Source organism: Arachis hypogaea, chromosome 19 (genome assembly GCF_003086295.3).
Source record: "Arachis hypogaea cultivar Tifrunner chromosome 19, arahy.Tifrunner.gnm2.J5K5, whole genome shotgun sequence".
Taxonomy (NCBI): Eukaryota; Viridiplantae; Streptophyta; class Magnoliopsida; order Fabales; family Fabaceae; genus Arachis; species Arachis hypogaea.
This window is the reverse complement of record NC_092054.1, coordinates 81940216-82012304: the sequence shown is the minus strand read 5'-3', so window position 1 is coordinate 82012304 and position 72089 is coordinate 81940216. Positions and strand designations below refer to the sequence as shown.

The 72089-nt window shown below is 39.6% G+C and overlaps 1 protein-coding gene and 1 non-coding gene across 2 annotated transcripts; one reads left to right on the top strand and one right to left on the bottom strand.

Annotated features, from left to right (window-relative positions):
- The first annotated feature begins 36150 nt into the window (after positions 1-36150).
- Positions 36151-36254, top strand: LOC112781953 (small nucleolar RNA R71). The gene has a single exon (XR_003192698.1). It is a non-coding gene; the product is annotated as a small nucleolar RNA R71 (small nucleolar RNA).
- An 8222-nt stretch (positions 36255-44476) lies between these two features.
- On the bottom strand, positions 44477-49940 carry LOC112776372 (E3 ubiquitin protein ligase DRIP2). Its single transcript, XM_025820517.3, has 7 exons — positions 49378-49940; positions 48543-48642; positions 47597-47876; positions 46990-47492; positions 46772-46822; positions 46020-46092; positions 44477-44910 (listed from the first exon to the last, which is right to left on the bottom strand). Exons 1-7 carry the CDS (start codon positions 49499-49501, stop codon positions 44737-44739), a joined length of 1305 nt encoding a protein of 434 aa, XP_025676302.1. The 5' UTR covers positions 49502-49940; the 3' UTR covers positions 44477-44736.
- Between the last annotated feature and the right edge of the window lie 22149 nt (positions 49941-72089).

Sequence of the window (72089 nt, the reverse complement as noted above, 5' to 3'; positions counted from 1 at the left end):
GACTTCTTGGGCACCACTTGTACTGGGCTTACCCATTCACTGTCTGAAATGGGATAGATAATATCTGCCTCCAGTAGTCTGGTCACTTCCTTCTTGACAACCTCTAAGATAGTGGAGTTTAGTCTTCTCTGGGGTTGACGGACAGGTCTTGCTCCCTCTTCTAAAAATATCCGATGCTCACAGACTTGAGGGTTGATGCCTACTATGTCTGCCAAACTCCAACCAATTGCCTTTTTGTGCCTCCTCAGCACACTAAGTAACTGCTCTTCCTGTTGAGAAGTGAGTTCCCTTGCAATGATAATTGGAAACTTCTGCCCGTCCTCAAGGTAAGCATATTTGAGGTGTGGAGGAAGGGGTTTTAATTCTAACTTCTGATCATGGTTAGGCTCTGGGTTGTCTGGAGCTGGTGACAATGGTAAATCACTGTCATTGTCCTCTGAGAATGTCCCCACACTTGGACCTTGTCCTATGTACTTCTCTTCAAATTCCTCCTGGTGAACTTCAGCCACGGTTTCATCTATGATGTCACACTGGAGGATAGAATGATCCTCCAGAGGATGCTTCATAACTCCATTCAGATTGAAGATTACTACTCGGCCATCTATTTCAAAAGAGTATGTTCCTGAAAAAGCATCTAATTTGAACTTCGAGGTCTTCAGGAATGGTCTTCCGAGTAAGATTGATGATGGCTTCTCTGAGTCATTTTGGGGCATCTCCAGGATATAAAAATCAATGGGAAATGTGAGCCCCTTAATGCCCACTAATACATCTTCAGCAACTCCAGCCACTGTAATAATGCTTTTATCTGCTAACACAAAACGAGCTGCCGACCTTTTTAAGGGAGAGAGCCTCAAAATATCATATATAGACAAAGGCATTATACTCACACATGCTCCTAAATTACACATGCAGTCAAAAAATACTACACCACCAATAGTACAATTAACCATACATGGACCTGGGTCACTACACTTTTCAGGTAAACCTCCCATTAAAGAAGATATGGAACTACCTAAAGGAATAGTTTCTAATTCATTAATTTTTTCTTTATGTATACATAAATACTTTAGAAACTTTGCATATTTAGGCACATGTTGAATAACATCAAAAAGAGGAACAGTTACCTCAACCTTTTTGAATATTTCTACCATTTTGGGGTCAGGTTCCAGCTGCTTCCTGGGCTTCCTTGCAAGTTGTGGAAATGGAATGGGAGTGGTGTCTTCTGCAGTGTCTGCGCCCAGTGGTGCTTCCTCCTGTGGTTGAACTTCTTCTTTTTCATCTATGTACTGTATGTCCTCTTCCTCTTCAACATCTTCTATTTCCACTACCTCTTCAGCTGAGGCGTGTTCTGGTGGGCTTGGCTCCTCCTGATTCCTCTCCTGCAGTGTGGTTCCGGACCTTAGGGTGATGGCATTAATGCCACCCTTTGGATTGGGTAATGGTTGAGAGGGAATTCCACTGGAGCTCAAAGGCTGGTTATTGGAGTTATTCATTGATCCAATCTGTGAGACAAGAGCTTGCAAAGTAGAGTTCAGACCATTTAGCGTAGCATAAAGGTTATTTTCCATGGTCTGTTGTCTCCGATCAATAGATTGTAGTAAGTCGTCATTAGAAGATGAAGAAGGATAAGTAATTTGATAGGTCTGCTGTTGGGTATTCTGTGGTCCTTGGGATTGCCTCAGGTGAGGTACTCTGTAAGGCTGGTTCTGGTTCTGCTGCCTGTTGTTGTTGTTATTCCACCTCTGATTTCCCTGATTGTCTCTGCCTCCTCTGTTGTTGTTGTCCCTCCAATTCTGGTTAGAATTGTCCTACCATCCATGGCTGTAATTGCCACCTTGATTGTACCCTTGGTTGGGGCAGTCATAGAAGTTATGAGTGGCTGCCATGGTGTTGTCTTCCTGCTGGAGCTGCGGACATTCGTCAGTATAATGGCTATAATCAGCACAGATTCCGCAAACTCTCTGTGGGACTAACTGTTGGCTTTGTTGTGGTGGAGAAAGTTGAGCTTGCTGAACTTGTTGTTGATTCAATTGCATCTGCTTCAGCAAGTTGGTCATTTCACAGATACTCTGAGTTAGAGTAGCAGTCTCTCTGCTAGAGGATATTTCTGCAATGGCTTTTGAACGGCCTTGTTTCTGCCTGTGATTCCGAGTGGATTCAGCTAAGTCGCTGATCAATTGCCATGCCTCATCAGTGGTCTTGTACTTTTTCATAGACCCATTGCTAGCACTTTCCAATATGGTCTTATCTTGGGGCCTCATGCCCTATGTGACGTAACCGAGTAACACTATCTTGTCAATCATATGGTGGGGGAAAACTTCTAGAAGATTACTGAAGCTCTCCCAGTATTCATAGAGAGTCTCAGATTCATCCTGAACAATCATGGAAATGTCTTTCCTCAGTTTATCAGTAACTTCAGCTGGAAAGAATTTTTCCAAGAATTCTCTTCTAAGTGTATCCCAGTTGGATACAGTTGCTGTGGGTTGAATGTAGTACCACTCTCTTGCCTTTCCCTCAAGAGAAAACGGGAAAGCTTTCAACAAAATTGAAGTTTCATCTGCACCATCACGCCTGACAGTAGAACAGGCTGCTTGAAAATCTCTCAGGTGCTTGAAATGGCTCTTGAGTAGGTAAGCCATGAAACTTGGGCATCAAATTGAGCAGTGCAGTCTTTATTTCAAAGTCTGTAGCCACCGTTGGGTGATGCGCTTAAAATGGTTGCATTGTAAAATCAGGGGCTCCAGCCTCCTGGATAGTAACTCTCCTAGGTGCTGCCATGTCACCTACACGTAAATCAACCGAATCAGTAGAACGGGGGCTGGTTTCTTCCTCAAGTGACGTTTCAGATCCGCCCTCAGAGAGGACTAACCGACGCCGAGCTTACCTTATTCGTGAAATAGTTCTTTCAATCTTAGGATCGAATACTGGCAAGCTTGGATCAGGAAGTGAATGCGTCATCTAGCGAAAGAAACAAGCAGTTCATAGTAGCAAGATAAAATAAAATGCAAATAAATAAATTCCAATTAATAAATTTAGCACTCTATTGCAACTCCCCGGCAACGGCGCCAAAAATTGACGTGGCAGAAATTGTTGAGTCAAGAATTGTTATAAGATATGCGTTGCAAGTATAGTTCTTAACCAACCAGAATTCCGCTTATCAATTTAGAAGGTTGTCACAAAAATTAAAATTAAAATACTGGGAGTATGAATCCCAGGTCATCTCCCAACGAGTTGCAGAAAGGTGTGCTATTTTATTAATCAGATGTTTTCAAAATGGTTTGAGTTGAATAAACAGGAAATTAAATTAGAGAAATTAAATAATTTAAATAAAAGCCTTAACTGGGAGTAGATTAGTTGGAAGCCCTATTCTTGTTGAAGTACTCTCAAGATTAATTGATAATTGAAGGTTGTTCTGTTTAGTTATCCCTTACTATGTAAGGGAAAGTCAAACAAGTTGGAATCCTATTTCTATTCACAAGTTCCAATCCGCTCAATTGAAAAGGTGATGCCAGGGCATTTTGGCCAGTTTCACTGACCTTTTCTTTACTGTTTTAGGGTAGTTTCATGCATTTTCTTAGGAAATAAGCAAATTTTGGGTAGAATTTCACTTACAACTTGATTTAAGCAAACATTGTGAATTTTATATGATTTCATGAGAATTATGCATGAATTTAATGACAAATTGGATGATGTATGACTCATAACTTGGATTAGAGCTTTGATACACTTTATTTGCTTGATTTCAGGACAAAGGAAGCAAGGAAAAGTCACGTTAGTAGCCACGTTAGTCTAACTAACGTGACCACTAACGTGGAATGGGAGCTAGCTTGCAACGTTAATGAGAAAAGTGATTGCCAATAACGTCTTCGAAGCCATCATAGCCCACGTTAATTACCACGTTAACTACATTAACGTGGTAGTTAACGTGGAGGAAAAGGAAGCTCCAAGTGTTAGTGGTAAAAGTGAGTACCACTAATGCTCCAAAAGGGCAATTGGCCACGTTAAGAGTCACGTTAACTCAGTTAACGTGAACTCTAACGTGGAAGAGGAAGATAATGCCAACATTAGTGACACTCACCTTTGTCACTAAAGTTGGACTAAGCCCATATTGGCTACGTTAAGAGCCGCGTTAACTTAGTTAACGTGAACTCTAACGTGGAAGGAGCATGGAATCGCCAACGTTAGTGACACTCACCTTTCTCACTAACGTTGGACCAAGCCACTATGAGCCACGTTAGTTACCACGTTAATTACATTAACGTGGAAGCTAACGTGGAGGAAAGGGATGATGACCAACGTTAGTGACACTCACCTTTGTCACTAACGTTGGAGATGGCAATCAACACCACGTTAGTGGTCACGTTAATGTAATTAACGTGAGGCACTAACGTGGAAACGGGGCATTTTGGAGCGTTAGTGAAAAAGGTAGGTGTCACTAACGCTCTTGAAGATTTGGCAAGCCTACGTTAAAGGTCACGTTAACTATACTAACGTGAACTCTAACGTAGGGAGAAAGGGGTACTCTCAACGTTATTGGGAAAGGTAAACCCCAATAACGTTTGCGAAGGGCCAAGAGGCAACGTTAGTGGTCACGTTAGTGCCACTAACGTTGAAGTTAACGTGGACCATTTTGGGTTAGAAACGTTAGTGAAAAAGGTGATTGTCACTAACGTTCTCGACCCCATACTTTCACTTAACGTTAACACCACTAACGCCCTAAGCTAAAGTCCATGCCTACTGCACACTTTCTCTGCAAGTGAAGCTGAGCCCACTAAAGATGATAACTGCTTCAACTCAAGATCCAAAGGCCCCATATCCAAGACTTGAAAAGCCAACTAGAAGATCAGAAGAGTAGTATAAATAGGAGTAGTTTTGAACTAGAGAGAAGCTTTTGGATTGAGAGAACTACTCTCTGTATAATTTTACTTTCTCTGCAACTTTTAGTTTTACTTTCAGAATGCATTCTCCATCTTTGTTTTCCATTCCCAGAGCCATGAACAACTAAACCCCTTTCATTGTGTTAGGGAGCTCTGTTGTAATTTGATGGATCAACAATAGTTTTCATTATTCTTCTTCTTTCTTTTCTCTTGATTTTACTAGAAAGCTTTCAATCTTCATCCAATTGGGTAGTTGTCTTGGAAAAGAAGCTATTCATACTTGGATCTCTTCAGAACCTTGGAAGAGGAATGAAGAGATCATGCTAGAAATGCTTTCTCATGTTGGACCAAATTGGGGTTTGGATGGATATAGTGAAATATAATCCTACCAACACTTTGATTTGGAAATACATGTGGTATAATCAGTGACCATACTTCATCTCTTCTCATGAGCAATTGGACCAAGGAATTGGCTATTGATCAAGACTTGAGAGTTTGAATTACCAAGGAATTGGAGTTCAATCACTTAAGATTGCCAAGGAGATCAATGAATGCATTGATTGAGGAAGAGATGAAAATGAACTTGATCCGGAGAATGCAACATCTCCTAAGCCCAATGAATCCCCCATTTCTGATCTTACCCATTCTCTTTAATTTCTGCAATTTACTTTCATGCTAAATTCCCCATTCCCCATTTAAGATTCTGCAATTTACTTTTCGTCATTTATATTCAGCTCTTTATTCCTAGCATTTACATTTTCTGCTATTTACTTTTTGCCATTTAACTTCCTGCAACTCTCACATCAAATTCTACTTAGCTCAATTAGAACATTCCTCTAATTAAAGTTGATTGACCAATCAATCCCTGTGGGATTCGACCTCACTCTACTGTGAGTTTTTACTTGACGACAATTCGGTATACTTGCCGAGGGAAATTGTTGAGAGACAAGTTTCCGTGCATCAAAAGGATTAGTGTCAGTGACTAGAGAGCATCCCAACAATAAACCTAATTATAATTTTTCTTTTAAGCATCCCAACTCAAGGGTTCCTTTCAATCAACTCCCCATCAAGTTAGAGAACTACTCGCTCATTGTGAATGTAGAACTCATAACATAGGAAAGGGAATTAAAGAAAGACATGATAAATAAAACTCAAAGGAATCAATTAAAAATAAAATTAATTCTTGTATTAATAAGTTCTAAAATAATCCAATAGTAAAATTGAGTAAATTAAAGGACATGGAAGAGTAAAGCCAAGTAAAGAAAATGAACTAGAATGACGAAGTCTTGATGAGGTAATAACTCTTCTCAATATCCCAATGCAAAAAGCAATAGAAATAAAATCCTAAGAACTATGAATGTGTAGGGTGAAAACCTAGAAAAGGAGTAAAACTAGATTTAAAAACTAAAATTGTGTAGAATGAATGTTGTTTTTTGGTTTCTGCATGTTCTCTGGCTCTAGTCTGCTTTTCCGGGCTGAGAACTGGGTCAAAGCAGGGCCCAAAATCGCCCCCAGCGAATTCTTAAGATTATACAGATCGCGCACGTCACGCAATCGCGTCATTCATGTGGCCGCGTCATTCGGCGTTTTGTCCTGCTACGCAAGCGCGTCGTCCATGCCTCCGCGTCACTTGTGCTATTCCAATCCGCACGGTCGTGTGAGCCATGCGGCCGCGTCACTGCGATTTCCTCTCTTTCGCGTGGTCGCGTGAGCCATGCGACCGCGTCACTTCTCGCTGGTCATCTCCTCAATTTCTTGTGTTCCTTCCAATTTTGCAAGCTTCCTTTCCAATCTCCAACTTATTCATGCCCTATAAATCCTGAAACACTTAACACACAGATCACGGCATCGAATGGAATAAAGGAGAATTAAAATACGTAATTAAAAGTGTCTAAAAAGCAAGTTTTCAATCATGTAATAATTTTAGGAAGGAAATATAAATGCATGCTAATCATATGAATAAGTGGGTAAAGATCATGATAAAACCACACAATTAAACACATTATAAACTATAAAATAGTGGTTTATCATGCGCCATCCGAACACTACTACTGGTGATAAAATCCAGGTGGTGCAGGATGGACACGTCGTCCATAGAAAGTTGGCCATAAGGGGCAATCTGGTTGTCAACAAACCCCACAGCATTGATAAACCCCATTTTTAGGGTTTATCTTGTGCTTGATTTAGGGAATTTTATGACCTATTACCTACATTTATTGAATGAAATAGCATGGTTTCATGATTGTCTCCTAATTTGTGCTTAAATGTGAAGACGTGCTTTTTAGGCCCTTAATTGTTTAATCTTGATTCACCTTTGATTCCACTAGATGCCTTGATGTGTTTGTTAAGTGATTTTAGGTCGAAAAGGCTAGGAATGGATCAAAGGTATGGAGAGAAAAGCATGCAAAATGGAGAAATCATGGAAAATCAAGGATTCGGAGAAATTCACTCCACGCACGCGCGGAGCAGACGCGCACGCGTGAAATGGTGATGTCGCAAGGTGACACGTACGTGTACATGATGTGTACGCGTGGATAGAAAATTTTCAAGCGACGCGCACGCGCACTGTACGCGTATGCGTCGATGTCCGCACGTGACCCACTTAAAGTGAATCCGCTGGGGCGATTTCTGGGCTTCCCAGGCCCAATTCCAACTCACTTCTGATGCTATTTAACCTAAGGAATGAAGAGGAATCAAGATACACCTAGTCATCATTAGTTTAGTTTAGATTAGTTTTGGAGAGAAAGTTAGTTTCTAGAGAGAGAAGCTCTCTCTTCTCTCTAAAATTAGGAGTAGGCTAGATCTAGATTAGGAATTCTTATATCTAGGTTAATTTCATGCTTAGATTTACTTTTCCTTTGCAATTTCTTCTTCTTCTACCTCTTCTCTTTCTAGTTTAGTATTTAGTTCTTGTAATTCTCTACTTTTATGTTGATACACTTTTGTTTCTTCTATTTCTCTTTAATGCAATTTACGATTCATGTTTCTTTATTGTTCATTTGATTTGTTGTTGTTTAATTCCTTGCAATTGAGTAGTGTACATTTACATTCCTTGCAATTTTACTATGCTTTCCTTTTGTGCCTTCTAAGTGTTTGATAAAATGCTTGGTTGGATTTTAGAGTAGAATTTTATGCTCTTGGCTTGGGAAGGTAACTTAGGAACTCTTAAGTTACTAATGTCCAAGTGATTGATGATTGGGAGCCATTAACTCTAGGTCTCACTAATTGATTTGGTGGAGAGCTAGGACATATGGACTTGGATTGATATAGCTCACTTGACTTTCTTTTACTACTAGTTTGAGGATGACTTAGTGGGATTGATCCTTGCCAATTCTCATGTTGTGGTTAGTGATAGGGATAGAGATCCTTGACCACCAACCCTTGCCAAGACCATTTTAGCCATTAGTTTATTTTCATTGACATTTACATTTCATGTCTCTTATCTCAAAAACCCCAAAACATACCTCATAACCAATAACAAGACACTTTATTGCAATTCTTAGGGAGAACGACCCAAGGTTCCAATACTTCGATTTATAAATTTAGGGGTTTGTTACTTGTGACAAACAATCTTTTGTATGAAAGGATTATTTGTTGGTTTAGAAACTATACTTGCAACGGGAATTCATTTGTGAATTCTAAACCGTCAAAAATCCAATCATCAAAATGGCGCCGTTGCCGGGGAATTGCAATGGTGTTATGTTATTGGTTATTGTATATATGTGAATAGTGTGAATACCTTGCTTTTGCTTTATTTGCTAGTCATAGAATTTTGTTTCTCTTGTTTTCCATTAGATTTTGTTTCTTATTTTCTCTTTTCATCATGAATTCTCACTTTGGCTATGAGTTTGGTTCTAATTGTGTTGTAGGAAATGTGAACTTCAATGACAACATGCATCAAGGATGGAATCATCAAAGATGGGAGGAGCCTCAAGGAATTGATCACTCCTATTGGCAACAACCTCTGTATACTCATAGGTATAATCACCATCCTAATGCATGTCAATTCAATGGCTATGGTGAAACTTTTTATGACAATCAATTACCACCATCATATGCCTATGACTCTTATCCTCAATATGAACCTCAACCATACTCACAAGCCTTTCCATACCAAGCATCTTCCTATGACCCATATCCATCATATGACCAAGCACCCATACCATACTCTTATGACCATTATGAGCAAGAACCTTTAGAACCACTACAACCTTATCAAGAAGAACCACCTTCCTACTATGAACCCTTTCTCCAAAATGATGAACCCTCTTACCCATCCCAAGCCCCAATAGATTATTCTCTCACCTTGCTACTTCGAGGACAAGTGGATATGCAAAGGAACACCCTAGAGTTTGTGACTAACATGACCAAGGTAGTGCATACCTTAGCCTACCAATGCTTGAATACTCAAGGTGCTTCTATAGCCACATGTGGAGAATCAATTGAAGAGCATAGCATAAATGAGAGATTGAAAACTCCGGTGGGAAATAAGGGATATTATTTTGTATTAGAGCAATTGGAGGAGCCCATGATTGTTGAAGAAAAGGAAGAGGTGGTTGAAGATTTAGGAGATGTTAAAAGTCCATGGGAATGTAGCATCATGGAGCACTCTTCCAAGAAGCTTGATATTGATGTTGAGGAGGGTGCGCAACCTCCAAGGCATATCATCGTTGGAGACTTGGAAGAGGTTTATCAAGAGATGGATTCAATCATGGAGGAATTTCTATCTACAATTGAATCTTCTCCAATTGGACATGAAGTTGAAATTTTTGAAGAATGTGCACAACCTCCCATACCCTTGGTGAGTAATGAAGATGCAAGGGAATCGGAAGAGAGCTACCAAGAGAAAAAAGTTGGCATGGTGTATATCAAAATTGAAGAATATGAAGAGGTTAATCAAGAGACAGATTCATTCATCAATGAATTCCTATCCAAAATTGAATCATCTCCCATTGGGCAAGAAATTGAAGTTCTTAAAGACTCCAAGCAAAGTAATAAAGAGGAAAAGGTTAAAATTGAAGAAGCTTGCGAAGAGGTGGAGATAGTCAAGGAAGAGCACAAAGGAGTGGAGCTTTCAAGATCGTTGGGACCACCCCTTTCTAAGTCACCATCCTACACAACATTCAAGTGAGTAAAATTCTTATCCCTAAGCTTTACTTTCTCACCTGAATATGGTTTGATTGAAAATGATTGTCAACTTAGAGCTCTTTGTGGAATTAAAAGTAGAATAAAGTTGTGTAGTGGTTGGAAACATCACTCTAAGTTCATGATGGTTGCATGCTCAAAGTTGTATAGTAGTGATTGGTGGAGAACCAAATTGCATGGGTCTAGGGAGTTGTTTGGAAGCTTCTTTGATAATTCTAAGGTTATGCCACCCGGATGGAATAATGATGACCAATTTAAGGACGGGTGTCAAAACAAAGTGTGGGATCCCGGATCGCACAAAGGAAATCAAATTTGGGAGCTCATGGTTTGTGAAGAACTCCATCAAAGCTTGAAGATACTAAAACTGAAGAATGGAGCTTATTGGAGATTCAAGCATTGGTGGATGTTCAAGGATAGCCTTAAGCACAAGCCACCTTGAGAGGAGCTCCCCATAAGTCCAACTTAAGGACAATAAACAAAAGTGCTAGGTGGAAGACACCGCACCATGGTAAATTCTTTTTATTTTTCCCTTTTGTACATATGCCGTTTTGGTAGCTGATTGGAGGTTTGGAATGCTTGGATTGGTGCAAAAACATAGAAAATTTTGAAAAACAGAGCACCCTCCACGCGTACGCGCAGTGCACGCGTACGCGTGCATCAAGCATTTTCGCCTACCCACGCGCACGCGCCATGCACGCGTACGCGTGGATTGAGAAATTCCACCCCCAAGCCAAAAACCCGAGAGTTTTGTGAACGCTATTCGCACATTGTGCCTGAGGCACAAATCAATTCACGCGTACGTGTACATGACGCGTATGCGTCACTCTCGAAACAAGCCATCGACATGCATGTGCCATGTACGCGTCCGCGTCGCGTCCATTACACCATCATCCGCGCGCGCGCGCCATGCACGCGACGCATGGACGCCTTTATTCTTTTCTTCTCCACTTTCCATTTCTTTCCTTTCCCTTTCTTTTTCCCTTCTCCTACCCCTCATCCAACACTTCCAAACACCATTGATAACCATTTATTTTAGTTTGTTAATTACTTAGTTAGTTAGTTGCTTAGTTGGTTTTAGTTTAGTGTTTTCATTTTATTTTCTCTTTTTTTTCATTAAAAATGTTGGATTGTTAATCTTGTTTACCATTAATTGTTGCTGTGTACTAAACGGGATGTTATCTCAACATCATTATGTTTATAATCATTGTTGGATTCTATTGTTGAGGTTATATTTTGCTACTTGGTTTTAAGATCTTCATGCTTACCTTTTGAGAATACCAAGTGATGAGAATCGCCTTCGAGCTTGTAACTCTTCTTGAATTGCATGATTCGGCCACCATGTAATTTGAATCCCTTTCCTAGATGTGGCAATTTCTTGATGGATGTTGTGCATTTATCTTAATACATTGTGCTTCTTGAATATATGCATCCACATGTTTTTGGCTTGAATGCTTTCATGTTTCTTTAATGCTTGTTTTACCTTACAAGTTTACTTAAAGCATCTCAAGCACCCTAGAATGTGTAAAGTGACATCGCTTTTTATGCTAGTGTGTTCTAAACCACACACAATTTAGAATTCACATCCCTATTTTCATAAATGTCACACTACTTCACTCACTCAATTCTAGTGATTACCACCTCACTCCAACAATGTATGCTTCCTTGCTTTTGTATTTTCCCATCTTACGGTGTTATTTTTTGTTTTTCATGAACAACCCACCACAAGCAAACATGGAAGCGGAAGAAAGAACACACAGCAACCGGTTGATCTACCAGCTGAAGGTAGCAATCCAGAGAGTCGCCGTACCCCCTTGCTCATCTTTGAGTGCACCGAGGACGGTGCAAACTTTTAAGTGTGGGGAGGTCGTCCGATCGAATCGGCGATTTTGGGTGACAAATTTCTAACCCTAACACTTTTGCATTTCATTTTAGGTCTTTTAGGAATTTTTAGTTTTATTTTCTTAATTTTTGCATATATATACATAATAAGCTTAGTCAAAATAGTGAAATTTTTCTAGATTTCTATCCATAGGCACCAATTGATTTGAGTGAAAACTTTTCATTGAACTTGCTTGAATCATATATATATTGTGGAACATGTTTTGAGCTAAGAACACACAACCTAGTGAAGTTTGAGCCTAATTGCGTGGTTACATCTTATAACCACTTATTTTCCCTTCTTGTGTGCATCGTTCTCTTTCTATGATTGTGGTCTTTGATTTGTTTGATTCTTTATGTCCATTATTTTGTGTATTCATGCATTTATATGATTGAGGACATTATTTCATTAGCTCACTTACCCAAATAGCCTTACCTTTTATCTTCCATTGTTAGCCAATTTGAGCCTACGATTAACCCACTTTGTTCTTAATTTAGCACATTACAAGCCTCAAAGCGGAAAACAATAAAAGTCCTTATTTGGATCTTTGATTAGCTTAGGGTTTATCTTGTGCTTGATTTAGGAGATTTTATGACCTTTTACCCACATTTATTCAATGAAATAGCATGGTTTCATGATTGTCTCCTTATTTCTGCTTAAATGTGAAGACGTGCATTTTAGGCTCTTAATTGTTTAATCTTGATTCACCTTTTGATTCCACTAGATGCCTTGATGTGTTTGTTAAGTGATTTCAGGTTGAAAAGGCTAGGAATGGATCAAAGGAATGGAGAGAAAAGCATGCAAAATGGAGAAATCATGGAAAATCAAGGATTGGGAGAAATTCACTCCACGCGCGCACGCAGCAGACGCGCACGCGTGAAATGGTGATGTCGCAAGGTGACGCGTACGCGTGGATGGAAAATTGTCAAGCGACGCGCACGCGCACTGTACGCGTACGCGTCGATGTCCGCACGTGACCCACTTAAAGTGAATCCGCTGGGGCGATTTCTGGGCTTCCCAGGCCCAATTCCAACTCACTTCTGATGCTATTTAACCCAAGGAATGAAGAGGAATCAAGATACACCTAGTCATTATTAGTTTAGTTTAGATTAGTTTTGGAGGGAAAGTTAGTTTCTAGAGAGAGAATCTCTCTCTTCTCTCTAGAATTAGGAGTAGGTTAGATCTAGATTAGGAATTCTTAGACCTAGGTTAATTTCATGCTTAGATTTACTTTTCCTTTGCAATTTCTTCTTCTTCCACCTCTTCTCTTTCTAGTTTCGCATTTAGTTCTTATAATTTTCTACTTTTATGTTGATGCACTTTTGTTTCTTCTATTTCTCTTTAATGCAATTTATGATTCATGTTCCTTTATTGTTCATTTGATTTGTTGTTGTTTAATTCCTTGCAATTGAGTAGTGTACATTTACATTCTTTGCAATTTTACTATGCTTTCCTTTTGTGCCTTCCAAGTGTTTGATAAAATACTTGGTTGGATTTTAGAGTAGAATTTTATGCTCTTGGCTTGGGAAGGTAACTTAGGAACTCTTGAGTTACTAATGTCCAAGTGATTGATGATTGGGAGCCATTAACTCTAGGTCTCACTAATTGATTTGGTGGAGAGCTAGGACGTATGGACTTGGATTGATATAGCTCACTTGACTTTCCTTTACTACTAGTTAGAGGATGACTTAGTGGGATTGATCCTTGCCAATTCTCATGTTGTGGTTAGTGATAGGGATAGAGATCCTTGACCACCAACCCTTGCCAAGACCTTTTTAGCCATTAGTTTATTTTCATTGCCATTTACGTTTCATGTCTCTTATCTCACAAACCCCAAAACATACCTCATAACCAATAACAAGACACTTTATTGCAATTCCTAGGGAGAACGACCCGAGGTTCCAATACTTTAGTTTATAAATTTAGGGGTTTGTAACTTGTGACAAATAATCTTTTGTATGAAATGGTTATTTGTTAGTTTAGAAACTATACTTACAATGAGATTTCATTTGTGAATTCTAAACCTTCAAAAATCCAATCATCAAGCATCAAAGCCAGGGGCATCCAGATTATAAGGTTCAACAGTCTTCTGCTTCTTGGGGGGAGGACCAGTAGCAGAAGGAGAGGCTGCACCAAAGGTCGGTTGGGAAGGATCAGAAAAGGCCAGGCGAACTTGGGGAGTAAGGATAATCTTCCTTGGTCCAGAAGTATCCGAGGTCGACCTCCCTTTGGCACCCTTTGAAGATTCCTCCCCAGAACCTTTGGCCGAAATGTTCTGAGCCACGGTAGCCTTCCTTGGCCTCTTAAAAGCCTTCATACCATCAGTAGTCTTCACCGTCTCTTAAAAAAGAAAACAAAGCGAAGGCCAGAGTTACAAATGAGGAAGGGATGTATTGACAAAACAAACAAAATGAAGACAAGGCTAAGAAGAAATCGGCAGCTACCCAATTCAGCTCGAAGGAGGGAGGGATTCCCCAAGAACCTCTTCGTATCAAGATGGGGAGGCTCCCCCCAATTTTCCTCCAACACATGTACAAAGGCCTGCTCGACCTCATCTAACATCTCCCAAGAATACCTAGACACTACCACATTCTTTTGCCAGCATAAGGGGAAGGCAAGTTCATTATTCTATTCCAAGAAAAAAGGCCGAGCTCCTTCAACAGCTCAGACCTTGAAGTAATAATTCTTGAAATTCCTAAAAGACTCATCATACATGGAAAAAACTTTCTTCCCCTGGGCAGCTCGGAAAGAAACCCAGGAAGCCTTCTTCTTAGCCATCCCAGGTTTTGTCAACAAAAAAAGATAAAGAAAGAGAGTTTGAGAAGGTCGGACATCTAGTTCCTGGCATAACAATTGAAAGATCTTTATGAAACCCCACGAGTTCGAATGGAGTTGGGACGGGGCTACATTACAGGACCACAACAAGTCGGTCTCAAAGGAAGTAAAAGGGATGGTGATGTTCATTTGGCTAAAAAAGTAATCATAAGCATAAAAAAATGGGCGTTCCCCCTGAGTCAGAGAAGGAAAACAAACTCTCTCATCCGGATCAGGCGCTACCACCTCATAATTCTTCTCCTGATCTCTATTACTACAAAGTCGGTAATGCCTCCTAAGTTGCACGCAATATTCAGAATTCACCACAGAAACACACATCAAAACAAGGGAGTCCAGCCAGTCAGACATGCCCTCAAGGACTTTGGAAGACATATCGACAATGTTTTTGCAGAGACATAGGCCAACTAGTCCTACAGTGAGAAAAAAGGAAAAATGGGTTACTGATCAAACATCTCGGACAAATACGGAGATAATTCAGACTAAAGCATACAAATGTTAGAAGTCAGATACAGCAACGAAAGGAAACCCCAGGACTCACACCAAGGTCCAGGGGCATCCTTTGGAGGCAGTAATAGAGTAAGGACTCAGAAAAAATCTACAAGTCTACGACCCGACATCTCTCGAACCAAAAAAAATCATCTTTTGACAGCAAAGAGAGTCGCATTCCAGAAACAAGACATCAAAAAGTCACGACCTTTTCACAGTTTATCAGCAAAGGGATTTCATCACATCTAAAGGAAATCATCCATGTCATACACAACAGCAAACCATCGACATCAAGTATACTATGCAAAAATCATCAAAAGATGCAACCTTTTTTACAGTCCATTACTCCAAACCTCAAACAGAAAAGATCTACACATTCAAAGTAAAAGGGGGCAGAAAGAAGGTAAACCGAAGTAACCTTAACACAGCACAGCAAATGATCAGACATAGCAAATGCAGAAAGATTCAAACTTTTTACAAGCAAGATCAAAACTTTCTCAAAATCGAACATGAAAAGAACGATGTGGAAAGTAAAAAAGAAAAGAGAGAGGAATAAGACCAACCTGCAGTAGGAAGGAGATGATAAACGCTTAGAGACTGAAGCAACAACGAAGCCACACCAAGCAATCACCTTTCGAACAAAAGAACGAAGTGCAAGCAGTCAAAGAAAGAGAAGTGAAAAGAGAAAACTGAAGAAAAGCTTTGAAATTCAAATGAAGATACGAAGAGGGAAGTAAAAGGAAACGACAAAGAGTTAATGAGTACTTAAACCTTCGTACGTTCCCAAGGAAAACACAAAAACGTGCGTTCCAATTAAAAAGGAGTAAGAAAAAATGCTCCGCATTCAAGATACTAAATGGAAGTTCTACGATGAGATCGACAAATGCTCGAGCTCGACTTTTCCAAAAGGGGTCAAAGTCTAGCAAAAACACGACCTCAAAAAGAAAGATCGAGCTCAAGCAGGGGCACTGTTCATGCCCTGGGTCGAGCTATAGGACTCGGGCTGATTGAAAACAAGTCGACCAATCTCTTTAGGTTAGGATTACCCGACCTCCTCTCAAGGAGCTCAGCCAGAACACTACAAGGAGCCCAAGCGGGCCTAAATAAAGGAACATAGCCCAATCTAAAGGCAGCCAAAGCCTAAAAAGATAAGGGCAGTTTTCCTTAAATATAAGATGACTTCACTCAAAGATAAGATAAGATAACTAGCCTATCTTATCTAGAAAAGTCAGCCTACACTACTATAAATATACTAGAGCACCCAGGTATAACTTATACTCTGATTCTACTAAAAACCTGCTTAAAGCCCATGCTAACTTAAGCATCGGAGTCTCTTGCAGGTACCACCACCCTCCGGTGATCAAGGATCAACAGCACCACCAAGTTCAACAAGTCGGACACGTCTGCTCTGGCCACCACCGCAAATCTCGCCCGAGATCGACCTACAGTTTCAGGTAGCCCTCGGAATAATAATGATTAAGAGATTGATATTAAATATAATACTGATTGTGATACACTTGCCTGGGTAGATGCAGTGGCTTTGATCCACTTGCTCTGGGATGTGGTGAGATATACCTGATAAACCACTATTTTACGGTTTATCTTGTGCTCAATTGAGTGGATTTTATCAATATTTCATACACTTATCCATATAAAATGCATGGTTTTACAATTTCCTTCTTGATTTTGTACTATGATTGAAAACATGTTACCTAGACCTTTAAATTACCAAATATTAATTCTCTCTTTATACCATTCGATACCTTGATATGTATGTTAAGTGATTTCAGGGTTTATAGGGTAGGAATGGTTTAGAGGATGGAAAGGAAGCAAGCAAAAGTGGAAGGAATACAAGAAACTGAAGGAACTGCTAAAGCTGTCCAGCCTGACCTCTTGATACTAAATCGATCATAACTTGAGCTACAAAGATCCAAATGATGCGGTTCTAGTTGCGTTGAAAAGCTAACATCCGGGGCTTCACAACGATATATAATTTTCCATAGCTGCTCTGAAGATAGGTGATGCGCACGCGTGGATCACGCGGACACGTGACCTGGAAAAAATGCAATCCGCGCGAACGCGTTGACGACGCTCCCGCGTGACTTTGCAGTGACCTATACGTACCAGAAATCACTGGGGGCGATTTCTGGGCTATTTTTGACCCAATTTTTGGCCCAGAAAACACATATTAGAGGCTATAAAGTGGCGGAATCAATAGACATAATTCATACAACAATCATTATTCATAATTTTAGGTTTTAGATGTAGTTTTTCTAGAGAGAGAGGTTCTCTCCTCTCTCTTAGGTTTAGTATTAGGATTTCTTTTACTTTATGGTTATTTCTTCAAATTCCAAGTTCAATGTTTACTTTAAATTTATATTTCTCTTCTACTTTTATTTACTCTAATGCTTTTACTTATTAATTACTTATGTTGCCAAATTGGCTTATGAACATTTTCATGTTAGATTTGAATTTATGTTTAAATGCAATTTGAGGTATTTCAAATTTAAGATTGCTTTCTTTTATTTATGTTATTGATGCTTCCAATTTAAGGCATTTTTATTCGAGTAGTTTTTTCCCTTTTGGCTTTGGTTAAGTAATTGGTGACACTTGAGTTGTCAAACTCAGCGGTTGATTGAAAATTGGAAATTGCTGATTGATTTGGATCCTTCTAAAGCTAGTCTTTCCATAGGATTTGACTAGGATTTGAGGAATCAAGTTGATTAGTCCACTTGACTTTCCTTTATTTAGTAAGGGTTAACTAAGTGGGAGCAATAACAATTCTCATCACACCTGATAAGGATAACTAGGATGGAATTTCAAGTTCTCATACCTTACCAAGAGTTTTTATAATTATTAATTTATTTTTCTCGCCATTTAAATTACTTGTTCCTTATTTCAAAAACCCAAAAATATACATTTTTCCATAATCAATAATAAATCATACTTCCCTGCAATTTCTTGAGAGACGACCCGAGGTTTAAATACTTCGGTTATAAATTTTATTGGGTTTTGTTACTTGTGACAACCAAACTTTTATACGTAAAGATTCTCTGTTGGTTTAGAAACTATACTTACAACGCGATTATTTTTATAAAATTCTAGACCATACAAAAGTCCAATCGTCAATACCTGCCTGGGTAGATGCAGTAGCATTGATTCCACTTGCTTCGGGTTTGGTTTGCAACTCTTGGGGTAGATGCAGTGGTTAGCCCCCACTTTCTCCCAGTCGAGGTTGATTTGAGATTTGTGAAATTATCTGACTTTCGGATTTTCTTGGGTAGATGCAGTGGGTCGGCTCTACTTGCTCCAGGTTGAGATCTGAGATTCTGTTGACCCTGCATCGTAAGGTGTGGCCAAACACTTATACCTTTCCAGATGAGCTCTCCCCCAATGATATTTTTTATTTTTGAGCTTGGGGATGCGCGCTCGCAGGGACTGTCTAATGGTTAGCTACCTGGACATGTCGGGTTGGCTTTGTAACCAACAGATGATATCATCAGTCATAGTGCAGGCATTCATCATTTGCATATGTTTGACTTGTTTGGGTTTGCCTATTTGTTTTGGATTGCTGAATTGTACGTATATACTATGCTACCTGATTAAATGCTTCTTGCTTTACTTGTACCATAATTGTGTATTACCTGTCTGTATTGCTTGTCGGTTGACGCTGAGGGCTGTTTTTAGTGAAATGGAATAATGATATGATTAATTTAAAATGATGATTATTGAATGAGGTAATTTGAGTTCCCTAGGTAGACGCAGTGAAGTGATTTCACTTGCTCCAGGTTGAAAATGAGACAACTTGAGCTCCCTGGGTAGACGCAGTGAAGTGATTTCACTTGCTCCAGGTGAGGATATGAGGTATTGATATAGGATTACTGAGACAGAATAGCTGGTGATGGTTTTGTTTATGATTCTGATTCTTATTCGTTGGAGAGTTAGAAAGTTAGGAAGCATGAGGAAGATGAATTAGATTTAGCATTCCCTTGTGACAGTTTCCTGTTTATGGATTAGCGAGAACATAGGATGAATATTTGGTGAAAGGAAGTTTAAGTTGCTTAGTGAATTTTTATTACAATGCATTGTATTTATTTGGCACTTTTACTGTACTGGGAACCCATGGGTCGGTGATGCACGGAAAACTTGTCTCATAACAAATTTCCTTTGGCAAGTGTACCGAATTTGTCTTCAAGTAAAAACTCACAATAGAGTGAGGTCGAATCCCACAGGGATTGATTGATCAAGCAACTTTAATTAGAGGAATGTTCTAGTTGAGCGAATCAGAATTTAGGTTGAGAATTGCAGAAAATTAAATGGCGGGAAAGTAAATAACAGAAAAGTAAATGCTAGAAATAAAGAGCTGAATGTAGATGACGGAAAGTAAATTGCAGAATCTTAAATGGGAATGGGGTAATTGCTCATAAAAGTAAATGACAGAAATTAAAGAGAATGGGTAAGATCAGAAATGGGGAGTTCATTGGGCTCAGGAGGTGTTGCATTCTCTGGATCAATTTCATTTTCATCTCTTCCTCAATCAATGCACTCATTGATCTCCTTGGCAATCTTAAGTGATCGAATTACAATTCCTTGTAATTCAATCTCTCAAATCTTGATCAATAGACAATTCCTTGGTCAATTGCTCATGAGAAGAGATGAAGTATGGTCACTGATTATACCACATGCATTTCCCAAATCAAGTGTTGAGAGGATTATAGTCACATATCCATCCAAACCCAATTTGGTCCAGCATGAGAAAGCATTTCTAGCATGATCTCTTCATTCCTCTTTCAAGGTTCAGAAGAGATCCAAGTTTGAATAGATTCTTTTCCAAGATAACTACCCAATTGGATGAAGATCGAAACCTTTCAAGTAAAATCAAGAGAAAAGATAGAAGAAGAATAATGAAAACTAGTATTGATCCATCAAATTACAACAGAGCTCCCTAACCCAATGAAAGGGGTTTAGTTGTTCATAGCTCTGGAAAATAAAAACAAAGATGGAGAATACATGATGAAACTAGAAGTGCAGAGAAAGTAAAATACCGAGAGTAGTTCTATGCCAAGAGGCTCCCTATATTTTCCAACTCCCTTTTTAATTCAAAGCTACTCCTATATATACTACTCTTCTGATCTTCTAGTTGGCTCTTCAAGTCTTGGGTATGGGCCTTTAGATCTTGAGTTTGAAGCAGTTATCTTCTTCATTGGGCTTGGCTTTACTTGCAGAGAGAAAGTGTGAAGTGGGCAGAGACTTTAGCTCAGGACGTTAGTGGTGTTAACGTTCAGTGAAAATATGGGTTCGAGAACGTTAGTGACAATCACCTTTTTCACTAACGTTCCTCACCCAAGTAAGAGCCACGTTAACCTCAACGTTAGTGGCACAAACGCTGCCACTAACGTTACCTCTTTGTCCTTCACACACGTTATTGGGACTTACCTTTCCCAATAACATTGAGAAGCTTCCTCCTTCCCTACGTTAGAGTCAACGTTAACTTAGTTAACGTGGCTCCTTAACGTAGGCTTGCCAACCTTCGAGAACGTTAGTGACACTTACCTTTGTCACTAACGTTCCAATGTGCCCCTAGCTCCCACGTTAGAGTCCACGTTAACTAGGTTAACGTGGCCTTTAACGTGGCTGTGCTAGCCATCTCTAACGTTAGTGACAAAGGTGAATGTCACTAACGTTGGCTCGTCATCTCTCCTCCTCACGTTAGCTTCCACGTTAACTAAGTTAACGTGGGAGTTAACGTGGCTCATTGTGGCTTGTGTGGGCTCCTTCCAATGTTAGTGACAATGTTAGGTGTCACTAACGTTGGCGATCACCTTCCTTCTTCACATTAGCTTCCACGTTAACTAGGTTAACGTGGGAGTTAACGTGGCTTATTGGGGCTTGTGTGGGTTAATCCCAACGTTAGTGACAATGTTTGGTATCACTAACGTTGTCGATCACCTACTTTCTTCACGTTAACTAGGTTAACGTGGAAGTTAACGTGGCTTATTGTGACTTGGCCAACGTTAGTGACAAAGTTGAATGTCACTAACATTGGCTTCCCCTTTACTTCTTAACGTTAAAGGCCACGTTAACTAAGTTAACGTGGCTCTTAACGTGGCCACTTATGAGCTTGGTCCAACGTTAGTGACAAAGGTAAGTATCACTAACGTTGGCTCCATTTCCTTTCCTCCACGTTAGAGTTCACGTTAACTTAGTTAACGTGACTCTTAACGTGGGCAATGATGGCTTCGAGAGCGTTATTGGCAATTACTTTTCTCATTAACTTTGCAAGTTACTCCCATTCCACGTTAGGGGTTACGTTAATTAGATTAACGTGGCTGCTAACGTGGTTCTTCCTTGCTTCCTTTGTCCTGAAATCAAGCACTAGAGTGCATCAAATTTGTCATTAAATTCATGCAAAATCCTCATGAAATCATGTAAAGTGCACAATGTATGCTTGAATCAAGATGTAAGTGAATATCTACCCAAAACTAGCTTATTTTCTAAGGAAATGAATGAAACTACCCTAAAAACAGTAAAAAAAAGGTCAGTGAAACTGGCCAAAATGCCCTAGCATCACAACACCAAACTTAAAGCTTGCTTGTCCCTAAGCAAGTACTGGAACAAGAGAATGATGAATGGAATGCCAAGAGAAATGAGTCATTCTTGTGGAGGTCATGTCTCTGGTTTTATGGTGGTTTCATGCATAGCAACTTAGATTCATTCCTTTACTAGCTTTCAGACCTTTATCATGTCCTAGAATACTCACTGTGATTGCATCCCATGAGACTTTTATTCATTGATCCTTTTATTGTTATTTCAGGGCTTATTTGTGTTCTTAGGCTAAGTGCTCTGTAAGGGGGCGACTCTTTACGATAAGCTTTCAGCCAACACTCCCGAACCAGTTGGTTCAAGGTGCTAGGTGTTAAGACACCCCTACGGACTTACTCCCTCAAGTCTCTTTCCCCCATACATATACACCACAGGCATATAGTTTATTTATTTTCTTTTCTTGAGACCTTGGTGTCCAGCACCTCTTTGGGTTACTAAATGCTCTGTAGTGAAGGTTACTCTTAATAGTGGACTTTCAGCTGATAATCCCGAGTTAGTTAACCCAAGTTACCAAGTGATAAGGCACCCCTAAGAGCTTATTCATCCAAGTAGATCCCTCACACAGGAGCACCACAGACACATGCCTCAAGATTAAAACCATTGGTGCCTAGCCTTATTGCTTACTCTTTTTTCTTTTATTTTTCAACCTTTATTTGTTCTTTCCCTTTTTCTTATTAGGATCTTCTTATTTATCTAGTCTCATGGGGTGTATTCAAAGCATAGTATTCATGACAGATAGTTGTCTTCCCACCTTGTGGTTGAACCAACTTAGCTAACTTATGATCACACCATAAACTCATGAACTTACTCCATAGTATGAATTCCACTCTGGTCTTTTGTAAACACTCATTCTCTTTTTATTTGATTTAAAGGAAGAAGCATACAAGTAAGCCTAGTGATGATGCAGTGACATAAACACTAGCAAGCCTGGACCTCTTCAACACAAAACTTAAAAGACAGAATTGAAAAAGGTTCCAATTAACGAGTCACTATTGATCAAAAGTGCATTCGGACTTCCAATTTTCAACATTCTAAGTACAATGGAATTAAGTAACAATACAACCTTCGGGTGATGATTTCTAGTTGCCCACTTTTTTTTGTCATCATCTTAGTCCTTGCTACCTCACTTCCTTAGGTGAAGGTGCACCATTTCCTCATAAGATTCCTGCAAAGTTATTGGAAGTTGCTTGTTCCCAAAGCACTTGAGAAATAGTTAGCTTGCATGTATGCTTGTGACTTCTGACTTTAATTTGGTGTGTGAACACCAAACTTAGTTCCTTGCCCAATGAAAAACATTGCATATATGCAGAGAACCTCATATCTTGTTATTAACAAAACAATGATTACCTAAAGTCTAACTACATCTAAGTGGTTTCCCTTGATTGGTTGGAGCTGGCAATGTTCTTTGGGAGTGGGGTGTGATTCTAACTAATATCCTTTGGTGGAACACCAAACTTAGAATTACACTTTCACTCTTGGATTGTGTTGGTGTGGAACACCAAACTTAGCTCCTCGCAATACAGGGGAAACAGCTTGTGACCTTTATTGAAATAAAGCTGAAAAGAAAACTACCTGAGGTTGGATTGCCTCCCAACAGAGCGCTCTTTTACCGTCGCTAGCTCGACGATTCCTCCTTTACCTGAGATGATACTGTACTCCGGGGTTTTCCCCCATGTTGCCCAGATAATGCTTGAGTCTTTGTCCGTTCACTATAAAAGTCCTCTCTGAACCTTCATCCGTGATTTCGATGTGTCCATATGGCGAAACTTTTGTGACAAGAAAAGGGCCGGACCACCTTGATTTGAGTTTTCCTGGGAACAGTCTCAATTTGGAATTGTAAAGAAGTACTCGCTGCCCCTTTTCGAAACTCCTGGGTGCAAGATGCAGGTCATGTCTTCTCTTTGCCTTCTCTTTATACATCTTGGTATTTTCATAGGCTTGTGACCTGAATTCCTCCATCTCTTGCAGCTGCAAGATCCTCTTTGCACCAGCAGCAATGCTGTCAAAATTTAGTATCTTGATAGCCCAGAGAGCTTTGTGTTCCAGCTCCAGTGGTAAATGACAAGCTTTCCCATACACTAGTTGATATGGGGACATTCCAAGTGATGTTTTGAATGCTGTTTTGTATGCCCAAAGAGCATCATCCAGCTTCTTCGACCAATCCTTTCTTGATGCACCCACAGTCTTTTCCAGAATCCTCTTTAGCTCTCTGTTGGATATCTCAGTTTGTCCACTTGTTTGGGGATGGTAAGGCATGGCTACCTTGTGTTTTACCCCCATATCGTAGGAGAAGAGCTTCTAGTGGTCTGTTACAAAAATGGCTCCCTCCATCACTGATGAGTGCTCATGGGACTCCAAACCGGCTAAAGATATTCTTCCTGAGGAAGTTCATGACCACCCTGTTATCATTCGTTGGGGTTGCAATAGCCTCTACCCACTTGGAAACGTAATCCACTGCTACCAAGATGTACTTGTTTGCATATGAGGTTGGGAATGGTCCCAAGAAATCGATTCCCCACACATCAAACAATTCCAGTTCCAAGATGAAATTTTGTGGCATCTCATTTCTTTTAGGCAAGTTTCCAGATCTTTGGCATTCATTGCATCTCTTTACTAGTTCTTTGGCATCCTTGAAAAGGGTGGGCCAAAAGAATCCGCTTTGTAACACCTTTGCTGCAGTTCTGTCCCCTCCAAAGTGGCCTCCATAGCATGAGCCGTGGCAATTCCATAGGACCTCTCGTCCTTCTTCTTCCGAAATACATCTCCTAAGGATTCCATCTGAACACTTCTTGAAGAGATATGGCTCATCCCAGACAAAGTATTTTGCATCATTCATGAGCTTCCTTTTTTGATGTTTATTGATCTCTGGAGGTAAGGCCCCAGTTGCCTTGAAGTTGGCAATGTCTGCGAACCATAGTGCTTTGTGAACTGTCATCAACTGCTCATCAGGGAAGAGCTCGTTCACACTTGTATCATGTGCTCCACCTTTATCATGAGGAATCCTGGATACGGTGATCTGCTACCTTGTTCTCCACTCCTTTCTTGTCTCTGATTTCAATATTGAATTCCTGCAGCAATAAGATCCATCTTATTAGTCTTGGTTTTGATTCTTCCTTGGCAAACAAATATTTAAGTGTTGTGTGATCTGTAAAAACAATCACTTTAGCACCAATGAGGTATGATCTAAACTTGTCAAATGCAAAAATTATTGCTAGTAACTCCTTTTCAGTAGTGGTATAATTTATTTGAGTATCATTAAGGACTTTGCTAGCATAGTATATCACATGGACTAAGTTGTCTTTCCTTTGTCCTAACACTGCCCCAACTGTAAAATCAGATGCATCACACATCAATTCAAATGGTAAATTCCAATCAGGTGGGGAAATGATAGGAGCAGAGGACAACCTCATTTTCAAATTTTCAAAGGCTAACATGTATGTTTCATCAAAGATAAATGGTGTATCAGATACAAGGAGATTGCTTAAGGGCTTGGCTATCTTTGAAAAATCTTTAATAAACCTTCTGTAAAAACCAGCATGCCCCCAAAAAGCTCCTAATTGCCCTTACATCACTGGGTGGAGGCAGTTTTTCAATAAGTTCTACTTTAGCTCTGTCAACCTCAATGCCTTGGTTAGAAACTTTGTGACCAAAGACTATTCCTCCTGTCACCATAAAGTGACATTTCTCCCAGTTCAAGACCAGATTGGTCTCTTGGCATCTTTTCAATACCAAGGCGAGGTGATGTAGGCAACTAGGGAAGGAATCTCCAAATACCGAGAAATCATCCATAAAAACTTCAATGAATTTTTCTATCATATCTGAAAAGATAGAAAGCATGCAGCGTTGGAAAGTCGCAGGTGCATTACATAGCCCAAATGGCATGCGCCTGTAGGCAAACACTCCATATGGGCAAGTGAATGAGGTTTTCTCTTGATCCCTGGGATCAACCACTATTTGGTTATATCCTGAATAACCGTCGAGAAAATAATAATATGCGTGCCCTGCAAGTTTTTCCAACATCTGATCCATGAATGGAAGGGGGAAATGATCTTTTCGTGTAGCCTCATTGAGCTTCCTGTAGTCTATGCACATCCGCCATCCTGTGACTGTCCTTGTAGGAATTAGTTCGTTCTTCTCATTGGGAACCACGGTAATTCCTCCCTTTTTTGGGACGACATGCACGGGGCTAACCCAGGGGCTGTCTGAGATTGGGTAGATTACCCTCCCCCCTTGCCATAACTTCATAACTTCCTTCTGTACCACTTCCTTCATGATTGGGTTCAACCTCCTTTGGGATTGAATAGATGGTTTGGCATCATCTTCCAGCAGTATCTTTTGCATGCATATGGCCGAACTTATCCCTTTCAGGTCAGCAAGTGTCCAACCAATGGCATCCTTGTGCTGTCGCAGTACTTTGATCAGTTCATCCTCTTGATCTTTGATGAGGCATGAGCTTATGATCACTGGGTAATTTTCATTTTCTCCTAAGTATGCATATTTGAGAGTGGGTGGCAGTGCTTTGAGTTCAAGTTTAGGTGCTTCTGACTTTTCGTTCTCTTCCTTTGGTGCACCTGGTATGCCAATTTCTGTTGTTGCAGCCTCTTCACTTGATGTACACTCTTCCTCTATTATTCTTTCGGGCTCTTCAGACTCTTCTTCTTCAAAACTCTCCTGCACTTCCTCTTCAAGTGAGTCCAACCTCATACATTCCCCCAGTTGTTCTTGTGGGTAACTCATAGCCTTGAACACATTGATTGTCATCTTTTCATTGTGTAATCTCAGGGTGAGATCACCTTTTTAGACATCAATGACAGCTCCAGCAGTGGCCAAGAACGGCCTTCCCAGGATAATGGAGGTCCTGGCTTCCTCCTGCATGTCCAGCACTACGAAGTCTGCCGGGAATATGAAGTCTCCCACTTTCACCAGCAAATCCTCTACTACGCCATGAGGGAACTTGAACGATCTGTCTGCCAACTGTAAGGCCATTTTTGTTGGTTTAGCCTCCTCTATCTTCATCTTCCTCATCATAGCTACTGACATCAAATTGATGCTGGCTCCTAAGTCACAAAGAGCTTTCTCCACTGCGATTTCCCCTATAATACAAGGGATCTGAAAACTCCCAGGATCCTTCAATTTCTGGGGCAGTTTGTGCTGAATGATAGCACTACAGTCTCGTTGTTCTTCCAGCTTCTCTTCTTAGTCATGAGCTCCTTCAAGAACTTGGCGTAGAGTGGCATTTGTTCTATTGCTTCAGCAAAGGGTATGTTGATTTGCAGTTTCTTGAAGATTTCCAAAAATCTCGAAAACTGATTGTCATCTCCCTTCTTCTTTAATTGCTGAGGGTATGGGACTCTTGGGACGTCTGACTTCAGCACTTCTTCCCCTTTTTGTGAACTCAAAGTGGGAACTCAAGCTTCGTCTTGCTCTTCTTCCTCTTTATTTGAGTCCTCTTCTTGTGGTTTTTGGGGGATTTCCTTCAGTTCCTTCCCACTCCGAAGGGTGATAGCCTGACACTTCTCCCTTTTGGTTGAGTTAGTATTACTGTGAAGGTTGTGGCTGGGGATTTGCTTAAATAAATAGCCAATTTGTGTCTTAAGTTTCTTGATGGCAGCATCCTGGTTCTGCATATTGGACATCACTTCTTCTCAGAATGCTTTACTGTCTTGAATCTCTTTGCCTATGCCTTCAAGTAGATTCTCAATCCTTGAGAGTTTGTCATCAAATGATGGTAAATTGGGATTATAGGTGGAAGGATGAGGTGGGTTATTTTGGCCTTGGTAAAGGTTTTGAGAGGGTTGGTTATGTGGGTGCTGATATGGTCTAGATGCGAAATGTTGGTGGGCTGCATTGTTGTTGGGATTTGAACGTCTTTGATCTAGGCCTTGGTCTTGTTGATTTCCCCACCCAAAGTTTGGGTGATTCCTCCATCCAGGGTTATAGGTCTTAGAGTATGGATCATGGTTTTGCCTAGGTGAATTCCCAATGTAGTTGGCTTGCTCCTGACTACCCTCTGCTTCTTCATTCACTCCTTCTTGGGTTGTTGATGAAGTAGTGATTGCTGCTACTTGGTTCTTCTCCATCTTCTTAGTGAGGTCAGCCAGCTGCTGGGTAATGAACTTGTTTTGGGCCAGCAGAGCATCTACATTGTTTAGCTCCATTACTCCCCTAGTGTTGCCTCTTTCAGAAGCATAGAAATAATCATTCTCTGCTACTGTTTCAATGACATCTATGGCTTCCTTAATGGTCTTCTTCTTGTTCAAAGATCCTCCGGATGAATGGTCTACTGCCTTCTTTGATTCATATGACAGGCCTTCATAGAAAATGTGCAGCTGCACCCATTCGTTGCACATATCTGGTGGGCACCTCCTTGTTAGGTCCTTAAACCTCTCCCATGCTTCATAAAGAGTCTGATGCACGGAAAACTTGTCTCTCAACAAATCTCCTTTCGGCAAGTGTTCCGAATTTGTCGTCAAGTAAAAACTCACAATAGAGTGAGGTCGAATCCCACAGGGATTGATTGATCAAGCAACTTTAATTAGAAGAATGTTCTAGTTGAGCGAATCCAGAATTTGGGTTGAGAGTTATAGAAAATAAAATGGCGGGAATGTAAATAACAGAAAAGTAAATGCTAGAATTAAAGGACTGAAAGTAAATGACTGAAAATAAATTGCAAAATTGTAAATGGGAATGGGGGATTTGCTCATAAAAGTAAATGGCAGAAATTAAAGAGAATGGGTAAGATCAGAGATGGGGAGTTCATTGGGCTTAGGAGATGTTGCAATTCTCCGGATCAAGTTCATTTTCATCTCTTCCTCAATCAATGCACTCATTGATCTACTTGGCAATCTTAAGTGATTGAATTACAATTTCTTGCAATTCAATCTCTCAAATCTTGATCAATAGCCAATTCCTTGGTCAATTGCTCATGAGAAGAGATGAAGTATGGTCACTTATTATACCACATGCATTTCCCAAATCAAGTATTGAGAGGGTTATAGTCACATACCCATCCAAACCCAATTTGGTCCAGCATGAGAAAGCATTTCTAGCTTGATCTCTTCATTCCTCTTTCAAGGTTCAAAAGAGATCCAAGTTTGAATAGCTTCTCTTCCAAGATAACTACTCAATGGGATGAAGATCGAAAGCTTTCAAGTAAAATCAAGAGAAAAGATAGAAGAAGAATAATGAAAATTAGTATTGATCCATTAAATTACAACAGAGCTCCCTAACCCAATGAAAGGGGTTTAGTTGTTCATAGCTCTTGAAAATGAAAATAAAGATGGAGAATACATCATAGAACTAGAAATTGAAGAGAAAGTAAAATACAGAGAGTAATTCTCTTTTTCCAACTTTCCGAACTCCCTTTTACAATTCAAAGCTACTCCTATATATACTACTCTTCTCAGCTTCTAGTTTGCTCTTCAAGTCTTGGGCCTTTGGATCTTGAGTTTGAAGCAGTTCTTTTCTTCATTTGGGCTTGGCTTTACTTGCAGAGAGAAAGTGCTAAGTGGGCAGAGACTTTAGCTCAGGGCGTTAGGGGTGTTAACATTTAGTGAAAGTATAAGTTCGAGAACGTTAGTGACACTTAACATTTTCACTAACGTTCCAATGTACCCCTTTGCCTCACGTTAGAGCCCACGTTAACTAGGTTAACGTGGCTTCTAACGTGGCCTTGCCAAACTTCGAGAACGTTAGTGACACTCAACATTGTCACTAACGTTCCAGTATGCCCCTATTTGTTTCACGTTAAAGCCCACGTTAACTAGGTTAACGTGGCTTCTAACGTGGCCTTGCCAAACTTCGAGAACATTAGTGACACTCAACATTGTCACTAACGTTCCAATGTGCCCCTAGATCTCACGTTAGAGTCCACGTTAACTAGGTTAACGTGGCCATTCTTAGCCATCCCAACGTTAGTGACAATGTTGAGTGTCACTAAAGTTGGCTCATCATTCATTCCTCATCGTTAGCTTCTACGTCAACTAAGTTAACGTGGAATTTAACGTGGCTCCCTGGGGGGTTGTGTGGTTGCTTCCAACGTTAGTGACAATGTTGAGTGTCACTAACGTTGTCGACAACTCTCACTTCTCACGTTAGCTCCCACGTTAACCAAGTTAATGTGGGAGTTAATGTGGTGTTGCATCCTTAGGCCAACGTTAGTGACAATGTTGAATGTCCCTAACGTTGGCTTCTCTTCCCCCTTTAACGTTAGAGGCCACGTTAACTAGGTTAACGTGGGCTCTAACGTGGCCACTCATGAGTGTTTGCCAACATTGGTGACAATGTTAAGTGTCACTAACGTTGGCTCAACTTCCCTTCTCCACGTTAGAGTGCACGTTAACTTAGTTAACATGACTCTTAACGTGGCCAATGATGGCTTTGAGAGTGTTATTGGCAATCACTTTTCTCATTAACCTTGCAAGTTACCTCCCTTTCCTTGCTTCCTTTGGTCCTGAAATCAAGCAACAGAGTGCGTCAAAGTTCTAGTCCAAGTCATGGGTAATGCAGCATACAATTTGTCACTAAATTCATGCAAAATCCTCATGAAATAATGTAAAATGCACAATGTATGCTTGAATCAAGGTGTAGGTGAATATCTACCCAAAACTAGCTTATTTCCTAAAGAAATGCATGAAACTACCCTAAAAATAGTAAAGAAAAGGTCAGTGAAACTGGCCAAGATGCCCTGGCATCACAACACCAAACTTAAAGCTTGCTTGTCCCTAAGCAAGTACTGGAACAGGAGAATGATGAATGGAATATCTAGAGGAATGAGTCATTCTTGTGGAAGTCATGTTACTGATTTTATGGTGGTTTCATACATAGCAACTTAGGTTCATTCCATTACTGGCTTTCAGACTTTTATCATGTCCCTAAACACTTACTTTGTTTACATCCCATGAGACTTTTATTCATTGATCCTTTTATTGTTATTTCAAGGTTTATTTGTGTTATTTAGGCTAAGTGCTCTGTAAGGGGGCAACTCTTTAAGATAAGCTTTCAGCCAACACTCCCGAACCAGTTGGTTCAAGGTGCTAGGTGTTGAAGCACCCCTAAGGACTTACTCCCTCAAGTCTCTCCCCCATACATACACACCACAGGCATATAGTTCATTTATTTTCTTTTCTTGAGACCTTGGTGTCCAGTACCTCTTTGGGTTACTAAATGTTCTGTAGTGAGGGTTACTCTTGATAATGGATTTTCAGCTGATAATCTCGGGTTAGTTAACCCAAGTTACCAAGTGATAAAGCACCCCTGAGAGCTTATTCATCCAAGTAGATCCCTCACACAGGAGCACCACAGACACTTGTCTCAAGGTCCAAACCATTGGTGCCTAGCCTTATTGCTTACTCTTTTTCTTTTGTTTTTTTCACTTCCATTGTTCTTTCCCTTTTCTCTTATTAGGATCTTGTTATTAACTTAGTCTCATGGGTATATCCAAAGTCAAGTATTCAGGATAGATAGTTGTCCTCCTAGCCTTGTGGTTGAACCAACTTAGCTAACTTATGACTACCCCAAAGATTCATGAATGCACTTCCACATTATGAACTCTACTCTGGTCCTTTAAAAACATAAACATTCTCTTCTTCATTTGATTCAAAGGGACAAGCTTAGAAGAAAGTAAAGTAAGGATGCAGTGACATAAAGACTAGTGCACATAGACTTTCTTCAATACCAAAAACTTAAAAGACATAATTGAAAAAGGTTTAAACATAACATGGAAGCAAGTTCTATTTCATACAAGATCTTCCTTATTTAAAACATAGAGAAAGATGGAACAAAGAAGGAACTCCACCACCTTTTACTATTGTGGATGTCCATGCTCTTTTCCTTGCTTGTCCTCCTTGTTTCTTCTTGCATTTCCTCGCATCCTTGCCAATCTTGCTTGCTTCCAATCCTCAAGTGCCTTCCTCACTGACTCATGACTCTCTTCCACCCTTTGTCTTTCCTTTCGTGCTAATTCATCCTTCATTTCGTCATACTTGGCTATTCCTGGATGCAATATTGGCAGCTGTCCCACTAAGTAACCGAGCCTGGCTTGAGTGTTTATATGATGTCCTGTTTCGCTCATGTAAACTCCTTCTGCGAATGCCCTTTGCTCGTCCAATAGTTCTGCCTGTTCTATTTGCTTCGATGCATCTCATGTATGTGCGCCCCTTGATGTGCTTAGATGTTGATTAGCCTCTGGGTGGATTCTTGTTGCTCATTTTGCCTTTGTTCCATCCTGTTGAATGTTTTTCCCCATTGTTGTCCTTGACTTAGTTGTTGTTCCATCATTTGCCTTTGCCACTCACCTTGCTGAGTCATCCATCTTGAAAGTGTTTCCTCTTGCTGCCCCAAAATCTGTAGTTGAAGCTCTTTCTGTGCTCCTTGGCTTTCCAAATATTATCTAGACAAGCCATCAATGGCCTCCTGCAATTGGTGCATGTCCAAGGTCTGTTGTGCTTGACCCTCTAAGACTTGTCCTTCCACTACTTGAGGGGCTGTTTTCTTCCTTTGCTTCCGCTGAGGCAGAGGGGATGCTGCAGCTTTCATCCTTCGTACAGTTATTGGGATGCCTTCCTTTATCCACATGGGGTTCTCATCTTCAAAAACTATCCCAGCTTTCTTGCATATTTGGTAAATAGTGCTGGGGGTGACCTAACGTTCCTCTTGAGTCGCTTTTCTCTACCATCTTTCTAATACCTTCAGCTATGAGTTCATGAACCTTGATTTCTCCTCCCTTCAGTATACAGTGCACCATTGTGGCTCTCTTGACATTCATCTCCGAGTTGTTTGCAGCTGGGAGAATAGACCTTCTCACTAGCTCAAACCACCCCTTGGCTTCAGGAGTGAGATATGTTCTCTTGATGAACTTTGGGTTATTTCCCGCACCTCTTTCCCAGTCAGCTCCTGGTACACAAATATCTTGCAGAATCTGGTCATAATTGGGGTTGTCCAATCTTGAGTGATAGCTTTCTTCTTCAAATTGTATAGACCGTAGCTTCAATGCCCTCATGACACTCATGGGACCAAAGTCCACCATCTTTCCTCTCACAAAGCTTGTGTAAGACTCATCCTTCTTATCATATCGAACCGCATTTGCATAAAATTCTCTTATGAGATTTGCATTCACCTTAATGACCGGGTCAGTGAGGAGTTCCCATCTTCTCCTTTCTATCTTCTCTGTAATTTTGGGGCACTCAGTCTTTGTAACTTGAAATTCCAGCTCATAAATGATTTCCTTATCAACCATCCACCCGTATTGCAATGCATGATGCAAGCTTCTAAATCTCCTTTCATCATATGGGTGTTCTTCCATGGGTTCCTTTCCCTTCCTTCTTTTAGAACCCGAAGACGCCATGAATGATAGTTAATATGTGAAGGTGGTAAGGTTGTGGAAACTTTTGGTTGTTTAGGGTTTTATGGCAATGAAGAGAGTGAAGGGAGGAATGTTTGTAATCGGATAGAGGGTGTCTTGTACCAAAAGGAAGAGTGGTGAAGGGTGTGTGATGACAATGAAGGGTGGTACGGACAAGGGTCGTTTATATAGAGAAGTTGTGAGAGAATGGAGGGTGTAGATTGATGAAGTGGTCACTTGATGGACGGTTGGGGTTATGCATGGCTAGAAGACAAGGATCATCACTTTATGATGGGGATTGCTCGGTCTTCTAGGGGTGCCATTTTTTCAATGTTGCATGGCAACATTTTCCGATGTATTCCCTTTTTAGAACAAGTGTGTAGCCCCTCCTTTTGTGGTGTCCGAACCTTCTTTGTTTGGTTGTCCAATCTATCCCTTTTTATGCTCCTTTTCTTTTCCTATAAAGACAAACTAAGAAAAGTAAGAAAAGATATTAAAATGACCATATGAACTTTACGGCTAATATTAATAAAAGGGAAGAAAGGATTTGATTTTTTTATTTATGAATTCCAACTAACTAACTAACTATTGGTGGGTCCTTATATGCATCTTGGTGGCACCATGGGGTGACACCAAACTTAGTTTGAAGCAATGTGATGAAAAATTTTGTTCAAAGCTCCCAAGACTAGCATGCATCTTGGTTTGCTTTGAACACCAAACTTGTTCTTCACTATATACTACATGATAAAGGTTTCACCAAGTGTTTATCAAGTTTGGGTTGAAATTCATAAACATTGATTTATTCATTATTTTAAAAACATATAAAACATGGGTTGCCTCCTATGAAGCGCTTCTTTAGCGTCACTAGCTTGACGTTTTTCCTTCATCAGAGTGGTTGGTAGTGCTTAAAGTCCTCCCCTCTTGATGTGGACTTATATCCATTGGTTGGATCAATGATCTCCACATGTTCCAGGGAAAGAACTCTGTTGATAGTGAAGACCTTGGGTAACTGAGATGGTACAGTGGGGAGATTAGGGGGAATATCTGGGAAGTAAGCTGAGACAACTCTATCCCCTAGAGAGAAATCTTCTGTAGGGATTTTCTTGTTCCTCCACCTCCTTGGTACCTTCTTCTTTGTTTCTTTTGATGTTGCCTTCCCCTTGGTGACCTCTTTTTCTAAAGGAGTTATGGTGCTGTCTTCACCTGCCTCTAGAGGTTTAGGTTCCTCCAACTTTTCCTTGAGCTGTGGCAATTGCTGTTTTCCTTGTTTATCTATTAAGGGGATCTCAGAATGAACTGGTTGTGCTTCAGTGCTTGTTTCCTCCTTCAGTGTCTCATTATCATTTGTGCTTAGTTCCTTGTCCTCTTGATCTGTTTCTTGTGAGAGTTTGAAAACATTGAAGCTGAGTCATTCATCATGGATTCTCAATATTAGCTCCCCTTTCTCTACATCGATAAGTGCTCTGGCCGTAGCTAGGAATGGTCTTCCCAATATGATTGGATGAGTGTGACTCTCTTCCATGTCCAGGATGACAAAGTCTGTTGGGAGAAAGTATTTCCCAACTTTTAGCAACACATTTTCCACCACTCCTATTGCTTGCTTTTGAGTTTTGTCAGCCAGTCTGATGATTACATCTGTGGGTATTATCTCATTGATCTGCAGCCTCTTTGCCAGGGATAAGGGTAGTAAGTTGATGCTGGCCCCTAAATCACATAGTGCTCTATCGAACATAGTTTCACCTATGGCACAAGGGATGTGAAAACTCCCTGGATCTCTTCCTTTTGTAGGCAACTCATGTTGAATAAGGGCACTACATTCCTTGTTCATCACTATAGTCTGGCCTTCTTTGAGTGAGCTTTTCCAGGGAAGAAGTTCCTTCATATACTTGATGAATGCAGGCATTTGTTGAATTGCCTTGATGAATGGTATGTTCACATGCAGAGATGCAAACAAGTCTAGGAACCTTGAGTATATTCTTTTTCCCACAGCACCATTGAGCAGTTGAGGGAAGGGTGCATAGAGCTTCAGCAGCTCTTGTTGTGAGATTTCTGGTTCTTGGCGATCTCTATCCTCCTCCTTTGTTGAGTTGTCTTCAGGTTGTTTGCAAAGTTTGCCTTGCCTGTCTTCAGTCTCTTGATCACTCGCAGTGACCATTTTGCAATCTTCCCATCTTACTTTCTTTGCTTCTCTTTTGGGGTTTTTCTCCGTGTCACTTGGGAAGCTATCAGTAGGTTTGGGAATCTTCTCAGCTAAATATCCCACCTGAAATTCCAGCTTCCTGATGGTCTCTCCCTGGTTCTTAATATTGGCTCGCACCTCCTCTTTGAACACTTTATTTTCTTGAATCTCTTGGCATATTCCTTCAAGTAGGGCTTCAATCTTAGAGAGCTTGTCATCAATTGATGAGTGATTCGGAGCAGATGTGCTATTTTGGTTTTGATAGGTGTGTGGAGAAGTGTTGTTGTGGGGGTGTTGAGATGTCCTCTGTGTGAATTGCTGGTGAGCTGCATTGTTGTTGGAGTTGTAACGTCTCTGGTCTTGGTTTTGATCTTGCTCACTTTCTCCATCCAGGGTTATAGGTCTTGGAGTATGGATCATAGTTTTTCCTTGGTGAATTCCCAATGTAGTTGGCTTGCTCCTGACTCCCTCTGCTTCTTCATTCACTCTTCTTGGTTGTTGTTGAAGTGGAGATTGCTGCTACTTGGTTCATCTCCATCTTCTTGGTGAGGTCAGCCAGCTGCTGGGTAATGAGCTTGTTTTGGCCAACAGAGCATCTACATTATTTAGCTCCATTACTCCTCTTGTGTTCCCTCTTTCGGAAGCATAGAAGTAGTCGTTCTCTGCTACTGTTTCAATAACATCTATGGCTTCCTCAATAGTCTTCTTCTTGTTCAAAGATCCTCCGGATGAATGGTCTACGGCCTTCTTTGACTCATAAGAGAGTCCTTCATAGAAAATGTGCAGCTGCACCCATTCGTTGAACATGTCAGGTGGACACCTCCTTGTTAAGTCCTTGAACCTCTCCCATGCTTCATATAGAGTCTCACCATCTTGTTGCCTGAAAGTTTGGACCTCAGCTCTCAGCCTATTGATTCGTTGAGGAGGGTAAAATCTTGCTAAAAGTTTGTTCACCACGTCTTCCCAAGTTGTCAAGCTTTCCCTTGGGAAGGATTCCAGCCACTTGGCTACTTTGTCCCTAAGTGAGAATGGAAATAGGAGCAGTGTATAGGCATCAGGGTGAACACCATTAGACTTCACTGTGTCACATATTCTCAGGAAGGTGGTCAAATGTTGATTGGGGTCTTCTTGAACACCTCCTCCAAACGAGCAGTTGTTCTGAACAAGGGTGATGAGCTGTGGTTTAAGTTCAAAGCTGTTGGCATGGATTGTTGGCTTTTGGATGCTACTTCCACAATTGCCTGGGTTTGGATTGATGTAAGAGCCCAAAACTCTTCTATCCTCCCCAGCATGATTTGCTCTACCTCCTCCTCCATGGTTGTGATCCTCTTCTTCATGATGGTTTTCCATGTTGTCTTCCATGTTTGTTTCAAAGAATTCCTCTTCTTCCTCAGCACCAACCACTTTCTTTCCTCTTGCCTCCCTCCTTAATCTAAGGAAGGTCCTCTCAGGTTCAGAATCGAAGGAAGTTGAAGCCCCGCTTCTTCTCCCTGTCATACAACCATCAAGTGCAAGCAAGAAAAGATAGGTGCAGAAAGTATTTGTGTCAGAATTACTGTTAGTTGTGGGTGATGCAATATATCAAACAGTTACTGGGTTGGCAAACAGAATTGAAAATAACAAAGTAAAACAAAAGAGTAGAGGCGGAAGGGAAGAAGTTTAACGAAAACAAAAAGTAAATCACTCAAACAGAAAATGAAATTCACAAAAATAAAAATGCTCAATCTAGTGATCTTCCAATTTAATCATTGTTAATGCACAATCAATCCCCGGCAGCGGCGCCATAAACTTGATGCACGGAAAACTTGTCTCTCAACAAATCTCCTTTCGGCAACTGTACCAAATTTGTCGTCAAGTAAAAACTCACAATAGAGTGAGGTCGAATCCCACAGGGATTGATTGATCAAGCAACTTTAATTAGAAGAATGTTCCAGTTGAGTAAATCCAGAATTTGGGTTGATAGTTACAGAAAATAAAATGGCGGAAATGTAAATAACAGAAAAGTAAATGCTAGAATTAAAGGACTGGAAGTAAATGACTGAATATAAATTGCAGAATTGTAAATGGGAATGGGGGATTTGCTCATAAAAGTAAATGGCAGAAATTAAAGAGAATGGGTAAGATCAGAGATGGGGAGTTCATTGGGCTTAGGAGATGTTGCAATTGTCCGGATCAAGTTCATTTTTATCTCTTCCTCAATCAATGCACTCATTGATCTCCTTGGCAATCTTAAGTGATTGAATTACAATTTCTTGCAATTCAATCTCTCAAATCTTGATCAATAGCCAATTCCTTGGTCAATTGCTCATGAGAAGAGATGAAGTATGGTCACTGATTATACCACATGCATTTCCCAAATCAAGTATTGAGAGGGTTATAGTCACATACCCATCCAAACCCAATTTGGTCCAGCATGAGAAAGCATTTCTAGCTTGATCTCTTCATTCCTCTTTCAAGGTTCAAAAGAGATCCAAGTTTGAATAGCTTCTCTTCCAAGATAACTACACAATGGGATGAAGATCGAAAGCTTTCAAGTAAAATCAAGAGAAAAGATAGAAGAAGAATAATGAAAATTAGTATTGATCCATCAAATTACAACAGAGCTCCCTAACCCAATGAAAGGGGTTTAGTTGTTCATAGCTCTTGAAAATGAAAATAAAGATGGAGAATACATCATAGAACTAGAAATTGCAGAGAAAGTAAAATACAGAGAGTAATTCTCTTTTTCCAACTTTCCGAACTCCCTTTTACAATTCAAATGTACTCTTATATATACTACTCATCTCAGCTTCTAGTTTGCTCTTCAAGTCTTTGGCCTTTGGATCTTGAGTTTGAAGCAGTTCTTTTCTTCATTTGGGCTTGGCTTTACTTGCAGAGAGAAAGTGCTAAGTGGGCAGAGACTTTAGCTCAGGGCGTTAGGGGTGTTAACATTTAGTGAAAGTATAAGTTCGAGAACGTTAGTGACACTTAACATTTTCACTAACGTTCCAATGTACCCCTATGCCTCACGTTAGAGCCCACGTTAACTAGGTTAACGTGGCTTCTAACGTGGCCTTGCCAAACTTCGAGAACGTTAGTGACACTCAACATTGTCACTAACGTTCCAGTGTGCCCCTATTTGCTTCACGTAAAAGCCCACGTTAACTAGGTTAACGTGGCTTCTAACGTGGCCTTGCCAAACTTCGAGAACATTAGTGACACTCAACATTGTCACTAACGTTCCAATGTGCCCCTAGATCTCATGTTAGAGTCCACGTTAAATAGGTTAACGTGGCTTCTAACGTGGCCATTCTTAGCCATCCCAACGTTAGTGACAATGTTGAGTGTCACTAACGTTGGCTCATCATTCATTCCTCATCGTTAGCTTCCACGTTAACTAAGTTAACGTGGAAGTTAACGTGGCTCCTTGGGGGGTTGTGTGGTTGCTTCCAACGTTAGTGACAATGTTGAGAGTCACTAACGTTGTCGACAACTCTCACTTCTCATGTTAGCTCCCACGTTAACCAAGTTAACGTGGGAGTTAACGTGGTGTGTTGCATCCTTAGGCCAACGTTAGTGACAATGTTGAATGTCACTAACGTTGGCTTTTCTTCCCCCTTTAACGTTAGAGGCCACGTTAACTAGGTTAACGTGGGCTCTAACGTGGCCACTCATGAGTGTTTGCCAACGTTAGTGACAACGTTAAGTGTCACTAACGTTGGCTCAACTTCCCTTCTCCACGTTAGAGTGCACGTTAACTTAGTTAACGTGACTCTTAACGTGGGCAATGATGGCTTTGAGAGTGTTATTGGCAATCACTTTTCTCATTAACCTTGCAAGTTACCTCCCTTTCCTTGCTTCCTTTGGTCCTGAAATCAAGCAACAGAGTGCATCAAAGTTCTAGTCCAAGTCATGGGTAATGCAGCATACAATTTGTCACTAAATTCATGCAAAATCCTCATGAAATAATGTAAAATGCACAATGTATGCTTGAATCAAGGTGTAGGTGAATATCTACCCAAAACTAGCTTATTTCCTAAAGAAATGCATGAAACTACCCTAAAAATAGTAAAGAAAAGGTCAGTGAAACTGACCAAGATGCCCTGGCATCAGAGTCTCACCATCTTGTTGCCTGAAAGTTTGGACCTCAGCTCTCAGCCTATTGATTCGTTGAGGAGGGTAAAATCTTGCTAAGAATTTGTTAACCACATCTTCCCAGGTTGTCAAGCTCTCCTTCGAGAAAGACTCCAGCCACTTGGCTGCCTTATCCTTGAGTGAGAATGGAAATAAGAGCAGTCTATAGGCGTCAGGATGAACACCATTAGACTTCACTGTGTCACATATTCTCAGGAAGGTGGTTAGATGTTGATTGGGGTCTTCTTGGACACTTCCTCCGAACGAACAGTTGTTCTGAACAAGGGTGATGAGCTGTGGTTTTAGTTCAAAATTGTTGGCATGGATGGTTGGCTTTTGAATGCTACTTCCACAGTTTCCTGGGTTTGGATTGATGTAAGAGCCTAAAACTCTTCTATCCTCCCCAGCATGATTTGCTCGACCTCCTCCGCCATGGTTGTGAGCCTCTTCTTCATGATGGTTTTCCATGTTGTCTTCCATGTTTGGTTCAAAGTATTCCTCCTCTTCCTCGGCACCAACTACTCTTTTTCCTCTTGCTTCCCTCCTTAATCTAAAGAAGGTCCTCTCAGGTTCAGAATCAAAGGAAGTTGAAGCCCCGCTTCTTCTCCCTGTCATACAACCAACAAGTACAAGCAAGGAAAATAGATGCAGAAAGTATTTCTATCAGAATGACTGTTAGTGTGAGTGATGCAATATATCAAACAGTTAGTGGGTTAGTGAAATGAATGGTAAATAACTAAAAACGAAAAAGTAGGGGGAAGGGAAGAAATTAACTAAAACTGAAAGTAAATTACTCAAATAGAAAATTAAATCAAACAAAACAAAAATGCTCAATCTAGTTATCTTCCAATTTAATCATTGTTGATGCACAATCAATCACCGGCAACGGCGCCATAAACTTGATGCACGGAAAACTTGTCTCATAACAAATTTCCTTCGGCAAGTGTACCGAATTTGTCGTCAAGTAAAAACTCACAATAGAGTGAGGTCGAATCCCACAGGGATTGATTGATCAAGCAACTTTAATTAGAGGAATGTTCTAGTTGAGCGAATCAGAATTTGGGTTGAGAATTGCAGAAAATTAAATGGCGGGAAAGTAAATAACAGAAAAGTAAATGCTAGAAATAAAGAGCTGAATGTAGATGACGGAAAGTAAATTGCAGAATCTTAAATGGGAATGGGGTAATTTCTTATAAAAGTAAATGACATAAATTAAAGAGAATGGGTAAGATCAGAAATGGGGAGTTCATTGGGCTCAGGAGGTGTTGCATTCTCCGGATCAATTTCATTTTCATCTCTTCCTCAATCAATGCACTCATTAATCTCATTGGCAATCTTAAGTGATCGAATTACGATTCCTTGTAATTCAATCTCTCAAATCTTGATCAATAGCCAAATCCTTGGTCAATTGCTCATGAGAAGAGATAAAGTATGGTCACTGATTATACCACATGCATTTTCCAAATCAAGTGTTGAGAGGATTATAGTCACAATTTGCTCCAGCATGAGAAAGTATTTCTAGCATGATCTCTTCATTCCTCTTTCAAGGTTCAGAAGAGATCCAAGTTTGAATAGCTTATTTTCCAAGATAACTACCCAATTGGATGAAGATCGAAAGCTTTCAAGTAAAATCAAGAGAAAAGATAGAAGAAGAATAATGAAAACTAGTATTGATCCATCAAATTACAACAGAGCTCCCTAACCCAATGAAAGGGGTTTAGTTGTTCATAGCTCTGGAAAATGAAAATAAAGATGGAGAATACATGATGAAACTAGAAGTGCAGAGAAAGTAAAATAGCGAGAGTAGTTCTATGCCAAGAGGCTCCCTATATTTTCCAACTCCCTTTTTAATTCAAAGCTACTCCTATATATACTACTCTTCTGATCTTCTAGTTAGCTCTTCAAGTCTTGGGTATGGGCCTTTGGATCTTGAGTTTGAAGAAGTTATCTTCTTCATTGGGCTTGGCTTTACTTGCATAGAGAAAGTGTGAAGTGGGCAGAGACTTTAGCTCAGAACGTTAGTGGTATTAACGTTCAGTGAAAATATGGATTCGAGAATGTTAGTGACAATCACCTTTTTCACTAACGTTCCTCACCCAAGTAAGAGCCACGTTAACCTCAACGTTAGTGGCACAAACGTTGCCTCTTTGTCCTTCGCACACGTTATTGGGACTTACCTTTCCCAATAACATTGAGAAGCCTCCACCTTCCCTACGTTAGAGTCCACGTTAACTTAGTTAACGTGGCTCCTTAACGTAGGCTTGCCAACCTTCGAGAACGTTAGTGACACTTACCTTTGTCACTAACGTTCCAATGTGCCCCTAGCTCCCACGTTAGAGTCCACATTAACTAGGTTAACGTGGCCTTTAACGTGGCTGTGCTAGCCATCTCCAACGTTAGTGACAAAGGTGAATGTCACTAACGTTGGCTCATCATCTCTCCTCCTCACGTTAGCTTCCACGTTAACTAAGTTAACGTGGCTCATTGTGGCTTGTGTGGGCTCCTTCCAACGTTAGTGACAATGTTAGGTGTCACTAACGTTGGCGATCACCTTCCTTCTTCACGTTAGCTTCCACGTTAACTAGGTTAACGTGGGAGTTAACGTGGCTTATTGGGGCTTGTGTGGGTTAATCCCAACGTTAGTGACAATGTTTGGTGTCACTAACGTTGTCGATCACCTACTTTCTTCACGTTAGCTTCCACGTTAACTAGGTTAACGTGGAAGTTAACGTGGCTTATTGTGACTTGGCCAACGTTAGTGACAAAGTTGAATGTCACTAACGTTGGCTTCCCCTTTACTTCTTAACGTTAGAGGCCACGTTAACTAAGTTAACGTGGCTCTTAACATGGCCACTTATGAGCTTGGTCTAACGTTAGTGACAAAGGTAAGTGTCACTAACGTTGGCTCCATTTCCTTTCCTCCACGTTAGAGTTCACGTTAACTTAGTTAACGTGACTCTTAACGTGGGCAATGATGGCTTCGAGAGCGTTATTGGCAATTACTTTTCTCATTAACTTTGCAAGTTACTCCCATTCCACGTTAGGAGTTACGTTAATTAGATTAACGTGGCTGCTAATGTGGTTCTTCCTTGCTTCCTTTGTCCTGAAATCAAGCACTAGAGTGCATCAAAGTTCTAGTCCAAGTCATGGGAAATACAACATCCAATTTGTCATTAAATTCATGCAAAATCCTCATGAAATCATGTAAAGTGCACAATGTATGCTTGAATCAAGATGTAAGTGAATATCTACCCAAAACTAGCTTATTTTCTAAGGAAATGCATGAAACTACCCTAAAAATAGTAAAAAAAAGGTTAGTGAAATTGGCCAAAATGCCCTGGCATCAGTCGGGGGTTCTCATTTCGTATACATCTCTTGTTTTTCAGATGCAGGTCCAGGTGCTCAACAGTGAGTTACGGTTTGTCTGAAAAACAGCGAAGACCTTGTATTTTTCTGCTTTATATTTTGTTTAGGATCTCTCCATCTTTATATTGAAAAACTTATATTATGTATTAACCTCTTTTGGAACTTGCCTATAGAGGCTTTATGTATATTTTGTAGAAATAGGACCTAACGTTGTCAAATTGCTTTTATATTGTACCCTAACCGGTCTAAACTTCGCGGGTCACGACTAGTGGCTAATTATTTATGTTATATATCTATATTTTGTTTTATCTTATTCTTCTTGACAAAATTATCTTTATATCGTTTCAGTTCACACTTTACCTTCTTTTTGTCGATACGTGAGCGCTACGATTTCGCGATTTTATTTTTACTCGTTTTTAGGCTTCTCGATTAATATTCCTTTTAATATACTTATAAACTATGTATTAAAAATCCACCTTGAGAGTCGTACCACCTTATTATCGTTTACTTATGACTCGAGTATAAGGATTTGAATATTAGGGTGTTACACTCCATGCGAGCTCGCGACGGCTGGCGGTACGCTGGTTGGAGCTGCGACGACGGTTTTTTTCCATGTGAGGAGGGGGAGTTGATGGAGATGTAGGGAAAGTATGGAAGGAGAAGGAATTTGGGCAATTTGGTTTGATATTGCATTGGGCCAAATTTTAACTTCTGAAGCCCAACATCAGAAGGTGATGGATGACACAATGACTTCAAGCCCAATTTTAAGAATTTCAGTTCTTTTGGTCTATTTTCAAATTTCTCCAACAATTATATTTTTTTGGTTTTGGATTGAACAAAGATTTTTTCAATAGGATCTTGGTGGTTTTTTTTTTTTTGCAATAGAATAGGAATAAGATAGAAAATATTATTTTAGAATTAATTAATTTTTGTTATTAATTGTAATACACGTTTACAAATTTAATTAGGAGTTATATTTTTCCACAACCTTGAGGACAAGGTTGTTTTGAAGGATAGGATAATGATAGGATTAGTATTGGACCTATAATCCAATTAAAGAATGGTACTATAAATAAGAATATGATATAATAATGTGAGATATGCATGATGTAATAGAAACTCTACTTTTTTTTCTCTACCCTAATTCTAAGGATTTCTCTTATGTTCTTTATTCTTTGATAAAAATTCGTATCAGTCAATTATCGTAAATAGCTTTATTGATTTTTTTCTTGAGTTTAATTTATCAAAAGTGTAAATTTTCAGGAGCTTATTTATCATTTTATTCTAAAAAAATACGTTATTAATAGTCTTTTGAGAAGAAAAGAAGAAATAAAATAGTACTTATAGGCACACTTCAGCGAGTCTTGAATAAATTTTTTTTATGTTTAAGAAGTGTAAAGTCACCCCCGTTTTTTTATACTAGTGATGGCTGATTTGTTCTGTGTATGTACTATGATTTTTTTTTTTTTTTTGGGGTGTTGTGGCCAAATGCCATTTAAAGAAGCATCCCTAAAACTTGGCATTGTTAAATGTGTCGTATAAATCAAATTTCCCCGTTACACCTATATCTTCTTTCTTTCTTTCTTAATAACGAATCTCGTGTTAATGTCTATGAGGAGAAAGACATCAATAGGTCAATAAGAAGCAAGAAATCGTGAATTTGTCTCAATCCTTATAATATCTCTCATGATCCTTATAATACAATATAATAGACAACATGAACTTGGAGGGTACACATTTTCAGGTCACGATGAAAACCAAAATCAAACAGATACATCGCATGGTATTTTAATCAATGGAACAAATACCTTGGCGGAAATATCAGTGAGAATGCCATAACAAAAAGGTTGAGTTTGCATGTAAATTGGTGGAGACAAAATTACATAAAAACAGAATAGGGGATGGACTTGTTTCAAGGTGGCAAGGCCTTTCGACAATATGATAAAACCATAACAAAATCCTTGGCTGATGATCCTACAGATGCTGGTATCTTTTTTGACGTTGATGCTGTTCTGAACCACAAATCTACAAGGTTGTGTAGTTGCAGAGATGGCAGCACTGGTTGACCCCGGCACATTATTTCTACCTGTAAATAGTAGCAGTACGTGAAAAGAATTAGCACTAATAATGCACCTACCATTTCTTGCTTATTTCAACTTGAATAGATTCACAATTTTTTTTTGGGGGGAATGAAAACTCCTTAGAGATAAATTTTTATGTAATATTAGAGTATCAGTAAGGCTTTACACTACATCCAATCAAGTGATGCTACTTATACAAAAACAATTAATTTTCAAACCCAATAACCAAAAAAGACCATTTTAATCTGCGTGGAACCAGTTAGTTAAATATGACGTAAGAGTACTTGATAGTTAATAAAGAGAAATACTAGAGGGCCAGCAGAATATGTTTTTGGCCAGCAGTTACCCAGCAATGTTTAAAAATGTGGGCTAAAAATATGTTATTGAATTGTTAGATTAAAAAAATTGGGATGACGACTAAAAGTGCTGACCAAAAGCAATATATTTTGCTGGCGCTTGAGTTTTTCTCGTTAATAAAAACTAAACCAAATTTGTTTATTATATAATGTAACACAATTTTCAAATTGAAACACCAGCAAATGATAAGGCAATTGAAGTTCACATAGAACATTGGCGATAATAGGGAACCTTAACATCACAAAATCCGAGAGACTCATCAGCAAACAAAAATAATTCAAATTGTAGACCAATACATGGAAACTTGAGCCGTGTTTTCAGCTGATAAGGACTCATTGAGTAACTTCAAATTTTAGAAAGAAAAGAGAAGGGGGGGGGGGGGGGGGGAGGACACAGTAATTGTGTATTCTTACAGTTTGCTATTTGGAAAATACTAATTTTAATACAGTTAGAAATTGGCTGCCAGATGTTTTAGTATTTAATAGTTGCACTCATGTCTTGTGAAGTATCATACATCTAATATAGCATACAATTAATGGGGAGAGGATATTGCCACTCCTACTTTTTATAATGTCACTCCATAGATAACGTTTTCGATAGCACTTTTGCATGAATGTAAAAGCCGGAGTGTCATTATCAAAATAGGAATTACTCATTGAGTAACAACTTTAGTGAGAGAAAGAAACAGAAAACATTAGAGAGATAGAGATTATGCTGGCCAGTGTTAGTTCTTAGTGATATATAATGAACAACTAACCTCTGCTTCACTGGCAAGATTAAGTTTCTTCACAAGGTACTTTTGAATAAACGAAACAGGCACAGTGCCATCCCTGTGATGAGGTCAGCAACAAAAAGAAGCATGCAGTTATGACCAACTTATCCTTATTATATAAAAAAAAATATAGAAAAGAAAATTACATGAGAAAGGAAAGAGGAAAAAGAGCAAGTAGCAATAGAAGGATGCACAAAACTCAACACAAATCAAATGATTCAATATGGAGGTCAATTTCTCCTATGTTAAAAAATGTGACTCAGACACTTTGCATCTACCGTCAAGTATTAACTTGGCAGAACCAAACAATGATCATCAATGTGCTGTTTTCAGAAATATGGTTGCTCTTGGAACTGATCCAAAACTAATTTCCAGAATTGGGAGATTAATTTTCACTATTTTCTGCCTGAACACCACATAATCCTATTATGCATCATACTGAAATTTTCCTGAAAAAAATGAAGTGGAATTCTTTTCCCTTCTCTTCTGTACTTGAATCTTCTGCAGATTATGAAATCATGCAAAAAAATATCAAATATAGACCAGTTTTCAATATTTAATATTTTATTTACAGTTTGCCTAATTTGAACACAACAACATATGAAATTATAGTATTCTCAATATGCAGGCCAAAGTTGTACTTACTCATTTACAACTAGGAACATACTTCATTTAAAAAGGAGAAAAGCAAAAATAAAAATCAGATAAGCAGAAAGTTTAAGTGTCAGAATAGTTACTTTATTCTTAAGTAACATGCTGAGACCTGTGGCAACGGAACATCTCCTTTCCTGAAAAATGACAAAAATTTTATTGAGTTCAAAAGAAACATTAATAATAGATGGGCAATCTGATGCACAAGCACTCCGCATTAACGCAAAGTCTAAGTAAGGGCTGCACCCAAAGATCAACAATAGATGACTACCATGAATTTCTTATGCAGAAAAATTAAACTTACTGGTCCTCTGAAGCAACTAATGAAAACCAAATAGGGGTGTTCTTTCTGTTGCAGTATCCCCTTGTTGCATCTAGCATGACTTGGGCTGAGGTAGACCCCTCAGTCGGCGCAACCTTTTTCTGACCAGAAGGCCGCAACCTTCTTCGCTTCACTGGTCCCGAAGGCACGCTGTTGCCATCCTTGCCATCACCAAATTTTGCTTTGTGTCCATTATCCTTACTCTTAGATTTTGGAATGCTTATTTCATTCTGACCTGAAGCAGGTAGCTCGGCTTTGTTTGTGATTTCAGACATATCTCGTGCATCATGTGCAGTAGTTGGAGAGTCCGATTTGGCAGGGGGAACTGCTTGTGAATTTGACCTGGAGGACTTTGTTCTGTTGGCGGCTTCGACAAGGCAGTTTAACGGTGTCCAGAGATCAGCCTTACCTTCTGTAAGTTCTACACTGTTCTCCGTGCTTTCGCTGGACTTGTTCTTCTTAGAAGGCTCGGGCGTTGACAAATCCTACAACAATGAATTAATTGTTGGATTCATTAGTCCAAGTGCCGCAACAATGCACATCTAACTCATCTTGTGAAGCAAAATTCGATGAATCAAGTAAGACTTACCATGTTATCTCCACCATTTGTTTCTTCCTTTTTTATGGATTCTTCAAGAATAAAACTGCACCCACGTAATGCAGCAGCCTTTCTTGACACAGTTTTTGTCCTCTTTCCTGTAAGGCCTGTTTGTGCCGAAACTTTCGGAGCTACCAACGATGAAAGTGATCTTTCCTTCCTCTTTGCAGGTGGGGATACTGAAGGCAAAACTTCTGGTTCCTTGATCTTGGTCTTCCTTTTCTTATAAGGAAATATTTTAGCCCTTATGTCTTGTAAATTATGGTCTGCCCTGCATACAATTAACAGGAACCTGTGAATACAAGACATGGAATTTCTAAGTCCTATAAAACATATTATGCATACAATCCCTTATCCCTTATAAGAATAAATTATCCTAAGCTAATATGATTTGAGACAAGGAAGACATTGTCCTTATATAAACATCAGGTTTCAGCAAGGATCAAAGCTGCAGAGTCCAGAATAAATCAACATATAAGATGCAAGCAATCTTGATGCAAATTCTTAGCTATTGGCAATATGTACACAATCTCAATGCAAAATCTAAGCTCTTGGCACTATTTACAGAATCTCGATGCAATGCAATAGCAGGTGATACTACTTTCACTAAACAATATTCTTTGCCAAAATTCAAATAATTATCGGTAATAAAGCTTAAGGTAGATGCCAAAAAGAAAATGTTTTGAACAACATTTCTGAAAGTAGGGAAAATATAGTAATAATATATATGTAGCTGCATGTTTCTTGTTTTAGAGATGAGAAAGAGGAGGTGGGGAGGAAGACGAAGCAGAATAACCAAAACAAAAAAACAAACAAACAAATATAAATATGCCGCCGGACATTAGAGCCTTATCTTTGTTCTCTTGGATTCTATACAAAGAAGTAATAAACCATACAAATTGCGAAAGAAAGTTAGCAGTCGGAGACAACAAGTAACCTGAGTTTTTCCACCGGAAGGCAGCCTAGATCAATGTTGCACACAGGACAGCAATCCACCTCCTCATCCGAGAGCTTCTCATATATACACTTCCTACAAACTGTTGCAAGGTTCATTGTTTAATGCATTGTAAACACTCTTGAAATCATCAAAAAAATAATCTAACAGATACACAACAAGACATGTATATAATAAGTATTGTCAGAATAATAATATAACGCAGTTCAGGAACTGTTCAAGTGTATAGTGAACATAATATATTATGAAATTCCACTGCATCTACACTTGCTGTAGAAACACTTGATACAATACAAGAGCAAGCAAAAGAAATTAAAAAGGACCAAAACTGAAGCAAGAGAATTGATTAAATTAATATCCGTATAAAATCATAGAAATCCAAATAATCAATAGAGCACAAAGAAGGAAATTATGTGTTAGATTTCTATCTCTTGGTAGCGTAAGGTATCTGCTGCCATCACTGCAACAAAACATGAGTTAATTTAACGTTCTCATCGTGTCATGTCATAATAATAATAACAGCAAACAAATAGTCGCAAATCAGTAATATAAACCATGATGTGTATATATATAATTAAAAGCATATAGTAATTAATTTTTTGACAAGAAGATACTATGCTGTGAAGGAACCCAGATCATGAAAATCAGGAATCAGAAGGTAAGTACATTGAAAGAAGCGGAAACCCAAATCGCGAAAACGCATCGAATCGAATTGAAGATAAGACGGATCAAGAAGAAGAAGTGAAGTAAGCGAGAGAAGGAAGTAATAGGAAAAGGGGGATAAATAATAATAAGAATAGAGAATGAAATTACATACATGTGTGCAGGCAGAGAGAGATAGTGGTGGCATCTTTGAGGAGGTTATTGCAAAGAGGGCATGTCATGCATGCTCTTAGCGTGTCTCTCTTCACTTTCACGACCTTGTTGGTGTTCGTCACCATGTCGTTAATTATAGCTTCTCCCAAACGCAATCAAACATATACACCAACAATAATAACAGGATAGTAATAATAATAACAATAGTAAGTTCGTAACACAGCACAACGCCACGCAGCAGAAGAATGTGTGTGCGGTTGTGAGTTTTCCGAGTGGACGTACAACAACGAAGAAGAGGCAGAGAGAGGGTGGTGGATCTGGAGAACAGAATTAACGTTGGGTTTGGAGAGGTGAAGGCGGCACCGTTCAGGTTCAGGTGTTGGTTTTAGAATTTAGAACCAAGACAAAAAAGAGATAGAGAGAGGCAGCATGAAGCGAAGTGAAGAGAAGAGAAAAAAATAAAAAATTAAAGAGAAGCCAGACAAGTTTAAGGCTTAACACAAACACAACACAACGCAACACAAGGCGAGATGTTAGTTTAGATAGATGGATGGATGTACTAACCCCTCTTTGTACGCGTGCGTCGTCTTCTTCTTCTTGTGTTGACATTTGACTTTACTAGCTGAGTCATGCTGCCATGCACATATATTGATCAAGGAGTACGCTGCACTTCACAATCAAAACGTTAATTTTTTTAGCCATGCTTAGCTTGGTCCTCATATTACAAATGCATCTCAGTTTTTATTTTTTAATAATACTAGAGGGAGTGGATCCTTGTTCAGTGAAAAAAAAAATTGGATAGTGTTCAGTGTAGAATCTCATATTTTATTGTACTCTCTCCTATTTAATTTGGATCCCATTTATAAAATTAAAGGTGAATCACACTTTATTCTCTCAAATGTTAAAAAAAATAGAAAAAATCCATTTCCTACTAGATGCACAAGCATTTTATTATATAAGTAAAAATTTAAATGTAATTATTTTTTATATAAAGTTGATATATAAAAATTGTCAAATAATTTAATATATTTAATTAAATTATTATTTAATAATTTTTATTTATAAATTTTATGTGAAGACAATCGCACATAAATTTTTATCTCTTATATAACTATTGTATAATTAAAATATAATTTTTTTTTCATGTTTACTTTATAAATAATATATTTTTAGATGCCTAGTATAAATATAAAAGTTTTTTTAAGGTCTTGATCGTATAACACTTGTATAAAAAAGTTATTCACCTAATATTATAGGTTTGTCTATTTAATTATTTCTAATATTATATTCGACTGGTTATTTTGATTTATAACATATTAATTATTATAAAAATATTATATACATATTAAAAATTAATTATTAAATTAATTAACATATATTTATGTTATTGATTTTTATTATATATCTAAATATTTTTGTCAACTAAATTTAATTAAATTGGCTCAAATCTAACAAAAATTATCCTCATAAAATGTGCGTAAATCACATAATTTTTTATCCTTTTCCAATATATCTTCTTCTACTTTTTTCCTTCATATTTTATCTTTTTTTTCTTTCTTCCAACATATTTTTCTTCTTCTTTTTTATGTTTGATTATTGTATAATTTTTCTGTATTTTCTTATGTTTTTTATTTTAAAAATTAAAAATTTTATCTAAAGAAATTTGTTTTAAAGTTGAATTGTATAATTCTAAGTCCTAAATAACAAATTATCTTACAATATGATGTAAAAATAAATTTAAATTTTGTATTTATTGTGGTAAAATTTATGTATTTTGTATAACACATTTGGTGTTATTTCTATTATATCATTTGTGTTTTATATAAAAAATTTTGATATCATTCATCATCATCATTATTTTTTGTATTTTATTTTTTTATTTTTTTCCTTCATAAATTTTTAAAATACATAAACAAAATAAGAAGATAAATAAGAACAAAAAAAAATATCAAAAAAAGAAGAAAATAGGATTGATAACAAAGACGAGGATGATGATGATAAAGAATGAGTAGAAGGAAAAATAAAGAAGAGAAAGAATCTAATAAAAAAAGAAAAAAGAATGAGAAAGACAAAGAAAAAAAAAGAGAATAAAATAACTAATGACACCAAAAAAAAGCATATATATGTATCATAATTTGGTTGAATTTGATTATATAAAAAGTTTAGTTATTTAGAATTATCGTATATATAAATACATATATAATTTAACTTATTTTTAATAAATATTTTATATTTTAATATGTATCTTATATTAATATCTGATTTTAATAATTAATTTTAATGTATACCTAATATAATTATATTCATTATTATTTTGTTAATATGATGCACCTGTCAATTATGTTTATATTTGTAATAATACGTTAACGTGATATGTCATGTCATCAACCAACGTTATGTTATATATCATGAAATATATTATAATTTTAAAACTAAAATTTATACCATTTAAAATTTCAGACAATAGTATAAAGTATACATATAACTCAGAGGACCAAATTTTATTCCAATATATTTTTTCAATGAAATTTTAATAATATGGTTGGATACATCTTAAATTTAATAGAAATATGCATGTGTCAAAATTCTGTTCCTAAAAGAAAATATTTTGAGATGATAATTTAAATAAGGTGAGACTAATAGAGCAATCTATATTTATTCTAAATGACTTGTGCGGATTCAAAATATTTGGTTTTGCTATGTATCATATTGTTATAGCCGTTGGAGAATATGGCCGAGAAATTTTGAGAGGAAGAAATTAATAGTTGCATGACATATGTGGCTCAAGAATTTGAATATGGAAAAGACGGTGGTGATTTGGCCAGAAATGGAGAATTATGTGTATTATCTTATGGTGGATGTCAATGATGCAAGGTCAACACGCAGGAGGCGTGTTATCTACTATACGTTGGAGGCGTGAAAAAACGTGGCGCGACGTTATTAGTTGGAGCTGGAATCACGCCGGGGGCGTGTTGACTCAGCACAGGAGGGCGAGATTACGTGGCAGAGCGTGACTGGAGGACTCAGGTAGCACGTGGGGATGTGATGAGTCAGCACGGGGGATGTGATGACATGGCTATAGCACGTGGTGGGCGTGCTAACATGTGGCAAAGCTTGATTGGCTGAGGCAGGCAGCACGTGGGGGGTGTGGTGAGTGCTCTCCTCTATATACAGGCAGAGCTCAACTGCATTTTCATTTTGAGTAAGAGTGTGTGAGTGTCCTTTGAGTGTTCTGTGAGTGTTGGTAGTGCAATGGAGGGTACCGCGAATTTGGTGGTGTATCGCAACGGTGAGATAATACGTAATACTCATGAGAGAGTGAGGTTTGTCTGCCAGAATTTGTTTTCGTTTGTGGTTCCATGCACCATGACGTTAATGGAGTTTTAGAACGGTCTCTGTCAAAGCATGGAGAACGGTACATTAATGAGAGTGAGCAGAATTTTGTACCGGAATCCAGTTGTAGTTTTTGGTGGTCTAATACAATTTGATACCATGCCAATCACTGACGAAGGGAGTATGTAGAATATGTTTCAAATTTACTGGCAGACTCAGATGCGATAGCCACAGATTGAGCTGTATGTTGAGTTTGAAAGCGTAGAGGCAGAAGGGATTCAAAATGTTTTAGATATAGAGGATGATAAAGCTGCAATGTACAAGGGAATGAATAGTGACAGCGAAGAGGACTTCAAAGCCACTTATGAAGCCGGCGACGAAGACGAGGATGGTGATGTGGGAGTTGAGATAGCAACGGAGAATATAGTAGTTCGTCCCTCGAGTAGTCAACTGATGAACGTGCCACCTTTTATGCGTGAGTTGGATCTCAACGAAACATGCATGCACCGGAATTTCCGGAATATGCAAACATAGGTACGTGATGATGACTGAATAATACGTTTTTGTTAATTGATACTTTGGATTGATTAATGAACGTTGATTTTTCGCTTTCTGTAGGTGTTGCTGATTCTGAGGACGGAGAGTTCCGGATTGGAATGGAATACAGTTCCAGAAAGTCAGTCGTGGCAGCAATTAGAAGATACATTATTGCTAGAGGAGTTGACTACGATGTGTATGAGTCTGAGCCACAGACCTTCTATGCAAAATGCAAAATGTATGGGCATGGGTGCGACTGGCTTATCCGAGCCAGCTTGATACGGGAAAAAGGTTGTTGGGAGATACGCAGATACAATGAAAGGCACACATGCACAATGGGAATGATTTCACAGGATCATTCCAAGTTGGACTCGGATACCGTTGCTGAGAGTATAATACCGTTGGTCGAGACTGACCCGTCAATTAAGGTGAAATCTATAATAGCGGAAGTCCAGTCAAGGTTCAACTATACCATCAGTTTCCGAAAGGCTTGGTTGGCAAAGCAGAAGTCCATAGCGAAAGTTTTCGGTGGTTGGGAGGATTCTTACTAAACCTTGCTTTGGTGGCTCTCGGTTATGGTTCAGAAGATGCCTGGGTCAGTTGTGCAAATAGAAACATGCCCACTGTACAACGGGAATGAGGAGGCACAAGGTGTAAAAATACTTCATCGCGTATTTTGGAATTTCAATCCATGCGTTAGGGCATTCAGGCATTGCAAGCCTCTAGTTTAGGTTGACGGCACACACCTATACGGAAAATACAAAAGAATACTTATGGTCGCTGTTGCACAAGATGGGAAGTAGAACATTGTGCCTATAGCTTTTGCGCTAGTGGAAGGGGAGACAGCTGATGCGTGGCACTTCTTTCTCAGGAATCTGTGAATGCATGTTGTTACGGTGTGGGTATGATCTCAGATCAGCATGAGTCAATTCGGGCAGTAGTAAATCATTCCGAAGGTGACTGGCAACCTCCAAGAGCATGGTGGATGTTTTGTATAAGGCACATCGGCAGCAACTTCCTAAGAGCATTCAAAGTCCCTCGCAGAAGCTTGTTGTCAACATTGGGTATTCAAGAACGGTGGAGGAGTACAACATCAACTATAAGAGGTTGGAAGAGCGAGGCGAGGCATATGCCAGGTGGTGCGATGCCATTGGACTCTGACATTGGGTGTTGACATTCGACGAGGGATATCGATGGGCCCATATGACGATGAACCTTGTCGAGTGCATTAACTCAGTATTGAAGGGTGCCCATAATCTACCTGTGTTGGCGCTGGTCCAAGCAACATATTATCGGTTAAATGAACTTTTTACACGGAAGAGTGCCGAGGCTCACGAACGCAAGCGTGCTGGATTTACTTACTCCGTATTTGCACAATAGCGGATAGAGGCAAATATGTAATAGGCTGGGAATATAGTAGTGCACCGGTTTGACAGACGAAATGAGGTGTTTGAGGTATGCGAAATGACTAGCGGCAAGGTGTCAGTCGTTGACCTTGCGCGACGGACGGGTGACTGTGGACACTTTCAGGTGGAACGACTACCTTGTCGCCATGTTATTACTTGTTGTGCTAACCAGCGTCTCGATTGGCAGCTGTATGTGCATGACATGTACAAGATGACAGAGGTTCGTAAGGTATATAGATTTAAGTTCACACCGTTAGGTGATCCCGAGACATGGCCTACATATGAGGGACCCACATTGGTCGCTAATCCCGCCTTGAGGCGAACGTCGAAAGGTCACCCCAAATTGACCCGGTACTTGAATGAGATGGACTCACGCGACATGCGTGGTAGAATCCCCTGGCGCGTAGGTAGTTTTCCACCATCAGATTCCACGTCTGTGACGAATCCAGTTTACGCACCAACAAATTCTTGTTAGGCTGTAGCAAAATAAAAATTGTTAGCTTAAATAGATTATATTTATTACAAAAAAATTTGTTATTAATATTTATTAAATTATTTATTAATATTCAAATTGTTTGCTAACCACACGAATAAATAAATCCATTCTAAGAAAAGTAATTAAAAAAAATTGTATATTAACATTTATTTATTTCTTTATCTATTGTAAAAAAAATTTACTGAATTAAAATAAATAAATAAATAAATATTTTAAAATATATTTACTGAATTACATATTTTCTTTAGCTATTGTCACACATTTTTTTAAAATATTTATTTTTTCAATACTTAACAACGATATATATTTCATATACATTTATCTATTTATTATTATTAATATTTTATAAATACCGGAAATTATTTAGTCTTAAAAAATCAAATATTTATTTATTCATTACTTTCATTAATCATAACAAAATTTATATATTCAAAAAAAAATAAGATATATGATACTAAAAAATATTATATACAAAAAAGATATAATTATATTTTACAAATTAAAATTTTATTCTAACACAGTCGTAAAATACAAAAAGAAATGAGGCTTCTTCTATATATTTGTAAAATACTAACAACGACAATATTTAAAAAATTAAAATTTATCAACTTACATAAATTGGATGCTCTAAATAGTTGATAATATGTTTTTCAGGTGCCGCATAATAAGTACGTTCCATTTTTTTAAATTTCTACAAATTTTTTTTTATCTTTTTTCCCTACAAACACTCAAACTAGTTACACCTACACTTCCACTACTATTACTCAAGCTACTGTGCCACACTCTTTTTTAACACTCACACTCAAACACACTGCTTTTTTTTTTTTTGGCTTTCTTGCTTGAAAACCATATGCCACACTCTCTGTTTGCTTCAATAGAGGAAGGGGGTTGAAGAAGCTGAATTTATAAGGGGCTGGGCGCTGGTTACCGGGGCGGGGGGTGTTCCCTGCATGCAGTAGGCCTGCAACACGCCCCCCGCCTGATGCTGCTACACTTGGAACCCAGCAAACTTCACGGATTACATAGCTTCACGCCCCCGTATTGTCTGTGCAGTGTCTTGTCGCCAGATCATCACGCCCCCCGCGTGTTGTGCGGGAGCTGCCACGTCGCTGAACTCGCTCAGGCACCACGCCCCCGGCATGTTGTTCCTAGCACCACCCTCCCGCAAAACACCTGCTTCACCCATATTCGGCCAATACACCAACAATGTTTTCACAAAAAAATAATTTCTGACATATGTTGCTTTGTTAATTGTTATTGATATTCTAAGATTCATATTTGTTTTTTTGTATGGTATTCTTTAGTTTAGTAGCCACGTATTAATCTATCGTAAATTTGAGCTACATTTAAAGATTTATTGTTGGTCAATAGATTGTTGTATGTAAGAGGCGAGATTCAAACTCTTGACACTTACTTAAATGGATTAGTGAATAAATCACTAGATAAATTCAAATTGATTTAGTCTCTTTTATCATATCTAACTTTTTAATTATCTATCACAAATATAAAAATAGAATCGACTATACTATGTGTATACTAAACTCAGCCACCAAAAGCGGACACTAAAATAAAATACATGTTAAAATATAAATATACATTAAAAATAAATTAAATCACACATATATTTATACATAAATATATTGGTAACTGATTTTAATATACAAATAAATAATATTTTTAAAATAAAATTCATCTTTTCAATTTCATCTTTTAAGTAAACTAAATACAAATTTCTTAAATATTATAGAATTCTTGTTCTTCTTCTTATCATAATTGTTAACATCGTGATGTGCATTTGAATAATGGACATTGTGACTAGTGACTACTCATAATCATGGCTTCATCACACGTTAACTTCTTGAGAACGATTTAATCTTCTTTTAGTTTAGTTTTATCTTTTTTGTTCTAGTATGCTAGAATAGAAAAAAGAACAATCTAACTAGATAAATGAAAATGGATATGGTTAGTAATAGTATATATTTTAGTACTCTTAGTCTAGATCTATGATTCAATCTCAAATGAATACTAAATTCAGGATTCACATAAAAGGAATTTTCTTAGTCAGAACTTAATCTTTAGTTTAATGAACTAATTAGTTACAGTGAAAGGGATATCAGAAAGTAATGGCCAAAGCTCATAAGTAGTTAACCAATTTGATTTCGTCGTCAACTCACTTTTTCGTTTAAATAAGTATTGGAGGTTAGTTCAAATTTTATGTTATGCATATATTAAATTATTGGCCAGCGACAAACTCTTAAATAAAGCTCAAATTTGTAATAAATTAATCATTGACATGTTAAATTAGGGGATACGGTAGACTACCAAAAAAACTTATAAGTAGCTTTAGTCCATAACATTATTGCTTTCAACAATATTCATAGGCAATGGGTTAACTGAAAAATTACATGGCACTTATAAAACTTTACTTGAATATATATGCTTTTTTATTAATACTAAAGTTTTAAAAATCGAATTGTTCGTCGAATCGTTCTAATTATTAGTTCATAAGTTTAGAGATTTAATCAGTTTAATTGTAATTCAAGCAAAATAACTAAATTATAATAAAATTGTTCATATCCTGGCCCAATGATAAGGCTCATGTACAAATAAAAGGCCCAATCCGAAGGGTTGAGCCTCACTTAGCACCGACCTTCCTCCTGCGAAGTCGGTTCTTATCACGACTTACCCTAAAGAAGTCGAGGACGAGGGTTAGCTAGCAGATAATCACTCGTTTAAATGAGTAACTGCTCCTAGAATCTCTCTAACCACTTCCAGGAGCCATATCTCAACCTCCCTAAGATAAAGGGACGGTTATCACCCTAAAAAAGTGGCACTACTTCAACGGTGGTTATTGGTTCACCACTATAAATACACTGACACCTCTCAGGTATCTCTAAGTCCCAATACTCTCTAGACCTGCTCACACCCTTGTTGACTTAGGTATCGGAGTGTCTTTGCAGGTACCACCCCCCACTCGTTCATACTCGCAAGTCGGACAGAGGCCCCCAAGGCGCAGACCCGCTCGAAGGCTTCCTTCCTTAGACGATTGGGCCAAACTAGCGAGTCCAGCCCACCATCTCCGGTTACCCATCGTAACATTGGCGCCGTTGCCGGGGACCGAGAGATCAACCAGTGATGACGGACAGATCCCCGAGGAGGGTCATGTGGAGTCAGATTCCGAACAAGAGAATCTGGACACTGGAGACAATGACGCAAACTTAACCCTCCACCAAGGAACTAACGATCAGCATAGAGAGGGTACTTCCGGAGTCAAAAATCCGAAGGTAAATTCCTCAGAAGGGCGCGAATCAGAAAAGGATGGACCACCCCATGCAACTGAACTTATGGGATTAGTCCATGTCCATCAAAGCCGCCTGGAACAACTGAAACAGGAACGGGAGCGACAAAGGGAAACAGAAAAGAATCTAAAAGAGGAGATGGAACGACGAAAAGAGTTAGAAAGAAAACTCTTGAAGTTGGAATCCTCCCTCAAAAGTCGGAACTCCCGCGACGACCGAGAAGAGTCGCCCCCAGGAGGGGAGGACCCCTTTAGCAAGGACATAATGAGGGCAAAAGTTCCGAAGAACTTCAAAAGCCTCGATATGGACCTCTACGACGGAACCACGGATCCGAAGCATCACTTAAGAAATTTCAAAAGTTGGATGTATCTGGCTGACGCTTCTGACGCTACGCGATGCAAAGCCTTCCCGATCACCCTGTCGAAAGCAGCGATGAAGTGGTTCGACAGCCTCCCCCCGAGGTCAATCACTAGTTTCGAAGACCTCTCAAGGAAATTCTTGATGAGGTTCTCTATCCAGAAGGACAAAGTAAAACATGCGCCAAGCCTCCTGGGAATAAAGCAGGAGGTCGGAGAATCCTTATGAGCCTATATGGAAAGGTTCAACAAAGCATGTTTAGAAATCCAAGACCTGCCCACCGAGGCAGTTATTATGGGGATAGTCAATGGGCTTAGAGAAGGTTCTTTCTCACAGTCCATATCAAAAAGGCACCCCGCCTCCTTAAGTGATGTACAGAAAAGAGCTGAAAAGTACATCAACATGGAGGAGAATGCCAGACTGAGAGATTCGAGTTGGCGACCCGGGCATCTTCCCTCGACAAAAGAGAGGGATAGGGAGCCCAAGAAGAAGAAAGAACTCGGTCTCGATAGACCAAGGAAATATCACTCTTATACTCCTCTAAAGGTTTCTATAGTGGATGTATACAGAGAGATTTGCAATACTGAAAGGCTGCCACCTCCCAGGCCTATTAAAAAAAAAGGGGGGAGTCGTAGCAACTACTGTGAGTACCATAAAATATATGGTCACTCAACAAATGACTGTTACGACCTTAAAAATGTGATAGAAAAGCTGGCTAGAGAAGGCCGGCTTGACAGATATCTCATAGAAAGGTCAGACAGCCATGGGAAGAGAAAGCGAGACGATAAGGATAGAAGAGACCCACCACCGCAGACTCCGGAGAGACATATCCATATGATCTCAGGAGGGTTTGCGGGAGGGGGACTCACCAAGTCCTCTCGCAAAAGGCATCTCAAGCGAGTCTACCAAGTCGGGAGCGAGTCACCCGACCTTCTAACCATATCATTCACAAAGTAGGATGGGCAAGGAGTAATCCCTGGACACGACAATCCAGTGGTAATAACCATGATCCTAGCAAATGCCCATCTCCACAGAACCCTAGTAGATCAAGGAAGCTCAGCAGACATCCTTTTCAAGCCCACTTTTGACAAACTAGGGTTAGATGAGAAAGAATTAAGAGCCTACCCCGACACCTTGTACGGATTAGGCGACACGCCAATAAGACGACTGGGATTTCTACCCCTTCACACCACTTTTGGAAAAGGGGAAAAATCCAAAACTCTGAGTATAGACTTCATAGTCATCGACGTAGGGACAGCATATAATGCTTTAATTGGCAGAGCTATCCTTAATCGACTCGGAGCAATGGTGTCCACTCCCCACCTTTGCATGAAATTCCCGACCTCGGCGGGAATAGCAACGGTGAGGGGAGATCAGAAATTGGCAAGGAAATGCTACAATGAAAGCTTGAACCTAAGGGGGAAAGGCAAAGAAGTTCACACCATAGAGCTCGGCGGTGCAAGGGCCAGAGAAGAGATGCGACCACAGCCGGGAGGAAAAACCGAAGAAATACAGGTCGGCCAAGAAGAAGGAAAAAATACCAACATAGAAGCCAACCTAGGAGAAACCCTAAAACAAGGGTTGACTAAACTCCTAAGAGGCAATTCCGACCTCTTTGTCTGGAAAGCCTCCGACATGCCCGGGATAGATCCCGAGCTCATGTCCCACAAGCTCTCGGTATACCCAGGGTCCCGATCTGTACAACAAAGAAGACGCAAGCTTGGCCCGGAACGAGCCCTAATAGTAGAAGAACAAGTACAGGCACTCTTAGAAGCCGGCTTCATCAGAGAAGTCAAATATCCAACATGGCTAGCCAATATAGTGCTAGTCAAAAAGCAAAATGGCAAATGGAGAATGTGTGTCGACTACACCGACTTAAATAAGGCATGTCCCAAGGACCCTTATCCACTACCAAGTATTGATACCCTAGTAGACTCTAGCTCGGGATATCAATACTTGTCGTTCATGGATGCCTACTCGGGGTATAACCAAATCCCGATGTATGAGCCGGACCAGGAGAAAACATCATTCATCACGCCCAGAGCTAATTTCTGTTACGTGGTCATGCCATTTGGATTGAAAAATACAGGGGCCACATATCAGAGGCTGATGAACAAGGTGTTCGCTTCTCACCTTGGGAGCCAAATGGAAGTCTACATCGACGACATGCTGGTAAAAACCAAGGAAGAAGTCGATCTCTTGTCAGACCTCTCGCAAGTCTTCGACACCATAAGGTTACACGGGATGAGACTAAATCCCGCAAAATGTGCCTTCGCAGTAGAAGCTGGAAAATTCCTGGGTTTTATGCTGACACAGAGAGGGATTGAAGCAAATCCCGATAAGTGTAAAGCTATCCTAGAAATGAAGAGCCCGACTTGCTTAAGAGAGGTTCAACAATTGAATGGCAGACTCGCAGCCCTCTCCAGGTTCTTGGCAGGATCAGCACTCAAATCCCTTCTACTATTTTCTTTATTAAAAAGGGATGCCAGTTTGAATGGACTCCAGAATGCGAAGGAGCATTCCAGGAGTTCAAAAGGTTCTTGGGTCAACCACCAATCCTAACCCGACCTCTAGTGGGGAAGGTCTCGTCCTTTATTTGTCCGTAGCAGACAAAGCTGTTGCATCAGCCCTGATAAGGGAGGACGAGGCCGGGCAGCATCCAGTTTACTTCATCAGCAAAGTTCTACAGGGCCCCGAGCTAAGGTATCACAAACTAGAGAAGTTTGCGTACTCCTTAGTAATAGCCTCACGAAGGCTACGACCTTACTTTCAAGCTCATACAATAAGAGTCTGCACGAACCAACCCATGAAGCAAATCCTCCAAAAGACGGATGTTGCTGGGAGAATGATTCAATGGGCAATAGAGCTCTCCGAGTTCGACGTAAGATATGAAACTTAGACGGCAATCAAAGTCCAATGCATTACCAACTTCATAGCGGAATACGCAGGAGACCAAGAGGAAAAGCCAACCACATGGGAACTCTATGTAGACGGATCCTCAAACAAGACAGGAAGCGGCGCAGGCATAATATTGGTTGACGAAAGGAGAACCCAAATAGAGGTTTCCCTCAAATTTGAATTCCCAGCTTCAAATAATCAGGCAGAATATGAAGCCCTGATCGATGGATTAAAGCTGGCAGAAGAAGTCGGTGCAACAAAAGTGATGATATACAACGAATCCCAAGTGGTGACCTCCTAGATAAATGGAGAGTATCAGGCAAAAGATCCAAATATGAAGAGATACTTGGAAAAAACTTTGGAGTACCTCAGGCGCTTTACGGAAACCGAGGTCAAACACATAACTCGGGATCTCAATAGCAGAGCAGACGCCCTCTCCAAGTTAGCAAGTACCAAACCAGGAGGGAACAATAGAAGCCTGATCCAGGAAACTCTCCAAGAACCCTCGGTAGTGAAAGCAGAGGGCAAACAAGATGTCCTTGAGGTATCCGGGCTAAACCTCGGATGGATGAATCCTCTGGTCGAATATCTAAAATTTGACGTCCTCCCTAAGGAGGAAAAAGAGGCCAAGAAAATCCGGAGGGAAGCACAACATTACACTTTGGTGAAAAATATCCTTTATAAAAGGGGAATATCGACACTATTGTTGAAGTGTGTACCGACCTCAAGGACCACTGAAGTGCTAGAGGAGGTTCACAATGGGATTTGCAGAAATCATCTCGGAGCAAGGTCACTAGCCAGGAAGGTCATCCGAGCTGGATTCTACTGGCCGACCTTGCAAAAAGATGCCACCGAGTTTGTGAAAAAGTGCCAGCCATGCCAGATGCATGCGAATTTCCACGTAGCTCCCCCCGAAGAACTCATCAGTATAACTTCTCCATGGCCCTTTGCAAAATGGGGAATGGATTTGCTAGGTCCTTTTCCCCAAGCGCCAGGACAAGTCAAATATTTGATCATGGGGATAGACTACTTCACAAAAGTGGATAAAAGCAGAACCACTGGCTACCATCACAGCTCAAAGAAGTCGAAGGTTCCTCTACAAAAATATCATCACAAGATATGGAATACCTTATTCCATCACTACAGATAATAGAATCCAGTTCACCGACTCTACCTTCAGAAGCCTGGTGGCCAGTATGAAAATCAAATACCAGTTCACCTCGGTGGAACATCCACAAGCCAATGGACAAGCCGAGGCAGCCAACAAAGTCATTCTGGCAGGGCTAAAGAAAAGACTACAAGAAGCAAAGGGAGCCTGGACAGAAGAGCTCCCACAAGTGTTGTGGGCTTATCGGACGACGCCACAATCTGCTACTGGAGAAACACCCTTCCGACTTGTCTATGGGGTAGAATCTATGATACTAGTAGAAATCAGTGAGCAAAGCCCAAGAGTGATTCTCCATGATGAAATCGGAAACATACAGGGGCACAAAGAGGAGCTAGAGTTGCTCCCCGAAGTCCGAGAACAAGCCCAGATAAGAGAAGCAGCGCTGAAGCAAAGGATGGCTACCAGATACAACAAGAAAGTCATTCAAAGAAGTTTCGCACTAAGCGATCTGGTCTTAATCAGAAAGGACATAGGAGTCAACAAATCGGGGGAAGGAAAACTCGCTGCCAATTGGAAAGGACCCTACAAAGTTAGCGAGGTCTTAGGAAAAGGTTATTATAAGGTGACCGACCTAAGCGGCGCCGAGTTACCAAGATCATGGCATGCTTGTAATATGAAAAGGTATTATAGTTAAAAGAGAACTCTACTCCCTGATGTACTCTTTTCCCAACTTCACAATTTTTTCCCAAACATTAAAGAGTTTTTTCTGAAGAAGGGTTTTTAATGAGGCATCATAGTAGAGGCTAAGGGGGAAAAGATTATTAAAAACCCTTAGTAGCAGTAAAGTACCTTCCCAAATTAATAAAGATCTTTTACAATATCTCTTATAAATTCCTTCTCGTTTATTTTTCTTCCTACGAAACGCGCCGACTTAAGCTCGACAAAACGTGAAAATCCCATGAACCGACCTAGATGGTCGTCAGGATAAAACGATGAGGTACAAGTCGGTGTAAAGAGGTTATAAAAGTTGATCGTGAGAAACTCGGAGACATTCCGACTCATAAGTCGAAATGAAAAACCGAGTAGAAAAGAAAACGCATCGCAAAAATAACCTAAGTCATAGAACTCAATAAAACAAAGTTGAGTATAAGGAATAACAAGAAAGAGATCGAAAAACCTAGGAAAATCCTTAAAGAATGCCCTAAGGTCCTTAAAGCGAAAAGGCTTAGAAGGACGGACAAGCAAAAGGTTTTCAGAAAAGATTAAAGGGACTTCGAAAAATCAAAATCAGAAAGCATGCACACAAAAAGGTAGCTGAAACCCTTATACCAAAAAGGGTATTTTTGTTAAATAAAACCCTTATCCAAAAAAGGGCAATTATAAATATTTTTGTTTACGGCCATAAAAGGCCAAGGCAAATGTCAACATACCACCACCACAAATATAAAGAGTTTAAAAAAGGGGAGACCCACAGGCCGGGCCCCATATAGCCAACAAATTTTTAAAGAGCATCACCACCAGAGTCGGGAAGAGAAGTCAGAGCGCCATCAGGACCAGGGAGAGAAGTGTCCATAGGAGTCGGAGAAGAGGTGCCGAGAGGTCGGGAGGAACTCGGAACATCCTTTTGACGAGGAGGGACTCAATGATTCTCTGCCCCGAGTCTTCAAATCTGACTCGGTGACCACCTCGGAGCAGGGGGATAAACTATGGCACCATCAATAATGACTTTGTCAGGATCCAAAGGAGAGAGATCCAGGTCGGGAGCAAGGACTCCGACCTGCTCCTTAAAAATCCTCCAGGCCTCCTCCGCCCCTCAGCAATAGAGTCCTCCAACTCGGCATAGGCAGTCCGAGAGTTCAACAAATCCCTCCTTACAGCCACAAGGTCCTCAAATAAACTCTGATAACTCTCCTGCGCCTTCTTTCTCAAGCCCTCCTCCATGTTACATAGGGCTTGTAACTTGCTCTCCTTCTCTCGGAGGCCATCCCTCTCCTCCTTCAATTTGGTGACCTCCTTCTTCAACTCCTTCTCATGTTCCTGATATATGAGAAGCCTTCCCTCCAACTCTTCAACCTTAGAGGTTGAACCCAGAGAGCTAAGAGGAGTTTTCTCAAAAATATCAAGGAACTTGGCACAAATTTCCGCCGCCCTGATGCTCTCCTCAGCCAGAATAGTGAGGTGGTTCCGAATAGAAACATCATCCATACCTATACGGGTATAGGGATAGATGAACTTTCGGATAAATGCAGGAGCATCCACCTTAGCCTCACCTTCAAAAGAAGAGCCAGACTTTAAAGCCTTGCACTTCTTCTTCTCTGGCTCAGGAGAAGGTCGGGGAAGAGGGGACGGCTGAGAAGAAGCCGAAGCAGGAATAACAATGGGTTGAGAAGGAGTCCCCAAATTTCGGGAAGAAGGGGGAGGAAGAGGAAGAGGAGAGCTAGTTACCCTGGCACCACCGGTTCTGGCGCGAGACCTCACCTTGGCCTCCTGGACTCTCTGGTAAGACTCATTGGAATTCTTCCTCGCCATCTCTGTAAAAGAAAATAATTAGTAAAACAAGTCGGTAAACTTCAAGTCGGTAGAAACAAGTCAGAAACAAAGTAGATAAAAGCTACCTAGTTATGTCTGGACAAAAGACGACGACCCTTGGAGAAATTTTTTGGTATCCAGATATGGGGCCCTCCCCCATACTTCTCGGAGGAACCCCACAATGGCTACCTCCACCTCATCCAGATCTTCCAAACCATATTTCTCACAGGGGGAAGCCTCTAACAAGTATAAGGGAAAGCGAGGGGAAGAATTCTCATCCAAGAAAAAGGGGTGGTGACCCTCTACGCCTTGGACTTTGAAAAAATAATTTTTGAAGTCATGAAAGGATTCGTCAAAAAGGGTGAAAACTCTCCGACCTTGTATAGCCCGGAAAGACACCCATTGTTGCTTATTATTTTGCCCACCGAAGGGCTTGGTCATATGGAAGAGATGAAAGAAAATTCTCAAAGAAGTCGGAAAGTCTAAAGCATGGCTGATAAACTGGTAGATTTTCAAAAAACCCCAAGAATTGGGGTGAAGTTGAGTAAGAGCAACTCGGCATTGACGCAACACCGACATCTCAAAATCAGAAAATGGAAGAAAGACACCCAAACGGGTAACCATGCTCTCATACATAAAGAAGAAATGAGGGGCCGCCTCAGTGGCCCTCCCGAAGCAAACCCGGTCTTCTGGACCCGGAACCACCAACTCATACTTCGGCTCATCCTCCTCGGAAGTACAAATTCGGTGATGAGTGCGAAGGTTGGTGATAAATTCGGTGTTAACCAAAGGTTCCTCCCCCAGGACCGTAACATCAACCCACTGAGCAAGACTTTCAACAGAAGACATTTTCTTTCTTTTAAAAAAGGGGTTGGTAAAACCTACAAAGGAAAAAGAAAAGAAAATCAAAAAACATGGTCTCTAAGGGGGAAGTACGGAATCAAACAGAAACCTATGAATCAACCTATCCATCCGAAAAATAAAAGCATGCAAACCGAAAGCATGTTGCAAAAGGAGAAGAAGAAAAATCTAACCTTTATCTGAAAAAGGTTGGAGGAAATGAAAGCCTTCAAACGCAAGAATGCTGCACGAACAGGTGAAGAGGAAATTTGAAAAATCGCAGAAACGAAACAATGAAAGAGAGAGAAAGTATTTATAAACACGTTAGGGGCATAATGGTAAAAACGGGGCAGTCATTAATGGGTGCACCGTTACCAAGGTAATTAATACCTACGCAAACCTCTAACAGACGCGACGTTTGATTAGACGTAACTGTGAAAAATCAAAAGTCACGAAAGTCACGTCGGTTCCCTCCCAAGTCGGCTACATTCCCGAGTAGAATACTCGAACCCAAATCTTAAAAGAAATTGGGCTCGAGTAGGGGCACTGTTCATACCCTGGCCCAATGATAAGGCCCAGGTACAAATAAAAGGCCCAATCCGAAGGGTTGAGCCTCACCTAGCACCGACCTTCCTCCTGCGAAGTCGGTTCTTATCATGACTTACCCTAAAGAAGTCGGGGACGAGGGTTAGCTGGCAGATAATCACTCGTTTAAATGAGTAACTGCCCCTAGAATCTCTCTAACCACTTCTAGGAGCCATATCTCAACCTCCCTAAGATAAAGGGACGGTTATCACCCTAAAAAAGTGGCACTACTTCAACGGTGGTTATTGGTTCACCACTATAAATATACTGACACCTCTCAGGTATCTCTAAGTCCCAATACTCTCTAGACCTGCTCACACCCTTGCTGACTTAGGCATCGGAGTGTCTTTGCAGGTACCACCCCCCACTCGTTCATACTCGCAAGTCGGACGGAGGCCCCAAGGTGCAGACCCGCTCGAAGGCTTCCTTCTTCAGACGATTGGGCCAACCTAGCGAGTCCAGCCCACCATCTTCGATTACCCATCGTAACAAAAATAATATATGATATTATATATAAATGTACAAAAATATAAATATATTCTAATTTAAATCTTAGAAAACACAAATTCAAAATAGAACACCAATTAAAATCATATAATTCCGAGTAAATATAATACATGAGTCAAACACAAAAAAAGGGCTAAATATCACATATCAAAATTTACATAGGTATATAATTCATGATATTATATATTATAAAATGATAAAAAATATAAAAATATTTATCAATTTAATTATATCTTAATTTTAATTTTTTTATTTAAAAAGTATATTTTATATCTTTTAATTTTTAATATATTACATTAAAATCTTAGAAATAGATATAATTTTTTGTTTCAAAAAGAGTAAAATAAATATTAAAAAAAAAAACACTACTTGTTGGGCTAAAACTTAGCCCAAATACCAAACTCTTAACAAATACCAAACTCTTAACAAATCATAGATATACATCAACTCACTCACCCTAGCTAGTAGCATGCACAACAACTTAATTAGTTGAAAACCATGTTGGATATCATGTTGGTGACTCTAGAGTCCCAAAATTTTGCAAAAAAAAAAAAAAAACTCAAATCCTCATTCTTATCCGAAAAAGAACTCTGCGTCCCCCTACGGAGAGTGAAGTCTTTTTTTTTTCTTGTTAAAGAAGCTCGAAACTTACTAGACCCTTCATCAGTGTGAACTCGAAGTCAATTCATTATCTTTGGCTGAAAACAAAAACACAATTCTATGCGTGAGCACGCTGCTGTGCGTACGCATACAGAATTTTGAGTCTTCTGACGCGTGCGTATGCATGCATTTCTCAATTTTCTTGGCTTATGCATACGCATACAAATGTGCGTACACAATGCCCTTTTAATCTCTCTGTCGCGCGCGTAAGCATCCAATGAGGCGCACGCACTCTTGACGCATTTGAAAAAAAAAAATTCATTATGCGTACGCACACATTTGTGCGCAGACAACCCCATTTCAAACTCTCGGCGTATGCATGAGCTTGTGTGTATGCACCCCCAATTGCCAGATCGTGCGGATGCAAAAATGATGCATACACACAAATTCAAAACACAACCCCTCTTATGCGAAGCCCTAACAGCGTTCGCACAACCCACCACTTCTCCCCCTAATGTTTCTTTCTTCTTCCTCGTCCCTTCTCCCACTTTCACCTCCATTGTTCACCATCATCCTACCACCACCGACCACCGCCGACGACCCTAATCGCCGCTGTCAAATGCCTCTCCTCCTTCCTTTCCACTACTTCTTGTTCTACTTCCTCTATCCTCCTTCCCTCCTATTCTCCATTCCTCCATCGTCGTTATTCTGCCACTGGTGGCCACCATTGTGGCCACCCACAGCCGTCAACATCAACACCTTTCCTTCCCCTTTTCTATTTCTTCTTCTTCCCTCTTCTACACGAACAGGGAAAACCTTTATCTCTGCCTGCCCTGCTTCACACCGGCGACACCATCAGTGGCCGTCGTCACTTTACTGTTGCCAGCGCCGCCTCCCTTGGCTGGCCACTACCATCGTGGCTGAAGGCCTGCAACCTTCCCCTTCCTTCTTTGTTCTTATTCCTCTGTTACCAGGTTACATTCATCTCTTTGATTTTGCTTCTGTTTAGTTTATTTTGTTAATTAGTTAATTTTGGTTAGATTAAAATTAGTTAGAATTGTATATTTTATTAGATTTTTAGGTGGTTAGGTAGGTTTGAACATAGTATGTAGTGGATTCTAGGTCTGTTTAATTCTGCTGCTGTGTTTGGATTAAATTCTCATGAGTTTGTTTGTTGCATGATGATGATTTTCTTGTTCCATGGATTGATTTGTGAATTGCTGCTTCACTCAATTATGTTTATTTACCTAATTCCTATGAATTGATATGTGAATTCTGTCTGTTGTTGTTGCATTTATAGGGAAACTTATTTTATTGAGTGGATGTATGACATTGATGGTTTGCTGCTAAATTGATGCCAGAAATGGTTTGAATTAGTTTTCAATGTTCGTTCTTGGTACGGTTGATTACTTGAGTTTGGCATTATGCTACTTATCCTTTGAAATGTTGCTAAGCTCAATTAGTCAATCATCCAACTGTTTGTTTTACTGTTTTGTTACTAAAAGCTGAGATTTCCTGTTATTATATTTCATTAAGCTGCATTCTGTGATTTGGTGCAACAAGGTTTTATTTAACGGTTTTATGTGTCAATAGAACCTTGCTTACCAAATAGTTTTGAAAAGTTGCCTCAAAGAAGCTTTATTGCAAATTTTGGTCATACCTTGTAATTCTTTGCTTGTTTTCATTCTAATATATTCATATGCATTGAATGGCTGGAATTGATTTTAAAATTGACCAAAATTTGGATTCTTTTGTGAGTAGAGCTTCTTTTGCATGAATTCACAAGATTAAGGATTCTTAACCTATGTGACTATTTTTATCCGCTTTCACCATACTTAAACAGCTTTAAGTTACATAGGGCATGAATTTTCCATTTCCTATTTGAAACTTGTGAATTTAGTGCTTGAATGCATTCTTGGTGTTTGAATTTCCTTGATTGCTTTTTTTTAATCAATGCTTTAGCTTTTTCGACACCAATTGCATAAGCTTATACCAAGTGCCTTCTGACCATTATTCATTTGATTATGTGCTCTACACATACAGTTGCATCACTCATTTTGGCATATTGCATTATTGTGAAGTGAATGTGAGCTTGTTTTGAGCTTTTTGAAACCTTTCAGGATTAAGGACCATTTTTACTATGCCCACAACCATGAACTTTTCTTTTCTTTATCAACTAACTATTTTCTTTTTTCTTCATGCATAGCAACAATGCTTCTTTCCTCTCTTTATTTTTGATGAACCAGCAAGTTAACTAACTTTGATTAACTTGATTGATTGGAAAGTATTTCTGTTTGATTTTACTTTGAATTTCACGTATGCTTCCAATCAATTTTACATTACCCGTTCACTTCACATATATGCTATTATTTACCTCAGTTTTCTACTTTTTGCCTAATTGTCACCTCATTTTGCTTTGTGTATCTTTAGAATACATTTCATATGCCTGTTTCCTCTTTTCTTTTCAGGATATTTGACAAGAAAGGAAAGGGGAAGGCCACAGGGTCCAGTAAAAGGAAGCAAACTTCACAGACCGCTAAAACAGCAGATGTGGCATTCTATGAGAGACAGATCAGTGAAAGAGATAGAGTTGATCAAAATACACCTTCCATTGATCCGTACAAGTTCAGCAGCTTTTATTTGGAGCTTAAGTTCCCTTATTTCCTTCAGTAAAGGAGCCTCCATGTTGAGAGAAAGCTCTAAATACCCGCTAATATGCAAAAGTTTACTGAGGATCGGGTTGCTCAGTGGGGATGGAGTTTCCTGGATAGGAAATTTACGGCCGTGAACGTGTCGTAGGTCCGGGAATTCTATGCCAACTACTGCACAGGGTCCCTCGACGCAATTCACCTACAAGGCAAGAAGATTCTGGTTACTGAGGAGGTCATTGAGCGTGCCTTTCACTTTCTGCCTAGGCCTAGTAGGAAGGACGCTTTTGAAGAGGCAGAAAGTGAAAGGAAGTTGATGACATTCGACTAGGATAAGGTATTGGCTGTGATTGCCAAGCCTGGGAGTTCATGGATTTATGGAGCAGACAAGATGACTTCCAACGCTGTCTCGGTCCACGCTCTGACTGTTGAAGCTCAGATTTGGCAGCAGATATTGGCCAATTATGTGATGCCAAGCACCCACGAGACCTACATCATAGATGACATGGCGATCTTGATCTGGTGTGTCCTGGAAAGTAAACAGTTGTACCTTCCACAGCTCATCAGAAAGAACATGGGGCGGGCTCACCATATTGGCAACCTGGCCTTTCCATGTATGATCACTGAGCTAGCTACAGAGGCGGAGGTTATCTGTCTGATCACTGATGAGAAGTTGACTATTGCAAGCAGCAAGAAGGTAATTCTGCATGGCAACTGGTTCGGACCTTAGCCGATCTCTAGACACCGAGGCAGACGTCAGGCAGCATCTCCTTTAAAGGTAGGGCCCTCTGATTCACCCGAAAACTGTCTCTCAACAATTTTATACCGGTAAGTGCACTAGATTGTCGTCAAGTAAAAACTCACTGTAGAGTAAGGTCGAATCCCACAGGGATTGGTTGGTTGGTCAATGTTAATTGGAGAATTGTGCTAGTTGAGCGAAATCAGATTTGGTTGAGAATTGCAGAATGTAAATAGGCAGGAAACTTAAATTGCAAGGAATTAACTAACAAAAATTAGATGGCGATAAAATAAATGGCAGAATCTTAAATTGCAAGAAATTAAATGGGAATGGGGAATTAAGCATGAAATTAAAGAGCAGAAAGTAAATAGAATGGGTAGATCAAAGATGGGGATTCATTGGGCTTTAGGAGATATTGAATTCTCCGGATTAAATCATTTTTATCTCTTCCTCAATCAATGCATTCATTGATCTCATTGGCAATCTTAGGTGATTAGATCTTAATTCCTTGGCAATCTAATCTCTCTAAGCATGAACAATTGCCCAATTCCTTGATTTAAGTGTTCATGGGAAGAGATAAAGTTTGGTAACTGATTATACCACACAAATTCATAGATCAAAGTATTGGTAGGATTATATGTCACTATATCCATCCAAACCCCAATCTACTCCAATGTGAGAAAGCATTTCTAGCATGAGCTCCTTATTCCTCTTTCAAGGTTCAGAGGAGATCCAATTATGAATAGTTTCTTTCCTAAGATAACTACCCAATTTGATGAAGAACGAAAGCTTTCTAGTAAAATCAAGAGAAAAGAAAGAAAAAGAAGATGA

Excerpts from the sequence above, each read along its gene's own strand:
- LOC112776372 (XM_025820517.3), bottom strand. The coding sequence starts at position 49,501 with ATGGTGACGAACACCAACAAGGTCGTGAAAGTGAAGAGAGACACGCTA. Across the intron at positions 47,877-48,542 it reads CTTCCGGTGGAAAAACTCAG|GGCAGACCATAATTTACAAG; the intron begins GTTACTTGTTGT and ends AATTGTATGCAG. Across the intron at positions 46,093-46,771 it reads GCATGTTACTTAAGAATAAA|GGATGGCACTGTGCCTGTTT; the intron begins GTAACTATTCTG and ends ACCTCATCACAG.